This window comes from Rhyacophila brunnea, unplaced genomic scaffold (genome assembly GCF_057557595.1).
Source record: "Rhyacophila brunnea isolate RB1 unplaced genomic scaffold, BYU_Rbru_1.0 scaffold_13, whole genome shotgun sequence".
Taxonomy (NCBI): Eukaryota; Metazoa; Arthropoda; class Insecta; order Trichoptera; family Rhyacophilidae; genus Rhyacophila; species Rhyacophila brunnea.
The window spans coordinates 36,694,554-36,766,642 of NW_028232785.1; the positions used below are offsets into that span (position 1 = coordinate 36,694,554).

General features: G+C 34.1%; 3 protein-coding genes across 3 annotated transcripts; 2 read left to right on the plus strand and 1 right to left on the minus strand.

Annotated features, from left to right (window-relative positions):
• Positions 1-16,289: 16,289 nt before the first annotated feature.
• On the minus strand, positions 16,290-46,483 carry LOC147077426 (uncharacterized). The gene is made up of 4 exons (XM_085941081.1): positions 46,298-46,483; positions 45,239-45,373; positions 37,460-37,583; positions 16,290-16,348 (listed from the first exon to the last, which is right to left on the minus strand). Exons 1-4 carry the CDS (start codon positions 46,433-46,435, stop codon positions 16,290-16,292), a joined length of 456 nt encoding a protein of 151 aa, XP_085797207.1. The 5' UTR covers positions 46,436-46,483.
• A 2,823-nt stretch (positions 46,484-49,306) lies between these two features.
• Positions 49,307-58,712, plus strand: LOC147077427 (uncharacterized). Its single transcript, XM_085941082.1, has 5 exons — positions 49,307-49,493; positions 49,806-49,964; positions 54,150-54,302; positions 56,732-57,284; positions 58,513-58,712. The coding sequence occupies exons 1-5, from the start codon at positions 49,347-49,349 to the stop codon at positions 58,710-58,712; spliced, it is 1,212 nt and encodes a 403-aa protein (XP_085797208.1). The 5' UTR covers positions 49,307-49,346.
• A 304-nt stretch (positions 58,713-59,016) lies between these two features.
• Positions 59,017-59,571, plus strand: LOC147077428 (uncharacterized). Its single transcript, XM_085941083.1, has one exon. The coding sequence runs from the start codon at positions 59,017-59,019 to the stop codon at positions 59,569-59,571; it is 555 nt and encodes a 184-aa protein (XP_085797209.1).
• Positions 59,572-72,089: the final 12,518 nt, after the last annotated feature.

Consider the following 72,089-nt stretch of genomic DNA (forward strand, 5'->3'; position numbering starts at 1 on the left):
ACGTTATCTACGCACCCCCAAATTATTTATAACTTGCAACAGACTTCTCCAGCGGTCACATAGTCCCCTGGGGGTCTGAAGGAACCACTTTAAATAACTACTGAAAAGACCAACCGAATAATTTTAAGCCTTTAACATCGCTGGTACTAATGAGAAAAGGTGTTGGACACTCAGTACCTACCTATCCAACTCATTTATAAAATAAACAAAATGGCTCGTGGTGAAAATCCCATGTTAGGTACCATTGCCGCCAAATCTGTGGATTCAATAGTAATATGTTTCGATTTACGCTCCTTCCTCAAAGTTTCCTGAGGTATGTAACGGCTTTTTTTATAAAAGAAAGTTTAGCTGTTACAAAATTTGAAATACCTACTTAATTTGGTAACAAAAAAGGTCAATGCCAAAGAAATTGCACCGTCCAATATCTTTGGTAGGTAAATGCTAGTATATTAATCAAGCTTTTGCTAACAGAGGTGCCAACGAAATCAGTTGTGCAATTGCCGTACCTACCTACACGAAAATAGTAGTAGCAGAGACATCGTGTTCTATTCTAACAATAAATGGAACTCTTCAGAATAGGAATAAACCAATTACCAGCATAAAATATATCTATCTAGGTATATGCCATTGGGAACTTGGACATACCGACCGCTGGATTGTAGGTCTTACCAAAACGACGTTGATTCTATGCATTCACCAATAGATTGAGTAATAAAATTAATCATACTTCTAATTAAAGTAAATATTGTCAAAGTATTCAGCTTTCTGTGTTTGATAAGTTTAAGTTATCTATGAGTTAATGAGTCTTGATTGCTGGCGTTTAAATCATAACATCTTGATAGAACCCCAAAATAGTCATAAATAGAAAGCTTACAGTATTCTTATTTAACGTCTAGGCCTCAAATCCGCAAACTGGAACGTAGCGTACCTACATATACTTATTATCATGATGAATGTAGCATCTGATCTTTGCAATGTTGGCATTTAAAATAATAGGTACCTACTGGGTGTTTAGGTAAAATACTTCTCCATAAAAACGTCCACAATTTCATATTACAAACCTTACCTCAATAATAAACATACCCTGATAAAAGTTTGCAATCCCTGATAAATATGATAAAATAAATAACATTTTGCAAACGATCTCTGCGAAAGGCGATTTTTGAGTACCTGCCCTGCGCCCAATGCTATTTTCTTTCCCTAAACATCGGCCGAGCCAAGGTCGCTTCGATCCCAAGCAACGGTAAATTTTCAAAACCCAAAAAGAACTGAGAACATTCGGGAATCTAGCTATACTCTTCAGACTTCCTACGCATCTCCCTCCCGCCCTTCACAATATAATAATTAGAGATATTTTCCAAACAAAATGAAAAAAAACTGCGAAAAAGGTGGTACCACGCAAAGGTCCGCTGCCCACGCGGCGGATATACGAGTACCATGCCAACAGAAAGCCACGCTTGTTTCAACATTATAAATCAGTATATCCCTTGTGTGTTATTATAATTCATATAACCACCCTTTAAGCAGCCCGTGAACCTAATAAGGTCGGTCAGTGTTACTCCCGATAATGTACCTAATTTTTTTTTAAATAATATTCATATATATATTATTGGTTAATGTAATAAAACGCAGAATTTTTAGTGCTTCATCAACTTCCGCCTCAGAGAGACAATTCTAAAGTTGATAATGTCCCTCTGAAGCGGACCAAACCGGTCCAGATTAATTAAAAAGTAAAATAAGTATTTATAATTTGGCGATATATTAAATTAATAATACAATGCAGTTCAACCGTTTATTGACAGTAAACACATTAAAATAAATTCCAATATGTAATTGACATAATACATTATTTTTAAATTGTTTTCCCTTGTTAGCTAGACACGACACTGCGCCTTCAAGAATACATGTCGCTTTGAAGTCTCTTAGTATAATTATTCCAAATCATACCAACATTTCGTAAGTCTCCAGTGTGCACTCTATAGAGAGATGGTATTTAACTACTTTCCAGGAAGCCAGAATCTAGTTGGCTGGAAGCAGGTTGAAGTTATTTCTCGAAACTCTGTAAAGCAACCTCCAGCCTTCTCGGTCCCTAGTTTTTTTGCTGTCACGTGTATCCTCCAAACATTATGAATCCAGCGGGCTTAAGGGTGTACTTGGGGGCATTTAGTGCTCCGCTCTTAGGGTGCCATTGAAGGACGGAATTTGTCCAGCAATTGTCCACTCACTGATAGACATCTCTAGTCTATTACCATTTTATCTGCTGAAACGAAATAAGATTTAACAACATCTACCATGGCTAAAATAGATATTAATCGTTCGCTTAACACATCCGGAATAGCTCAATACAAAACAGCGGTAAAAACATGAGGATCTCATCCCCGTAGGCTTTTAATACCTACAAACAGTAGGTCGTGGCTTCCACGTGGTCTTTTGGTTATAAATCTTCCAGTGTTCTGCATTTAGGATTAAGAGAAATAATCAATTAATTACGAATTATTATAGGGCGCCATCTTGCCTGACTCCTCTCCTGGCATATTACTATATAAGGAACAAATCAGGTCAAGAAAAATAATAAACTCATTTGAGGATGGTCCAAAATGGACACTAAGCATATTTATTGGTACTAGTAAAACAACGCGTTTACAAAAAGTTACAAAATTAGGTCCGAAACCAATGCCAAAATCCCTAACCACACTACCAGAGTTACCGGGGGAAGGTTAATACAATTTTAAGAGACAGGAATCTAGTCCTTTAAACATAATTCGATACAATAAATACCGTAGAGTCTTGTCGCCATCTTGTTTGGCGGGCTCGCCGAGCAGCCCGTCCGAGAAAACGTCCTTCCTTGCTCGTGTCTCACTATCAACTAACTTCAGAGTAAAGCGTACGCCTTTCAATCACGCGTAGCCAAGCTGCCAACTTAAAAGTCTCCGCGCTGTATTGCCAATCTAACGACGTCTCAAAAATCCTCATCGAATGTTGCTAGTGTTTAAAACGTATATTATACACAAGCCTGTGAATAATAACGTTACACTGCTTAGCGAGCTCGATCACATCGCGTATTTTTGTGTTTCCTTATCCATTAGCTTTTCTTGCAATCTTTAACCGTTGTGTCCAAGAAGCACCTTTTCGTGTCTAGTTGCGCAAGCTATCCATTTTTTTTAATTAACGGCCCACGTGCTCGTCGTAGGTCAAAATTGAGTTTTTATCGTATTTTCAAACCATGATCCTGGACACTCCTTAAACGTTGTAGATAATCTATTTATATAATTTTGAAGCCTTATCATCCTTTATAGTCATTTTAAACATTTGATGACTGCATAAAGTATTTTTGTTACATAAAATAGTATTCTTTTAAACCTCTTGCTCTAATGTTTTAGAATATAGTCATATTTCGGTATATAACTGTGCAGTGGTGTTAAGATTTTTTACATTTATTAATTTTTAAACGCATTTATAAAACCATTAGTATAATTTATTACGAGATAATTTTTGTAAAATATTCACGATAAAAAATTATATTGATAATCTCTGTGATCCCAAATTTGACAAGAATTAGGCATTTTATTATTCAAATAATCGGCAAGAAGTTTGAACATGTACCGTTAAAAAATTCGGTTAGGTACATGTTCAAACATGCGCGTTAACATCGTTTTACTCCCTACTACAATTATAGTTTGTCAATTTATGGCTACGGCCGTATGTTGTAGCTTAACCACTGGGGAATGACAAAAGAAATAGCGTATTTCAAAAATTATTCTTAGGTCAATAATTATTATAAAGCAATCATTATTCATAAAATGTTTATCACACTTGAATGGTCGAAGACATAGCTTATAATAAATATCTTTAGAATCATCTTCAAATGTGTGAATCTTGCCCATTTTTTGAATAATAAAATGCCTAATTCTTGTCAAATTTGGGATCACAGAGATTATCAATATAATTTTTTATCGTGAATAGTTTACAAAAATTATCTCGTAATAAATTATACTAATGGTTTTATAAATGCGTTTAAAAATTAATAAATGTAAAAAATCTTAACACCACTGCACATGGATGTACCGAAATATGACTATATTCTAAAACATTAGAGCGAGAGGTTTAAAAGAATACTATTTTATGTAACAAAAATACTTTATGCAGTCATCAAATGTTTAAAATAACTATAAAGGATAATAAGGCTTCAAAATTATATAAATAGATTATCTACAACGTTTAAGGAGTGTCCAGGATCATGGTTTGAAAATACAATAAAAACTCAATTTTGACCTTCGACGAGCATGTCCCCCCTTAAGAGTTCATGTTTCAGATACTTACGTGAGCGTTGGTAGCACACATGGGTTGAACACTTTACGCAGACAAAATGTGAGGTAGGTCACTTGAAGATACTATTCAGGAATGCGAAAAGTATCACCTGGATAATATGAATAATATTGTTTTAAAAAGGTTATTCACCAACATGTCTCATTTCATGTTTTTTAAGATTACCAAGTTGCGAGCATCTACATGAACATACATTGCATTTATGAGGTTTTTCACCGGTATGTGTCGCTTTATGTCTTTTAAGATCACCAATATGCGAGCATCTATATAAACACACACTGCATTTATAAGGTTTTTCACCGGTATGTGTCATTTTATGTTTTTTAAGATCATCGAGTCTCGAGGACCCATATGAACATAAATTGCATTTATACAGTTTTTCACCACTATGTCTCGTTTTATGTTCTTTAAGACTACCAACTCGCAAGCATCTATATGAACATACATTACATTAGTAAGGTTTTTCACCAGCATGTGTCATTTTATGTTTTTTAAGATTACCAGATGTCGAGGATCTATATGAACAAACATTACATTTATAAGGTTTTTCACCAGTATGTGTCATTATATGTCTTTTAATATTACCACGTGTCGAGGATCTATATGCACAATCTTTGCATTTATAAGGTTTTTCACCATTATGGGTCGTTTTATGTTGTTTAAGATTACCAGATATCGAGGATATATATGAACATATATTGCATTTATAGGGTTTTTCACCAGTATGTGTCATTTTATGTTTTTTTAGTTTACTATTTGTGATGAAACTTTTAAAACACACATCGCATTGGTGTGGTTTTTCACCAGTGTGTATCATTTTATGTAATTTGAGATCACTATTTTGGATGAACTTTTTAGAACACACATCGCATTGATGTGGTTTTTCACCAGTATGTGTCATTTTATGTGTTTTTAAATGACTAACTTGCAGTATTTTTTTTAAACACACATCGCATTGTTGTGGTTTTTCACCCGTATGTGTCATTTTATGTCTTTTTAAATTACCAATTTGCAGAATTTTTTTAAAACACACATCGCATTGATAACGTTTTTCACCAGTTTGAAGATGGTGAGACTTCATGCATGAAACGTAGTGATTATTTAGATGTTTTACAGTTTCAAACACTCCACAACAATTATTACAAATAAAGTTACGTGGAAAATATGTAACTCTTCTCAACTTAATTCGAACCTCCTTTGGCAAGTATAATTTCTTAAATTCATCTTTGATGTTCTGTTCATCGATGGTTATTTCCGAATGCTGCATCATCATTTTTCTGTTTTTATTGATTGCATGTGCTATTTTGTTGTTACTCGGGTCATTATCAACAGGATCTTTTTTAACGATATCCAATGGTTTACTCTTACGTACTGCAAAACACATCTGGGTAGAAATCTACAAAAAGAATAGGAATATTAATATATCCAAAGCAATACTATCTATAAAATATCAATTAAATATACTTATGTTCCAATGTTCCCTAATATAGCACTGATACTACGTCGCTTGTTAAGTGTTTTTTTGTTAAAACGACACGTTACACTGCGCTCACTCGTTGACATTTATGATCAAAATCTTTTTTTTTTAATACGTTGAACATTACAAATTATCCATAAAAGACGTTTACAGGATGACATTTAGAAGAAAATAAATATTAATAAGAGTATTTTCTACAAATATATTTAATAAAAGAAAAAGATAAGCAATATACAGTAGAATTAGTGTAGACATTAAAAAAATTAAATAACAAGGAAGTCACTGAATAAGGTAAGCAGACCCTATTTTAAGAATTTATAAAACAATGCCCACATAAACTCATCCTGACGCAGGTGAAATATGTCAATATCTGAAGTGATTTGGTTCTACAAACTTATTGCCCTCCCAAGTGGCATTACCAATGGCATGTTAGTGTTGCACCTTGGGAAAACAAACAACGGATGCCTTTAACTCCTAAGATAATTATCAGAGACACACAAACCAATGCCAACAAGAAGTGCAGAGTTTTCATTTACGATGCGTATAAGTCGGAAAAATATGTAGCTAAATAAAAATACTTTCTAAACTTTAAGTAACAGTATGTGAGCATACCTAATGATTATTATAACTAGCCCGGAAAATCTTCATGAATAGAACCACGCTTGAACAACGCTAATAAAATATCCAAATTTACTTAGTAAAGCTGTTATCGATTTACGCAGCTTATAACTGCATTTTAGAGCAAAATAGCGTTTAGCAATGAGGCTCATTTTTGCCTAACGGGATTGTTAATAAGGAAAATTGCTCACACGGAAAAATACCATTTTAGAAGACTCCTTAGATCCACAAAATAACACCGTTTGGTGTGGTTTACACGCTGGTGGCATCGTCGTACATTTATTAAAAATGGGGCCAAAACTCACGTTAAGGTCAATGGATATCCCTATCGAACCATGATTTATATTTTGTTTTAATACGGATTCATCCGGCAGAACAGTCATTTCAATAGGATGTGCCAAAGAGTGACAGCAACCATCGCCTTATTTAAATCAAGATTTGGCGATAGTTTGATTTTAAGAAATGTACCTGTTAGTTGGAATACAGGGTTGTGCGACGTGATATCTCTGGATTACTTCGTGTGCGGCTTCGTGAAGTCACTGGTATTGGCTGATAAACCAGCAGCATTTAACGTATTAGAAACCTACATTTCCCATACTATACGATCGGCAGTGCTTTAATAAAAGTAGTCCAAATTGGGAGCCCAGAATTTGCTTAATTGATAATACTAAGGCCATATGCCCGAAATCATTTTCAAATGTTAATGCCATGAAGGTATCGATTTTTTTCGGAAAAAAAATATTTAAATTTAACTTATAAACTTTTTTACAATTTAAAGTTTCATCGGACTTAAAAAACAACTAAGCATACCTGGCCTAATGGCTTGTATTGTAGATTAGAGCAGCCAGGTTGAGTTAATTCATCATTAATTTGGTGCATTGCATTCTCGACAAATTCTTCTTTGACGATAACTCCCTCATCATTATTCTCATACTTAATATTCATCAGAACGTTTTCACGCTTCTGAAAATGACAACATTATAAATATTATGTAACAGTATCATCATTACGACTAGCCAGAAAGGGTCTCCCAGAGCTCTTTCTGCAATAATTGGTCGCCTATGTATGACTTAATTTGGCAGGTGAATGTATAATCACCGAACGACAATCCAATGTTATGGGCAATCCGACAAAATAGTGCACTCTTGCGGTCATACTTGTTTGTCTTAGTTCAATTAAGAGTACATATTACAGATGGCTGGATTAGTTTTTTAAATTGCGTTAAGCCTTGCCTATACCAAACCAAAATATCTAAAAAATATTCTTTCATCAATTAATTATCCAAAATTCTGTATGATTTAATAATTACATAATTATTATCGCTTGGTTTTTGTTAAATTTCAAAAACTTAAATCATCAGTAAATAATTTTTGGCTTAGTTCAATAAAAACAAATACGTAGATAAGAACGAAGAAGTATTGTGTGTACTATATTATTTATTAGTTGCGCTTTGCTTCTTGTTTGCGTAGCTTCGTTCAAAAATTGCCCTCGATTGAATAGGCACATCAATGAGGTTTGATTTTGTCACTACGTTCATGGAGACACTCTTAACCGATTCACTGTTAACCAACTATTTACTAATTAATTACCACATTTAAATATCATGATAATTATATCATATGACCAATTAATAAAACGTGCCGTCGCGTTCTTAGGACTAAATGAGAACAGAATCACTGCTGACCTTGACCTTTTAATTACCACATTTAAATAACACGTTAATTATATCGATTGGCCAAGTACTCCAAACGCGCCAGTCGGGGTGTTAGCACTAAATGAGTTAAGGCCGGTTCGGATCAGGCGAGAAGTATAGTCGAGTGGCGAGAAATTTTGTAACTAAACGTGTACGAACAGACAAATTGAGTAGCGACCCCCACCACCTCTCACTAAATACAGAAGTGATGATATCGAATCGAACTCTATGCATAGATAATTTGGGTGGAATCATGGGACAATACGACCAAAATCGGTTTATTGTTCGAATATGGTTACTAATTGAGCCGTTGCCCGGAATAACGTTGTATCCAACAATATTCTTGTTTTGAGAAAAATGGAAAAAACTAAATCAGTTATGTTTTTTTACATTTTATATTTGAAATACAATAAACAAACAATTATTAAGAGTTTTAAAATATAAAGTGTGAAGAAAGACAATTAAATTTGAATTTATTACAAAAAAATATAGTGAATTAATGGAATAATGTTGTATATGAAAATTTCACATACAACATTATTCCACAAAATGCTTTTTATTTATTCTACTTCACTCAATAGTGCCTTATAGAAAGCAGCGTGCTCATCTAGCATGAATTCACACATATCATTGAGGTCTTTGAGCTTAGCAGCCTTGATTGGCAGCGGATTGGAGTACATTGGAGTGAGTTCCAAGCTCCCTAACTGCATGAAATTTCTCCGTACGTTAGCCAATCTTCCCCGTCCTCCACGAAGAAGTGGTAGAAGACTGTATGATGTCCATGATTCCAGTTCATTGTGGGAGGTTCGAGCTCTGATTGTCGTGGGATCATCAGCAGAGAGCTGAAGCCAAATGGCACCAGTGATCTTCATTTTTGTTGGTCTCTGCATTGCATTTTCAACATCTGTGAAATTTTTAAAGTCAATGCGATCCATATTCTGTATATGAAATGGGTTGTTTGGACGGGTTTCTTTAATAACCTGATTCCACTGATCCGGCACCATTACCTTCGAAACCCGTTTCCTTTGCTCTATTAAAGCAAATTCACGGTCACAAAGCATAAGTCAATCGGTGAGTGATTATCATAATTAGCACTATCTTCGTCTGCTCTCTGAATACGGCGTCCGACATTCAATTTCTCGATACATGAGACGAGATAATGACTCTGTCCATTATGATTTAGCAACCTGAATGCTGATTGTATTTCTGTCTTAATGTTAAAATCGAGAACACATCCGCGATTCAAACATTTTTCGGCACAAACGCGACCCTGCGAAAAATAGAAAGAAACGATTAAAAAATTTGAAAAGGTATTATATTAAGTAACAATATAAAGAGTAATATAATGCAAGCATTATTATCAAATAACAATATGGATAAATCATTTGAATACAATCGATTAACGTTCGACGAGGAATAATATGTCGAACATAGTAATTTTATTCGTGACATCAATAGAACTGTCAAATCGTATACAACATTATTCCACAAACCTGTTTCGGTGGCTCAATTGCAGGTTTAATAATATTTTTTCTGGATAAATATTCTTTTCCTGCATCCTTCAACTTCTTGGCTTTATTATCTCTCCAGTTTAAAACATTGGATGTCCGTTTTCTTCCTTTATTTACATGAATTAAGCCACGCTCCGTGATATTGACGGACGGCGACGCCATTTTGACAACTGCATAGACAACGTTCTTCCATAAACCAATAACTTTAAAATGCTGCCACAAGCTTAAATATTGTTTCCCGACCATAATACTTACCTTAAAAGATGCATAATAACATACCCAACATTATTCCATCAATAACTCAACATTGACAGTTTTGTTGGATACAACATTATTCCGGGCAACGGCTCAATTAATAATAGGTATCGGTTACTACGCTATAATATACCTACCTGATTATACAGAACTCCTACTGTGTAAATGTCTAAAATATTAATATGAACATCTCACGATATAATATAAGTGCAGAAGAATCTAAATTTTTCGTAATCCTAAAAATATTATATTGTTCATAGGTAACGCAATATTATGTAGAGAAAATGACATAAGTACGGAATATAATAAATGACTATCATTTTTAGGTTAGGTCCTGTCTGGACAGTTATTACTTTGATAGATCGTGAGAAGTGGTTTGTCGTTTCAGACTAAACCACTTCTGACGGTCAGAAAATGGTTTGAAGTTTGCTGGTACAGTGAACTAAACGTTAAAACTAAAACTATTCCGGTTTGCTTATGTGCAGTGCGCCAGTTTTGACATGTGAAACTGTTTAGCTGGAACGCCTAAATTTATGTTGTCATGCAGCATGTAGTGATTTAAAAAAAATTGAGGCTTACACCATTAAATGTTTACAAAAAGTTTTGAAAATAGAATTATTGGTCTATTCTCACCCCATTTCCCGTAGATATTGCTTCTGTTAATGGTATTTTATGGCTGTAAGTAGTTTTTTTATAGACAATAGGCTTAGATTGTATTACCTACCTACCTAAAAAGGACTAACGGGCGATTAATTTTATTCACAATACAAATGATCACACTTTTAGATAATCGCATTCATTATTGCTTTATATTCGAATTTATTGTGATATATGAATCACCATATTTAAATATACCTTTTCAAAAGATTTATATACCTACTCAATACTGTCTCAAAATATCTGTTTTAGCAATTGCCAATAACTCGAATCTACTCCGCAATTAATAAACGAAACAAGTATGGCCGAATTATAATATAATAGTTCCTTATGAAGTTTCAAAGATGCATTACAAAATCAAACCTTCAATGTAAGACGGCATCAAGGAAAGAAAACGGCACATATACCTGCGTACAATTGAACGTACCTGATGTATTGGCCTGTAATCTGAATTTGAAAAACCCGGTTGAGGGTATTCATCATCATATAATGGGTGTGATATATCTTCAATGATCTCGCGCTTGACGACAGCTGGTTGATTATCAGATGTTTTATCAGAGAGTTCCGCTATAAGGTACTGAAAGCATTATTACATTTTGTAAACACAGTAAAACCAGTTTCAGTTCACGAAACGTCCATACAACGATGTACATTAATTATATTTAACATGAACTAGTAGATAACCTAACTTATATCACACATGTACCAATCATAGCTGTCAAATTGTATAAACATGTAATTTTTTGAAACAAAGTTTAATATCACCTTATGTTCCTACATAGTATGTAAAAAAGCCACAGTTTACGATATTAAACTAACCATTGTTATTCTGAATCTAAAGTGATTGAAAGGAATTTAGTTTCCAAAAACTAACCTCGAAATTGCAACTTGAAACGTCAGCAATCTCTTGCGTTACATGAAAGCGAGGGTCAGGGTTGTTTGGATGGCTAGTCAGCGTGTCAGACAAAGACTTGCCTTCTATATCGGAGTGTTCTCCATCACATTCTTGCTTTACATCCATGTTAAGGGTATAATATTCCAGAAGCCACGTGTTACGTGACGGACAGGATCCATTTGTTAATGTTAGAAAAGTGTTGCCACAATACTGAAAACTATTTTCCGTCGAAATTAATATTTATAATACGTCATTACCGACTCAAGTATAAAGCCGTTAATTCACAACGACTGCAGTAGCGCACCCAGGGGGGGGGGGCAGGAGGCCCTGGCACCCCCCAAAAATGAAAATTATCAGAATGATTTTTAAACATTAAATTGAAAGCCAATAAACTATAACCTTTGGGCTTAGACAAATAAAAACACGGCATAAAAATGATTTGTAATAATTCTCCAGCACCCTTTTTAGAAAAAATTCTTAGATTTTAATTTCTAGCACAAAAATTTCGAAACACTAATGTCAGGTTTTTTAGAAACCCAATCCCTAATGGAACTGTAAAAAAATTCTCGGTGTCCACCCGAATTCCGGACTGGTGTAGGTCATGGCTGGGGAGGGCTGACAGGGCTCTAGCCTTGGGGGCCCGGGCTGTGGGGGGGCCAGCGAATCGGGTTGACCAGATAAGTGAGATAACCATACATAATAAATTAGCTTTAATAGTAAAAAAAGTCGCCTGCGGCGCTATTATATTTCATGACCATGAACATTTTCAATTACTTAATATAATTGTGCAATATATTTTTTGATTATTATGTGTCGATACTCGACAGCTCCATTATTAAAGTAGATGTATTAAAAATCGCTAATAATTCACTTTATAAGTACCCTTAATTTTAACTAAAACACATTTTGAAAAACGTTAATGTAGTGTTTCACACTGCCTTTAATCTTAGCGGTAGGTAAGGGGCCAACCAAATATCTTAGCCTGAGGGCCCGTTTCAGGATGTGGGAACCATGGTATAGGTACACCGAGTGCGATAGACAAAAGACCGATAAACGAGAAATTAGGCTGTGAAGAAGAAAAAGAGCCAATGGGACTAATTTACATTCTTCTCATTGCCCCCCCCAATATTAAATCCTGGGTGCGCCACTGAACGACTGGTCCTCCTTTTTTCGCCCCCCCCGTTTTTTATCTATGGATAACCTGTCATTGTTCTATAGAGTGCTTATACTGACGCGTCTGTCGTGTTCACACAGGGAAAAGTTTGATTCGAATAGTTACGTGACAAATAATACACTAGCATTAAATACACCTACAAAATGTAATGCACAGATCGATGCTAGGTAGGTACATATTTTTTGGAAATCGATATTACCACCGGTTTTTTTGTGAAGGACTTGTCTGTTTTTGACATCTAATGAATAGTGTGAATGTATATTATTTATACCTAATTTATTAATATTTGTGATTTGAGATTTTTAAAGTTAATTCAATTTGAAACGTGAAAGGGAGAATCACTATGTCAAGCAATCTGGGATCTAATTTTGACAGCTGAACAGTGGACCACTCGTTGCTTGTGCAAAAAGATAATAATATGCTCATGTTTGATTAATCTAAAGATGGCGCTGAATAGGTACAATAACACTTGACACACTTCAATATGAATTAAGTATTTGTATGTTTTGTTATCAAAACAAAACAATGGAGCTAAAACGAAAACATTTCCTCAATCATAACGAGATCAGCGCATCTCAATATTCAAATGGCAAAACGTTGATAAATAGTACATACAATAATAATATTCAGCGTGGCAAATGAACATATCCGTCAGTGCAATTAATAAGTTCGTATCATTGAACCTGAACTGAACGAATCAAATGGCACCGTTGGATTTATTTGATTTGGAACCGTTTGGTAGAATGTCCACGGAAACGCTTTTCTGACAACTAATTAGTGTTGCCAGTACTTAAAATTAATTAATAATATATTAGTCTCTAAAACAGAAACATATTTGAAACGTCAACTTGTTATGAAATTCTAACCTCCTATCTTGGTCTACAATAATACAAATTTAACAAACTGTCGTATTCATTCATTTTAAATATACAAAATATAAAGAATGCTTCATAAATAGGTAGCCATTTAGTTAATTTATAAGATTTATAGGTATGACGAGTTTTTAAAAATTACTTTTGATTAGAGCTTTTCATAATTGACCACTTGTTCATGTCGACAGTATGATATTGTGACTTAGACGACAATCGAACATATTAAATTCGCTGGGTAATATAAAGATCATTCCGGGTTGATTTAACACAGTTTGTAGTTTAGAATCTCCGTTACAAAATATAAATAAAATGAAAATAAATTCTCTGTCTGACATAATAATTATAGTAATGATATTAAATCGAACTTGCATAGAAAATAGTGCTGGATTTTGAGATAATAACACCAAAAGCGGCGTCTTGTTCGCGTATGGTTACTTATGAATAATAGGTATTGATTATTAATCTATAATACATATAATTCAAGTGAACTCCTATGGTGTAAATATCTAACATATTAATATGAACACCTTACGATATATAAATGCCGAAATGCCAAAACACTTTGACAGATTGCCATTAGTCTATGGATCATCCGAATTGGTTTGACGTTTCATGTCAAACCATTTCTGATGGTCCGAGAACGGTTTGATTTTCAATGATACACTGAACCAAACGTCAAATCTCAAACCATTTCCGGTCAACTACAATTTGTATGTATATTGTCTATGGTTTAATTTGATTTGTTTCGTTCATGTTGAAAGAAACGAACCTATAACAAACCAAATGCCACCCGTATTTTTCACCATGCACGGATAGACAAGGCAAAGTCAAAAGACATGGCCCTTTGACAATGTCTTGTTTGTTATATTTACCAACATGATCCTTGACTGAATGGGTAGGCAATAAAGTGTCCCTACTTTATTGTATTAATTGATTTATTATATAGGTTAAAAATAACAGTGTAGGTATTGAGATATCCCGGGTCCTGTGGCTAGCTCGGGATGTTGGTAGGACCCGGGATTCACAAAAATTAAATGTCTTTTTTTGTTGAACACGTGGCTTTATATTTTCAACGGTTATTTTCACAAAGAAACTTATGTTAAACAGTATCCAAATGAATCTTATATTGTAACGTTCCTAATGTTAATTATATCGCTTAAATTCTAATTATTAATTATCTGAATTCGTTTTATTGTTAGTTTTTAACGCGGGAATTCGCTAACTCTATACCACGTCCTCCTGCGACTATGTACCTATTTTTTCTAGTGTACTCTTTTTACATTGGGCAGTGATGCCATCTTTTTTTTTACATAATCCTGAATATTAAATTTCTTTGGCTTTCGTTTATTTTATTCGGCACAATCACATTCTTTCCTGACGTAGGTACTATTATTATAATTAGAAAGGTAAACAATAATTCTTACGTGCTAAGTACATGTTGAACATTTTGACATAACTGATTAACAACAAGGAATTTTGGACGTACGTACGCCCATTGTTGACTAGGAGGTCAGGTGACATGGTTACACCTAATAATTACGTAGGTAATTAAGACTATCGGGAGAGTCCCAATATGGGTGTAACAGTATACCTACCTACGCTGTTAGTGTGTATTTGCCATTGGTGAATACGTGTCATCCTTGAAAATATGGAAATGCAAAACCCGAGTGGTAAAAAACTATCTACTCAAATAGAATAGTACAAAACTTAAATCCAATTAAACACAGTTAATTGTTTGATCGCTTCTACGGGATAGGCTTTTCAGTATTTCGGCAATACATAATAAATAATTACGTATTCTGGCAACACTTCTCTTAAATTAATGTACCTTGAATGGATCCTGCTTGTCACGTTCTTCCTGACATATTTACCATTAAAATAGACGTAAATCGAGAATGTGATGGAGAACAGTCAGATACAGAAGGCAAGCCTTTGTTTGATACGCAGACTAGCCTCCCAATCAGCCCGGAAGTTCGCACTCATATAAAGCAGGAGAATGCCGACGTTTCAAGTTGCAATTTCGAGGTTAGTTTTGGGAAACTGATTTCTTTTACAATTACGCTGTATTGTGACTAACAACGATTAATATATTATTATAATATGTTTCTTTTTTATAAACTGCGTAGAGACAATGATATTAAACGTTGATTTAAAAAATAACTCGATTATACATTTTGACAGCTACGATACATTTGTGATTTAGGTTAGGGCAGGTTATCTTCTAATTCATTTTGACTATAATTAGTCATTCAAGTGAAAGTGGTTTTACTGTGTTAACCATAATGTTTCTTTCAGTATCTTTTAGCGGACCTCTCTAATATAAAACCTGAGACGGATGATCAACTATCCGTCATCAAGCGCGAGATTATTGAAGATGTAATAGACCCATTATGTGATGTTGAAGATCCTCAACCGGGTTGTTCTTCTTCAAAATACAGGCCAACACATCAGGTTCGTTCAATTATATAATGTGTTATTTTACTTACCTTGGTGCAGTCTTATATCGAAAGTTGGAATTAACAATACATGTTTTAATCTTAGAGCCGTTTCACACGCGACACCATTGTCTCGAGCCGCTGCATGAATGGTCGCGTTTAGACGGAGTAACAAGTATGTCGCGTTTATATATATGTAGAGAAAACGATCATGCGGTGCCCAATCCGTTGACATCTTCTCAATTGATGAGGGTGACGTGTTTAGATTTTATTTAAAAAATTAAGAATACTCGCTCTTAGAGACCGCATAATATGTTCCAACATTTTTTTTAAAGAGCTGTATTGACTTTGTCAAGGGCCCAATTCCATATATATTTTACCCGACAATGGAGACGGGTATCTTTCCGGAAGCATGGAAGATGTCGAAGGATACTCCTATTCATAAGAGTGGTACGGAGTTATCATTGGAAAACATACGGCCTCTATCAGTAACAGACATTTAAAACATTTTCTGGTGTGCCTCAGGGCTCAAACTTGGGGCCATTGCTGTTCACGTTTTTTTATAAATGACATAGCATTGGTAATTAAAAATACTATGTTTATGTTTATATTGTTTGCTGTGACTTGAAACTCTTCATGAAAGTTGTCGCCTTGGACGATTGTCGTCAACTCTAACTTGACATGGATAATATATTATATTGGAGATGGTTTACTATTGCCTCGCGAGTATTGTTCCAGTTTTCGATGCATGGATGGATATTATCCGACTGACTTTCTCTTAGGAATGTTTACATACTGTAACTTAAAATTAAGAAGGGATCTTTATTTAGCTACATAGTTTTCCCGACTTATACGCAGCGTAAATGAAAACTCTGCCATTTTTGGTGGTGCTGGTTTGTGTGTCTCTGATCGGAGTCGAGGGCATCCGTTGTTTGTTCTCCCAAGGTTCAAAACTAAGCTGCCATTAGTAATGCCAATTGAGAGGGCAATAATTATGTTTTATGAAATCGCTTCGAATATTGATATATTTCACTTACGTGGGCGTGAATTTAGGTGGACGTTATTATATAAATTTTTAAGATAGTGTCTATCGATAGTTCACTCTGTGTGCTTCAATCTACTTTTATATTTTTGATAGTTTATTTCTTATTTTATTACTCATTATATTTTTAACTCACATTGTTATGTATTTTTATCTTATTTTATGTCAATCATGAACGTTTTAAATTTAAAATTTGTTATTTTCTTTATATGCAAAATAAATAAATTTGATTTATTATTAATTGTGCAGTGTTTAGACTATTCAGAGAGAAACACCAGTGTCCAGATACTAGTATCTCGTGTGAAACGGCTCTTACTTCTTAATGAAGTCATTTTAAAATACGTGCGAGAACTCGTTTCATTTATGGGCTGTGGAGTAGTAATACATGTTATTAGAATAAGTTCGTTCAATTTTTTATAAAGGTTGTTTTTTTAACTTTAAATAAATAAATTGTAAAAATATAACACTAGTTAATTTTGATAGTTTTTTTTAATTCGAAAGACACGTGCATGGCATTAACATTTTTAAATGATTTTGGGCATATTGCCACTGTATCTGTTCTCAACGAAGCATATACTGGTCACCTAATTTAGAACACTTTTTTCGTGCACTGCCGAAAATACATACGATGACAAAAAATAGTGTTCAAAAACCTTATAAATGCAATATATGATCATAAAGATGCTCGCAACCTAGAAACCTTAAAATCAATAAAATAAAACATAACGGAGCTTACCCTCATAAATGCGATTTGTGTTTATATAGATGCTCGCAAATTTACGTTTTAAGAGACATACAATGTCACATTCTAATGAAAAATTTTATAAATTCAATCTATGTTCATATAGATTCTCGCGACGTGGTAGTCTTTAAATACCTACATATTATGACACATTTTGTTTTCGACCATGTCCATAACTTATAAGATCATATGGGATCAGGAATTATAAGATCTTATAAGTAATGGACATGGTAGCCATGAGTATACAACCAAGAAGAGGAGAAGAACACTAATTTGCGAGCATCTATATGAACATTCATCGCATTTATAAGGTTTTTTTTATCAGTATTGCCATTCCATAATATTTTTTAAGCTTACTAGGTATTTTTAAATTACATATTTGATTATATTGGAAATCACATTCATCACACGCAAATGGGTTTTCTCCTGAATGTGTAAGTTCATATTATGAACTTACACATTAGAACTTTAAGTTCTTTCATTGAATAAGTTTATGTAATTTGATAATGTTTCTGATATTTCTTCGATATACCTTCTGTTGAAAATAATGTAATTACATTATTCTAGATTAATACTGTAGACATCTCTACAGTCTTTTGATGTTGGGAAATTGAAAAATCAAGAGTTACGTATTTTTATCAACATAATGAATAGCTAAAAATACAATGTTCTAAAAATCGGATGATCTTGATTTTTTTTTCTAGCAAACGTATATAAGTATAGACATCTTATCCGTGGTAAGCTCAAAATACCTAAACTATCGACTTACCAACTTTTGGCAGCAACGTATTGAATACGTTGTTTTAGAACTCATAAACTTACACATTCAGGAGAAAAACTAGTTGCGTGTGATGATTCTGATTTGAAATGTAATCAAATATGTCATTTAATAATTAATTTATAATGTTGTATATAATGTGTTTAATAAATGTTTTTCAAGGAAGTCACTATGTCGAGGTGGAAGACGATATCCGAAGTGGTTTTCTCGGGAGATTATTAGAGACATTAGAGTCAAACACTACTATCATACAGCCTGGAAGTCTAAGCATGGTCAGCATGACTATGAAATGTTTGGCCTTTATCGTATGAGAGTGAGGCAAGCTGTTCGGCTGGCCTATCGAATATATATGGAATCGGTAAAGGATTGCATTCGCGAAAATCCTAAATCGTTTTGGGATTATATAAAATCATTAAGAAAGGATGGTGGATTTGCCAATTCGATGACTTGGAAGGGCGAAGAGGTGACTAGACATAGAATGGCAGAAGCATTTGCTGGTCATTTCAGGTCCGTCTACGCAAGTAGTACTCCGAATCTGGATGTCGCCTCAATGTCAAGAAAACGATCGTGCGGTGCCCAATCCGTTGACATCTTCCCAATTGATGAAGGTGACGTGTTTAGATTTATTAAAAAACTTAAGAATACTCGCTCTTTGGGACCGGATAACGTCCCTACATTTTTTTTAAAGGGGTGTGTTGATTTTGTCAAAAGCCCACTTGCATATATATATAATCTTACAATGGAGACAGGTATCTTTCCGGAAATATGGAAGATGTCGAAGGTGACTCCAATTCATAAGAGTGGTACAGAGTCGTCAGTAGAAAACTACAGGCCGGTAGCTGTTCTCTCTGCACCAGCAAAAGTTCTGGAGATGATAATGCACAGCATGATTTCTCCAAAAATTGAGTCATTCATAATGAATGAACAGCATGGATTTAGAGCAGGCCGATCAACGGAAACCAACCTGATGGTATTCACTGATTATGTGTCGTCAGTACTAGATAGAGGCAGCCAGGTTGACTGTTCTTACAATGATTTCTCGAAGGCATTTGACAGAGTCGATCACGATATTCTAATGGAAAAACTCCAACTTATTGGATTGTCGGATCGATTTTTGAAGCTATTCGGGGGTTATTTTAGGAACCGTCAACAATACATTTCGTACGGCCTTTATCAGTCACAGACCTTTTACACATTATCTGGTGTCCCCCAGGGCTCAAACTTAGGGCCATTGCTGTTCACGATTTTCATAAATGACATAGCATTGGTAATTAAAAATGCTATGTTTTTGTTGTTTGCTGACGACTTGAAACTCTTCATGGAAGTTGTCACCTTGGACGATTGTCGTCAACTCCAACTTGATATAGATAATATCGTCACTGTTCTCGCAGAAAACACTAATTCGAAAAAATGACATATTGAGTTAGTACCAAAATGTTCCTTATTTCAAACTTTACCGTCTGGAAACCTTCTTAATAAATAAACAGTCTTTATTTTAAAGTCATCCTTTTTACGATTATTTAATAAACTCACATGATAGACCATTATTTCAAACATTTTAACAACTTCAAAGTCAAATTAATCAAAACTAGTATTCTCCAGTTAGTGTGTTCTGCCAGAACAGAGACGATATATTAGATTGGGGCAGGCGTAACAAACTGGACTTCAATATTGATAAATGCAATGTTTTATCGTTTACTAAAGCCTCACGAGTATTGTGTTTCCAGTACTCGATGCATGGCAGAGTTCTCTCGCGAATATCATCTGTAAGAGATCTTGGAATTACGTTTGACGGTAAACTGACGTTTAGTGGTCATATAGATACCATTCGTAAAAAGGCGCTAAAGATGTTGGGCTTTGTCTTGCGTACTTCCCGGGTCTTTTCGGATGTTACGGTACTAAAAATTCTTTATAACTCCTTAGTTAGAAGCAGACTTGAGAGTGGGTCTGTCGTTTGGGCCCCGCATCAGTTGAAGTACGGCCTTATGGTGGAGAGAGTCCAAAAAAATTTTTTAAGACTCCTTTACTTTCGGCTGTATGGATATTATCCGTGGCTCTATCCGACTGATTTTCTCTTAGGGATGCTTACATACTGTAGCTTAAAATTTAGAAGGGATCTTTATTTAGCTACATATTTTTTCAGACTTATACGCGGCGTAAATGTGAACTCTGCCATTCTTGGTGGTGTTGGCTTGTGTGTCTCTGATAATTACCTTAGGAATCGAGGGCATCCGTTGTTTGTTCTCCCACGGTGCAGAACTAACCTGCCATTAGTAATGCCAATTGGGAGGGCAATAACCATGTTTAATGAAATCGCTTCGGATATTGATATATTCCACTTACGTGAGGGTGAATTTAGGTGGACGTTGTTTTTTAAATTCTTAAAATAGGGTCTGCTTAACTCATCCGGTGTACTTCCTTGTACCTATATACTTAATATTTTTTGTATTTACACATTTATACTGTACATAAAACTGTTTTAATAATATTTCTTTGTTTCTAAATGTCATGTTGTGAACGTCTTAAACTTATAATTTGTAATGTCCACAATATGTTAAATAAATAAATAAATTGAAATTGAAATTACTTAATAAAATAATAAAAAAAATACAGATTGTATTGTATACAAAATAATAGGCAAATACTCTTCAAGAATTTGTTTAATGTAAATATATATTTGAACAAATCGCTCCTAATGCTTTATGCGTGACACATAATATTATCGCACTCACCTCATCAGGCGGCGGAGGAAGCTGCTCCGCGAACTTCTGATTTTGATCGATTTAAAAAGCTTGAGACCACTGTAGCGAGAGAATGCCTCATCTGATCGCAGCGAATTCTGGTGTCATTTTGTGTGTAAAGAACAAAGCTAAGTAATACAGTAACAAACTATTTCATTGGCACCAACAAAAATGTCTGTACCAAATAAGAAACAAAAACTTGGTGGAGCTAGTAGTAGTAATTCTGACAGACAGTGAAAATGGAAAACTGTTCAGTCATGGGAAATGTATGAATGAAGCGTGATCAAAATGCTCCCACGATCTTTTTGAAAACAAGCAAAAATAATATATTCCCAGAATAAAAGTAATGCATTCGTCTAAAAACACGGTGAAAGATAGAATCTATCATTGTAATATTTAAACTTTTTCTAATAGATTTCTTAAAAACTACTTTTTCATTTTTCACAATGAAAACTGCACGGTACTTCAGCCAGTCGAAAGATTAAATTTTGAAAATTTTGGCACGCGTGCCTACTTAAAAAGGTTGACTATCACCGTGTTTAGGTATAATATTTCTACCTAGATCACCTACTTATAATGAACTGTTATTTAAAAATCACATAATTATTGAAATTTAATAAATCTTTTATATGTTTTTTTAGATTATCGCTAGAAGCACTTTACCGGCCAATGCTGCAATGATATCGTCCTGGGACGTGTCTGAAGCACAATTGTTTAGCGAAGACCTACACATTGAGGAACACGACATTAAGATAGAATTCAAAGAATATATTGAAAGGTACAAAGATGTCGTCCGTCGCAATAGTAAACATATTTTTCAATCAAATATGGTAAACACGGTATTATTAGTGGCTGTTATACAATTGGAAAAAAAATCGTTTCATAAAGAAAATTTTGTGTGCGGTATCTGTTTTGATTTTTTTTCATCGTTCGACCTGATGTTGCTTCACAAAACGATACACAAAACCACAATTGCGAAAACGACCGTTTCCGTTGCAAGGTTGGTGAAATGTGACGATGGTCATTTTTCAAGCTTTCGTCCTGGACACGTCATGAAGTCACACAAAACGACTCATTCTGGTGAAAAGTTATTTAACTGTAATAAATGCAATTACTCATTCAAACAATGTAGTCACATGAAAACACACAAAATGACACATTCTTGTGAAAAGCCTTTTAAATGTGATATATGCAATTACGCATGCAGACATTCAAGTGACATGAAAAAACACAAAACGACTCATTCTGGCGAAAAGCCATTTAAATGTGATAAATGCAAATACTCATGCAGACAGTCCGGTAACATGAAAACATACAAAATGACTCATTCTGGTGAAAAGCCATTTAACTGTGATAAATGCAATTACTCATGCACTACGTCAGGTAACATGGTAACACATAAAATGACCCATTCGGGCGAAACGCCATTTAAATGTGATATATGCAATTACTCATGCAGACAGTCAGTTCACATGAAAACACACAAAATGACCCATTCTGGTGAAAAGCCATTTAAATGTGAAAAATGCAATTTTTCATGCACGACGTCTAGTAGTATGAAAATACACAGAATGACTCATTCTGGTGAAAAGCCATTTAAATGTGTCAAGTGCAAATACTCATGCACGAGCTCTCGTAACATAAAAAGACACAAACTGACTCATACTGGTGAAAAGTCTTAATGCACAAGGTCCAATATCATAATATCGCATAAATTGACTCATTCTGTTGAAAGGTCATTTTAATGAGATGAGTGTAGTTACGCATCCACAACGTTTGGTAGCATGAAATTGCATAAAAGGACTAATTCTAGTGAAAAGTCATATACATCATTATTATGCAATTACCCATGCATATATTTTAATAAGATGAAATCACATCAAAGGACCCATTCAGGTAAAAAGCCATTTCGTGTAAACTCTTATGCTGGGAGGGCAGGGTATGTCTAGGATGCCAGGCACTAACCTTTTATGCTATTTAGGTTGGCTCCATGGTTTTGTTGTCAATCTTGGTCGTATCATCAGTCTCGTTCGGTATTGTTCACTGAGTCATCCGGTGCGTGGCACTTGACGGCTTAGCTTAGGTAAGTGTTTATATGCGCACAGTTGATGAATGACTGACGGTTATTTATCGTGCCAGGCAAGGGTCAAATTGTCAGGTGGGTAGGAATTTATCTATTGTATTAGGGCCACCCTAATTGGCGTATTCAGACAAGGCCATTTGAATGTGAAATAATTGCTCATGCATAACTTCTGGTAGCATATTTCACGATTTATTTATTTTTAAAAAATTTTGCATTTTTGGGACATAATTTCAATATTATATTATATTATACCAATAAAGGCGTTAGCTACCCTTTCACCATTTAGCTAGGATTAAGTATCTGTAGTAAAGACTTTGAAATAATGATCAGTCGAGAAGGGACCGAACGTGCGTACGTCATTTTTATCATCAACCGATAACGAAAACAATTTATATTTTTGTAGCCCATTCTATAGCGACATAATATTAACAGACATAACCTGTGTTAAATACAGTTTTTGAATACTTCAAACCCACTTGCTCTAATAAATCTCGTTTGTTGTTTAGTGTATTTTGGATTGGTGTAAGTGCACGTTAGTTCTTAGTGACATAAATTGAAGTGTATCGAACTCCACTACCGTAAGCTAGTATTTTTTTTTTAAACCATATCCGATCCTAATAGGAACACATGGGCCTCTAACAAATTTTGTTTTTACGATAAACGGATGTCATTTACTTGATCAACCTATTAAGTCCATAGTCTGACCCTACACAAATTGAAAAACAATATGTGTATATGCCAGACCCAGGATTTGAACCTAAAACCCACGACGCTCAAGACGCACGGCCATTTTGGGGTAAGCTGGTTCATAGCTTTGTTTGGCGATTTGACAATATTGTGCACACTTTTTCGGTCCATTTATTTGTTTTCGTTGAATTAGAAATACATATCACACATGTTGTTTGTTAATTTTTTTTTAATTCACATGCCCTGCCCAAACCAAAATATAATCGATAAAAATATTATTCTATCTTTAAAATATCTTATTTTATGTATGATTAAATGTCATAATTTTAGATATTTTATAGATAGATAAGTATTTTTGACAAAGTATATTCTGTTATGGTTTGGTTTCGCAGGGTTTAAGGCGATATACATTTGTTTGATAATTTACAATATCAACTACTGTAATAATTAATAAATGTGTTGTAACGTTCTAAATACCACCCATGCTTTAGCAATATTAAAATTCATGTGTGTACCTACAATGTTATAACATCCGAAATAGCTCAAAATAAAACAAACCGCGGTATAGCATATGAATCCCCATCCCTGTAAGAAATAATACCTACTTATCTGAGGCTGTGAATACCATGACGTACGTTCAAAATAGTCCTCAAGGTTCAAGTACTTCGGGTTAAGAATGTTAAATTATTTATAGTGTAAAGTATAAAGGGGCGCCACTTGCCCAGATTCCTCCAACGCCGTATTCAATACACGGGACATATCAGGACAAGAATTAAATAATAAAATCGTTTAAATGCGTTCCGAGATCGGACACTATGAAATTTATTGAAACAAGTAGAAGCAACAAGTTACACGCGGATCAACCGCCAAAGTATAGTAATAAAGAGTTACAATTTGAATCGAACAAATGCCATGCCTAACACAACAAAGCTAGAGCTTCTGTGGGGAGTTATTGCAAAGTTAATAAAACAGGAATCTAATCCTCTAGACAAGTGATACAATAAATACCGGTTGAGTGCGTCCGCCATTTGGGGCGGCCAGGCGTCCGAAACCCGGCACCTCGTTCAAAACTGGACTGTCCTCGTTGCACTCCGGATGTTGACTGACGTACGATCCACGCGCACGCAATCGCGTCCCACGCGCAGGTGATACCAACTTAAAGATTGATTCCGCTGCAGTCTGCCATGTTAACAACGTTTAATTTCCGAGGCAAAGTGTTGCCATTAAAATGTTCAAACGTATTTATTCTAAGCTACTTGAATAAATTACGTTACAGTGTATCTGAAAACAAGATAAACTTACAAATTTAAAAAAATGTTATAACATGTGAATTTGTCAAAGGACCCCATCTTATTATTACTTAGGTACATATTTTTTATGGTCATGGTATTTAGGCATTATTAAAATTTTGTTTAATAAGTTTTCTATGATGTACTTAAGAGATTTTTACTAATCCATATTTTAATATTTTTTATATTCATTTCAAAAAACATCAATTTTTATAAAAATATAAATGTGTGCAAGCTTCGTATTTTTGCACTAGATGCCACTGCACATCTATTCTGTACACAAGATTGCTATCAAGTGCTCCTGAATTGAATCGTTATACGTGTGACGTCAATAAATAACAAAAATAATGTACAACTGTTCGTATTATCGTTTATGCTTGTAAATTGGTGTTATTTAATAATCTATGCATGCTTCTCTTAATTATTAAGCGTTTGCCTTGTTATGCTAATAATAGTTATGTCCAACGAGAATAGACTTGGTTCTGTCTAAATAAAATGTCAGCCGACGGAAGTTTTTGTTTTGAATGAATGAACCAAACATTGTTAGCCGTTTGACAAGTGGAAGGTACCAACCTGCTGAGTAGGTATGTCAATAGCTTGGTTAATAACTGTATTTAGTAACAATATGTATTATATTTTATAGATAAATAAAGAAAATCAGAAACTTATTTGGTATTAATCGTTTTTATTCACACTATCCCATTCATAATAAGTGGCACCAGTTCGCACAAGGAAACTAGGTACATTAATGAGGTTCATCATTGTAACCCATAATATGTAGTTATTGCTATTTCGCGTAAGTGCGAAGAAGACGCATTCCTTTTATTTGCTCGGTATGCTGGTTGCTGCAGGCCGATGTTAGAACTTGCGAGTCGTGTCGACAACCGTGTGGGATGACAAGTTAATATCGCCTAGACATGCGTCGTTCTCGAACGAACGAATCTTTTAAAACTAATCTTTAGCCAGCGAACAAATCGGTCCCGTGTCACCTGGCGCTTTTGTCGTTCGAGGCGAACGAGATTCGCGAGAGTGCGCGCGCAGTATAGGAAGAGACGTGGGTGCGAAGGATACGCTGCCCGGCGAACGGATTATATCGTTCGAGGCGAACGAGATTCGCGAGAGTGCGCGCGCAGTATAGGAAGAGACGTGGGTGCGAAGGATACGCTGCCCGGCGAACGGATTATGTCGTTCGAGGCGAACGAAATTCGCGAGAGTGCGCGCGCAGTATAGGAAGAAACGTGGGTGGGAAGAGCACTGCCATAGTTTAGTTCGACTATTTTTTTCATATCGTCGTTTCCATTGCAAAATTGAATATCTGCAAAATCTCAAGTTTTCAGGGGAGCATAAAAACAGTTTACAAAATGTATGGCACTTGAATCAATTCAAAAAAGGTTTTCATAATTTAATCGATAATGCAATTTTTGTAAATTGTGTTATTTTGCATGTGTGTAAAGGTGATTTTTGCGGTTTTAATTATACAAAAATGTCAAAAACGCATATTTTGCAGATATTCAATTTTGCAATGGAAACGACGATATGTAGTTTTATAAAAACGGGTCCAGCGAACTAGTTACAGTAGTTACCTACCTAGTTCGCGAACTACCGTATTTTTTAACATATAGTTTCATGGTTAGTTCAGGTTGAAGGTTTCATAAAATCTTTCCGTGCATACATTGCCAACGGTTTTTCGAATAAAAAATAAGTTTGTAGGATCTAATTTACAAGTATGAGTAGTATGACAGTTTGGATCTGCCTTTTTTTGATAGATTTTTATTAGCAATTTGGTGTAATTGAATAAAATTAGAATGTAGTGTGTACCTACTCGTAGATTATCTATAACTTGGACAATTACTTTTTATTAAGTTTTATAAAAATTAAAACTAATTCAATTTAATTATGTACAATATTAAATAGGTATAACAACAAGCACATTAATTATTTTATAACTAGCTACTACCATTAACGAATGTAACAATAACACAATGGTGTCGGTAACCCTTTTATAATAATGTAGTAGTAAAGTATGATTTGACCATTAATAAAATTATTAGAAGACCAACACACTTATCAAACAAATCTTGCTAAAGAAAATATTATCCACAATCTGTGTGGGTATAACGGATTTTTGTTTATACATGTTTCCACACATTTCAATATGTAGTTATAATCTGTAAGTTAATTTGCAATCTACAGAAATAATATATAAGTAGGTATTTAAGATCTACACAAAATTATGAACTTTTAATCTGTAACATACGTAGGTAGGTAATCAAAATAAATAATATTGAGGCTTGTAATATATTTTCTATCGTTAATTTAATTCTACGGTAGTCTATTGTTATATAATTATTCAATTAATTAATAATTAGCAGTTAACCAATGCGTAAGCCATAAGGCATTGGTCTTTGGGTAGGTATGGTTACAACGTTACAAGTATCATAATTTGGATCTGCCATTTTCTAAATAGATTTTATTGGAAATTGGGTACGTACCTACATAAATGCAGCAAATATACTTACTTACACGTTTGTTAATAATGCTAACTAATACGTAATGGTGGCGAGGGGTAGAGGTAGGCTATTAAGATTCAACATAAATAGTGTACACTTAACTTTGTCAGATATACCTACTTTATTTGTTTTCATTGAACTGATAATGCAATTATATGCAGATCGTACGTGTATTTTTTTTTAATTTAATTAAACCCTGCCAAATCAAACCATAATAGTTTAATATGCTATTAGCGATCAGACAATAGTGCAGACTTTTTTAGTCATATTTATTTGTTTTTGTTCAACTTGTACAAATTACAAAGTGTACCTACGGATGAATCCAAAAAAGCCAAACTTGAAGAAGACTATCAAGAGCATCAAAGGCGGAAAGAAGACTGTAATGCAGCGAAAGCAGCTCACAAAGAGAGAGCCAAATCAGATCCTTCATTCATAATGGCTACATTCGACCTTCAAAGTGTCCTACAAATTCCGAAGTCCGAAGTTTCGCAATTTTACTATTCAAGAAAAATATGCGTCTACAATTTGACTGTTTATGATGGAGCTACAGGTAAAGCTGGTTGCTATTGCTGGAATGAAATGCGTGGAAAAAAGGGCAGCTCTGAAATTGGCTCTGCTTTGATAAAATGGATGGAAAATCTTCCAGATGAGGTCAAAGAAATCTCACTGTTTTCTGATACATGTGGTGGTCTGAACCGCAACAAAAATATTGCTGCTCTATTTTTGTTCACAGCATGCATTCTGCGATAGAGCGGGAAAGTAAGAACAAGTCCGTCTATGGAATGAGTGATTGGTTGGAAATATTTAAAAATGCGAGAGGAAGAACCAGCGATCGACAGCCATATCTTGTTGAAGAGATGAAGTTCGACGACATGATGGATTTGCAATGGTTGTCAAATCAGATAACCAAAAATCGATTGAAGGATGAAAATGGTGAGACCATAAAATGGTTGAAGATTAACTGTATGAGATTCGATCGATAACTACCGGGTATTATCCAGTTTAGATATGGCCACCAGTATGAATATAAGAATTTACAAGTATCTGGACATGGCAACTTTGAAGTACCACCAGCCATAAAAAAGGCATATAATAAAATATTGACCATAAGTGTGAAAAAAAAATTAACTCTGGAAACTTTGCACTTCAAACAATATTCCAGAGGAATACCACGGCTGGTATGCATAACTACTAGTGTCCAGAAATGTTCTTTAGAATGATATCCTGATGAATGAAAACGAATCAGAAGAAGACTAATTGTTAATGTGAATGAGGTCTATGTCATCATCATCAGCCTGAATCTGTCCACTGCTGGATGAAGGCCTCTTCAAGCTGCTTCCACTTTTCTCGGTCCTGTGCATTACGTTGCCACGTACTTCCGCCGAACTTCATCATTATTTTTTCATCGATCTAGCGGCCTCTAGGTCTCCCTTGCGGACGTTTTTTCGTTTTTCGGACGAGGTCTATGTATAAGACTTATAATATGTAAATGGACAAGATTATTTTAGTTAAATACAGTATTATTATTCTTTTCTGATGTGTTTTATTAATATGATCATTCAAGATAAAAACTCACCATTTGAATAATGTCATACATTGGATGTGTATGGAAAAACTAACCAAGTACGAAAAACTGTTTTTCTAGATTTTTTTCTAAGGAAGGTTACATGTTTTAAATGTAATATACATAAACACAAAAATAATCAATCAAACAAAAAAAACCGTTTCCTTCTATGTATTTTCATTTTCTAATGAGAGCAATTTAAAATTTTTCAAAAAGTTTAAAAGTCGATTATCTCAGGATTTTACTTTTGTTGGTTGGTGAGTTCTTCCTTGAGGGCGACGATTTATAATAAAAGCCTAGTAAAAAGTATGGTCAATACACATGAAAAAAAGGCATGTATTATCTTACCTATTTATCACAAGTCGTCATGGAATCGATAAAGAGGAATAATTAATGTAGGTTGTAAATTAGAAACTTTACTAATGTTGCAAATATGCATTTATACGATGCTTACTAATGATAGGAAGACGTTATAGTTTATATTACGAAACACAGAATATTATAAATATTGAAAATCCTGTAGGAGCCAATAGTACCGACAAAAAATGTGTTGTCTGAACTGGGAGATTATTAAAGCTACATATTATTTACCCTTAATATTTCCATCCTTTATTTCATTATTCTCTTGAGCTAATTTTAATATTCTATATATACATATACTATACATAACTATAATCCATTAGAATTTAAATTCAAATTCCATCAAGTGCCTACCATCGGTCGATAGTATTAATATTAAAATTAGTCACTTGTTCACAATAACAAAAATAATACAACTTTACTGTCACAAAAACAATTAGCGATAATAAAAATTGGTGCGATTCATTACCTACAAAGGATAATGATCTTTCATTACAGTGTTTTTCTATGTTGATAAAGGCGAGATTTGAAGGTGAAAGTTGAATTAGTGTCATATTCCACGGTGAAATCATAGTTAAATGATACACTAAAATGATTTGTCTACGGAGCATGTATATTTTTTCCGAGTCATATCACACCAAGTCGGCATAGTGTCGTATTCAGTGTCACATAAAATTAATAACAATAACTTGTGATACCAACTAAAGGTGGGTTATTATTCCATGTTATTTAAGATATTACAAAAAATGTTATATATTTATAACTCTACTTACGACTATTATTTTAAACAGTATTTTGGCTGTTTTTCGAGAAAAAAATCCAAAAAAAAATGGCTAGTGTGGTATTTTTTTTCTTTGGAAAAATAGCTCAAAAAACATAAAGCACACTATTTTGAATTAGTGTGTTATTCCATGAGGTAGTCGACATGTTCGATCTATTTTAGGCAATTCAGAATCTTCAGTAGAATGATGACCATTTTATAGCATTCAATTGATCGAATCCGAAGACATTCTCGACCAATGGGCGACAGTATAAAATTAAACATAAATGTCATCATTCAACTAGACTATGATTCGCCAGAAATGTTGTCATTTTTCCGATAGCGTCCAGGATATTGAGTTATAATTTTTAATAAAGTAGTTGGGAAGTACAATCCGCAAAGGAAGGTTGTGTCGGTTCGTCTGCAGGGAAAAAGTTGAAAATATCCACTCGGGAGAAAAGCCGAGATTTAATTGCGTAAATAGTGGCGCATTCGATGCATTTATTAGTTTTCCGTGAGAAAGCCCTTGTCACGAATTGAGTTCGAGAGGCATTTTAAGTACTTATAAAGATATCGTAATTGTCAATTATCCGCGTTCGATGCAAATAATTGCATCTTAAGATAACATAATTAATCATCAGCCGCGAATGGCAACCGGTTTACAGTACCCTTACGAGGATTTAAGTACTAAAATCAATAACCCTCAACCTAGAGGACGTTAACTCTCACCTCATGAATTTGTGTGACGTGTGTAAATAAATAAATAAATATTAAAACACATACGAATAGTTATATACAATAGAATTAAGTAACTAAAATAGGTTATAAGTATAAATAAATATCGTTGATTTGTTAGTAAATAAAATATAGTGCTAAGATATTTGATAATATATAATTATAATAAATTTATTTACGAAGAAATATTTTATTAAATAATTAAAACAATACTCGTAAAGATTTTATTAATTAAATAAATCCGCGATCTTATTTTCGCAAGTACAATTCGGCATATGAACCGAATGACAAGCCATCAGCTGTTTCCTGACGTTTCGCGCACGCGGGTGTGGAACGATTAATATAACAATATTGTTGTGGTGTGTTCGAATGTGTCAATAAGAACTTTTAGCTGATTATCCCCTCCGACTTAAGAGGCTGAGCTAGCTTAAGTAATGGTTCTCAACCTGGTCTGAGGGCAGGGCCGGTTGAGGGTATGACGCCTCTGTGGTAATACCAGTACCGGGGTAACGTCACTTGCCATACATTTTGTACATACACATTGCCAAGTATTTTTAAATAAGTGGGTTAAAAACAGAACGGCTTTTTTCCTTTTTGATAATTTTATTATTTTTAATTTAAACAATCGTAAAACTAGCTTAGTACACTCTATTAATATCATCGTAATCAATAACCTGGGTCGATCTATTGCTGGAAAAAGACCTCCCCTAGCGCTACCTACATTCACCGAACATTCTCTACTCCATTAATGCAATAATTAGTTATAATCAAGATACCAAAAACCCTCAAACAAAATTGTATAAATATCTTTATACGTAAATCTAAATTTGTAAATAATGGAAAGAAGCCCGCTTGCTTATAACATAGCACGTTATGTCATAATACTAGTCTCAAATTTTATTTTAACTACCCAATACCAAATCTTCCACCACTCTTTCACACTTCCATACATTTTGATAATTAGTTGCAGATTATTAATTGGGTTGTAGCATTTTTTACATGTAAGATGGTCAGTTAAGTTTAGGACAAACGCTTAATTTTTTCAGTAATAATGAAAAACAAATAAAATGCTGAAGAACAATAATCATTACAATATTTAGTGACTAATAATATATCAAAAATGCTAATTAAAATATTGCCACATACAAGTCTAACGCTTCAGTATTGCAATGAGTTGCAGTAAGAACATAATAAAAATCTAATAATGTTCCAGAACTAGTAAGTATTTAAGATTATTACGATATTTATGATGAAAATCAATTTGCAATATTTTTTAAAACACATCGCAGTTTATGGTTTTTGAGATTAGCAATTTGAGAGAATTTTGTAGAGCACACATCGCACTGGTGTGGTTTTTCACCAGTATGTGTCATTATATGACCTTTAAGATGAGAGATTCGAGAGAATTTTTTAAAGCACACATCGCATTGATATAGTTTTTCACCAGTATGAGTCATTATATGATCATTAAGATGAGAAATTCGAGAGAATTGTTTAGAACATACATGACATTGATGTGGTTTTTCACCACTATGTGTCATTTTATGTACTTTGAAATCTCTAATTGAGACAAATTTTTCGAAACACACATCGCATTTATGTGGTTTTTTACTAGTATGAGTCATTATGTGACCTTTAAGACGATCAATTCGAGAGAATTGTTTAGAACATACATGACATTGATGTGGTTTTTCACCAGAATGAGTCATTATATGACCTTTAAGATGAGAAATTTGAGAGAATTGTCTAGAACATACATGACATTGATGTGGTTTTTCACCACTATGTGTCATTTTATGTATTTTGAGATCTCTAATTGAGACAAAATTTTTGAAACACACATCGCATTGATGTGGTTTTTTACCAGTATGAGTCATTATGTGACCTTTAAGACGATCAATTCGAGAGAATTGCTTAGAACATACATGACATTGATGTGGTTTTTCACCAGTGTGTGTCATTTTATGTATTTTGAGATCACTATTTGAGACACATTTTATAAAACACAAATCGCATTGATATGGTTTTTCACCAGTATGTGTCATTTTATGTATTTTTAATTCATTATTTGCGATGAACTTTTTAAAACACACATCGCATTGATGTGGTTTATTACCAGTATGGGTAAATTTATGATTTTTAAGGTGAGCAATTCGAGAGAATTTTTTAAAACATACATCACATTGATGTGGTTTTTCACCAGTATGTGTCATTTTATGTTTTTTGAGATCACCAATTTGCAGAAAATTCTTTAAACATACATCGCATTGATGTGGTTTTTCATCAGTGTGCATTATTTTATGTCTTTTCAGTTTACTATTTGCGTTGAACTTTTTAAAACACACATCGCATTGATATGGTTTTTCACTAGTGTGTGTCATTTTATGTTTTTTAAGGTTACCAATTTGCAGAAAAAAATTAAAACACACATCACACTGATGTGATTTTTTACCAATATGTGTTTTATATAACTTAGGATTATGAGACGTGCATGAAATGTTGTGACTATTTAGATGATTTACAGATTCATACACTCCATCGCAATTATTGCAAATAAAGTTACGTGGAAAATATATAAGTCTTCTCAACACAATTCGAACCTCCTTTGGCAAGTATAATTTAGAAACTTCCTGTTTTACGTTTAGTTCATCTGTAGTTATCTCTGAATATTGTATCATATTTTCCATTGTATTGGTTGAATCTGTTATGTTGTTATTGGTCAGGTTATTGTCAAGCGCATCTTTTCTATCTACGTCCAATGGATTATATGTGAAACATTGCTGGGAAGAAATCTACAAAAAGAATAGGGTTGTATATTTTAATTCAACAGTATTACAAGCAAATAAAAATAATTTTTGTTTTAACAGTTGTAAATGCTAGGGGCCGCATGCAGAATCTAAGAAATCGTTCCTAAGAATAAGTCGCCGAAAAGGATGACTTAACTATAGACAATCCTGAGTATAGAGTTAAGGAATCCTTAACCATAGACTACTTTTGTTATGAACACGCCCCCTTCCGTATTACGCATGAGTGCAGGACCGTAACAAAAATATCGATATTTTGAAGTATCAATACTTTATGAAAGATACATCGATATTTTGCTATTGATAATTTCTTTCGATAACGATGGATATATAATAAAATTATAAATAATCCTTCGCAAACAACCATAATTTAACAACGATTGTTACAAACATGTCCCCCCCAAGGTGGGGGGCTAACAGGGCTCTAGCCTGGGGGTCAATCAGATAAGTGAAATAAACACACATCACAAATTTGCTCTAATACTAAAAAAGTCGCCTGCGCACTATTTATTTCAACGATTTTAACAATAGTAGTACGATGCATTTTTTTATTATCGTATGTCGCGATACTTGACAACTCCGCAATTCAAATAGATATAAATTCTAATGGTTTTAAGTTTTGTACTATTCCATTTGAATCGTTTTTTGCGACATGGGTATCTTCTTTCGGCATCTTCGGGCACTGTGCACACTCACCAATAGTTAATACAATTGACACACCGACTTGGGTCGTATAAAAATGACCCATTCACTGCGTCCAACGCAACTGGTGCGTTGCCCATCAGATGGACATTAGATATAATTAGCATGTTATTTAAATGTGATAATTAAATATTAATGAAATGGTCCTCAGTGAATGGGGACTGCAGACCTTTTAATATAGACATATATTAAAAAATACACAAAATGACAAAAAAAAAAAGTGAATATCCTTCATTTTACCTCGAACACCGTTTGAATGCTGTATTTCGATAACGTTGCTCGACACATTTTAAAAAATAGTGACATAAGTTGCAAAAATCTTCATATTACCTAAATACACAAATGTTAGTAGTTTTTTTTAAAGACAACGGTTAACATTTGCTATAAAATAATATATTTTACATCTACCTACCTATTTATTTTTTATACCTATAGGATTGTTTTCAATATTTTGACTAAAACACAATAGTGACTTGTAACGTTTTCAAAATACAGCATTCATTTTGAAAACGCTAATATTGAGCGTCACATTGCTTTAAATCCTAAGTAAACTTAAAAATCCTGGCCTGGGGAGTGGGGGCCCGGTTCAGGTTGTGTGGGCCATCCTTTCCTTAAAGGACGATACTTTTTCTTTCGATACGATACCCATTCCATGTATCGACACTTTTTCAATGGATAGACAGGCCTATTCTTTTTTTTTTCTCCCCCTCTCAACTTATGTTCGCCGGATACCGCGCAAGAAACAAGAGTTACCATGTTAATAAAATATCTTGCTGTGCCTGTAGAATCACGTATAATGACTTACAACGGAAACATAAGAGTATTATAATTAAATATTAATATGTATTAATAGTTATTGCATTTATAAAGTGCAGTCGTCATATTTTTGTCATCGTTTAACAATTATAAAATAATAATTACCTATAGGAAAGAGAATTTTTCAACATGGTATTATTTTCAATAGAAAAAACGACCGAAGCTTTAAGACGAGGTGAACCATAGACAACATGATCTTAGCTAAGGACGATGTTTGTGCATAGTGTTTTGTCCTAAGGAAATCTGCGTTAAGACAAATGTTTCTGTATCAGACTCTAAGTGTTTTTTTTTTTTGCTAAGATAGTCTAATGGTCTAAAACTGTCGAAAATAGTCTATAACTGTCAAATCGTTGTGTGATGTGTGACACCCGTTGACTTCATGACATTACTGATTGGTTAAGTCTAGCAAAAAAACACGAATAGAGTCACGTTGACAAATTTACTAAATCTACCTATAAAATAATATGTTGTCGATTCGCGCAACTTATAATTGCATTTTCTCGCAAAATTGCGTTTAGTGATTTAGCTCATTGTAGCTTAACAGCTTTGTTAGTATGGAAATATGCCGCACATGGATTGAGATCGATCCATAAATGTCCCTTGATTGCATTACCGGACAATATTTCTTCAAAATGAGGCTGAAGATTGCGTTGTGGAGCATTGATTAATAATATTTTTGAGAATATAATGAAAATCATCCGGACGAAATGTGCCATACCACGACAGCACTCATCGGTATCAAATTTTGGGGATAAGTTAGTTCCATAGATGGACCTGTCAATTGATCTCTAAAGTCAGGCGATATTTTTTGTGGAGGTTTGCGAATTCACTGGCTGATGCTGATAGTTAAGCAAATTGGCGCATTGAAAGCCAACATTATTCGTGTTATACAACTGGCATTGCACGAAAAAATTTGACTAAATTGGGCGACCAGGATTTGCTTCGTTGAGAACAGCTGCAGTGGCAATATGTCATAAACCATTAAAAATGTAAATGCCATGCACGTCTGTCTTTTAAATTAAAAAAACAATCAAAATTTATCTTGTGTTATTTTTTACAGTTTAAAGTTCTATCGGGCTTAAAACACATTTATAATAATTGGAACGTACCTGTTCTAATGGATTCGAGCAGTCACGTTGAGTATTACCATTATCGATTGGGCGGATTGCATTGACAACAAATTCTTTTTTGATGACCACTCCTACATTTTCTGACTTTATATTTATCAGAACGTTTTCGCGATTCTGAAAACAACATTATTAATATTATGCAACAGTATCACAGTTCAGCCAAAGTAGGCCGCCTACAAGTCTTTCTTCTGCTATCAGTGACCGCTAATGTATAACTGTATTTGGCATGCGAATATAATATACTCACCGAGCGATATTTCAAACAATTAAAATATTGTTTTGATTTTTTTTTTTACAATATTCGCACCAGGGAACTGGCTTAACCTACCTGGTATGGTATGACAGGCTACAAATAGATGTTTAATATGGATAATTATGGGATAAACTAAGAAATGTGTTATTTTTCAATAGTTACGTCTGTATGTTAATAATATGCATTGTCTGTTACGCAACTATAACGTGCATCCAATATTGCAGGACGTCAGAACGCTTTGTAAATCTTGGGTTTTACGGCCTGCCCGCCATAAAATAACCTGCTTTAGAATATTTGTCCACATCGATGGCTTTGACATAACTATTTACCTGTTTTTTATTCATACATTCGTGTCTCCGGCTGAAAGCGCCTATTCATGTAGCGTCTCTAGGCAATGGTGTCGTGTGTGAAACGGCTCTAAGTTTAAAACATAATATATATTGCAAATTCCAACCTTCGATATAAGGCTGCACCATGGTAAGAAAAATAGCACATTATACAATAATTGAACCAACCTCACGTATTGGGATGACATCTGAATATGAACAACCCGGTTGAGGATCGTCACCATCACAATATAATGGGTCAATTATATGTTCGATAATCTCGCGCTTGATGACGGTTGGTTGATCATTTGTCTTAGAGTTTATATCAGACAGGTCCGCTTCAAGGGACTGAAAGAGGCATTATTACACATTGTATACACAGTAAAACCAGTTTCAGCTAACGTAACTTCATTAAGTGTTCAATAGTTATAATCACAATGGATTGGTAAGTAGGTACATAATAAATGTATTTCGGTTATAGTGCCGCAGATGACCGCATGACCATTTATTATTTTGTTTGGAAACAGTTTATCCCACGTAGACAATAACGTTAAATACCCTTTTCTGTCGGCGGAGATGCTTCCAGATCGAATAATTTTTGTAATTTTTTAGAGTTTGATATTTCCATACATTTCGATGCAGCATTATCACACACTCAGGAGCGGGTTAGGTTAGTGACACGAACAAAAACGCCGACCTTCAGTTAGTGTTTATGGCAGAGTATGGTTTAACGACATAACTATAAAAATCTAGCCTAATCGTCAATTATACTTCTCAATAGCCGTGCGACAACCTCACGACAAAGTACAAACAGGATATATAAGTCCCATGGTTCTAAACTATGGAAGGAGCAGGGGTGAAATGGTCGAAAAAGACCATGAACAGGTAACCAGTAGCGTAATCGTTTAGTAGTAGAAAGTAAAATGTATGTTGTTAACCTTTTCTTTTGTAAATGTAATAAAAATTTTACGTAAAAGTTTCGCTTCAGAAAATCGAGACTGATCGAGTGTAATTGTAACACTGTGATCACAGGCCTCGAAATGTCACGTCGTGAATTTCGACGTAATCTCCATTAAACTTAGAAAATAAGTTATGGGAGAGATGGTTTACGTAAAATTTGACAAGTACATGCTTGAATAATTTTTATATAAGTAATAGAAATGTATGGAAATTGAAAAAGAAAATTTAACATTTATAAATTTATGTACTGTGTAATTATGAGTAAAGAATTTTAACACTAATTTTATTAAAACAAGATAGAAGCAAACTATCGTTATAAAAATGTTACAAACGCGTACCTATGTTTATAGACGCGTAATTATTAATTATAGACTTTAGTCATACTATAACTCGCTAACTATAATAAATATTATAAAAGTAACTATTAGAAAAACTTGAGATTATGGTATAGATGGGTTTCTACCCATAAACAATAATAAATCTTAATCGCATCCTAGGTAAATAAAAGAATCAAATATCGCAACTAAAAACACAAATTAACGCGCGACCTTGAACTTTTAGGAAATTCTATTTCGGTCGAATGCGCCGCCCAGCTGATTCACGTCGCGAGACAAAAATAGATTAAAGATTGCATTTAAATTACTATGAAAAAGCTACTGTGAAAGATTAAATAAATTGGTAATTACTCATAATTAACATCTTGTTAAAATCGAACATTTATATACTTACGTGTAAGTGTTAAGTATGAAATTATAGTATTTTTTCGTAATAATATTTGCCCGAAAGGTAATTATCGAATAAAGAAGTCTCAGAGGGACCAAACAGTTTTATTAAAACTTAGTAAAATTCTATTGGCCTAAAATGGCCGAGAGTGGTGGAAAGGACCAGGACGTGGGTGTAACCCTTTCGTTCTGACGTTTTAAATTTAAAGACTGCCATCCCCTTATCTAGTACACGAATACCTATTCCGATACCTCGTTGGAAAGCTAAAAACTTTCCCCTTCGTTTGAACACGAAAAATTATATAAAATCAACTGTTTTGGTTACTGTCACCACCTACCTGTAGGTAGGTGTCTTCGCCTAATAAATTAATTAGTAATAAGCCGACATGTAAACCTGATCTCTAACTATACGGCTTAGTAAAACGCCTAAAACGCTTCCGTGTCTAATCATATATAATTGTTTATCTGTTCACAGGTTTTTACGCTACCCGTTCGGTATGTAAACATATCGAACGGGGCATCGATTGCTACGAACAAGGTAATACAGTATAAAAGAATGATGGATGTGAAATTGCCTTGTTCTGCACAATAAAACCTGTGATTATGTAATATAAAATGTTAGATATAAGTTTATTATGTAATTGTATATTAGTATAAATGGGCCAGAATGATTGTCAAAATAAAGAGACGAATGCAGTAGCGAGAGGTTATAATAAGACGTATAAAATGTTATGTGGAACACACTAATCGAATGATATTTCCATCTATAAACTCGTTAATAATAAACTAATAATTATAGAATCAATGTATAACATGGCAACACCAGCCAACGCGCGGGTATGTGTGCGCGTCGGTGTAAGTATGTGAGAATGCTGCGAACGGCAATACTTAAATTTATAACGTGGCAACACCGACAAACCGCATAGCAACAGAGATGGAAACCTGTCGATACATGTCCGTATCGCAGATAAACGGGCATAAGGCCCCCATAGACGGACAGTTCTCGTAGCAGTTTGAACATGGCACAGACAATAACTGTTCAATAACTGTACGTTAGTGGACACACCACAGATCAGTTTAACTACCCCATTTAAATCTGTCGAACTGTCAACAGACGTGCCCATATACGTACAGTTATTGTCTGTGGCAGATCAAGTGTCAAAAACTATGGAGGTTATGTTCGCCGAGATCATACACAGGGGTACCATGTGTTAAATTAGTTTTAAGTAGGGTATACTTGAACGAACGATTGATCTACGAATATTTTTACTTTGTTAGATTTATTATGATTACAATTTATTGTTTGTGTAAATATATGTCCAGATTCTTTTATTTTGAATAAATTATTCATAGTATACTTATTGTTGTTTTAATAAAATTTAATTAAGATAAAATACATACGTATTGTTTTATTTAAATCAGGGTTATATACATTAAATTTGTGTAATATGTTTTATTCAATCACCAAAACAATTTACTTATTGGTTTTGAATAATATCTATTAATTTGGTACATATTATAACATTAACTTAATACTAAATTTACGTAAGTACATATTTCTTTTGTCTAGATTTATTTTCCATGATACCTAGACATATTTTTGTATTTAAGTAGTGGAAAATATTGTTTGCGGTACCTAGTTGACACCACAATATTCGTAATTATATAATATGAGTATCTCGCAAAAGAACTAACACGCAACAAAAATAATATACTTCTTACGAACGAACTATGACAGAACTGTCAAAATTTGCCGCCAAATCGCGCCAGCTACTCCTACTTTACGTTACCAGCATCTAACGTCAAACGAGAACTTTCGGCTAGTTGAAATTCCAACAGTTTTACAAAAACACGGGAGTGGGGGGTCGCTGGCAGTTTGAACATGGCACATATCTGAAAGGTCGAAAAGTGTCCGTCTATGGGCGCCGCAGATTATCTACCAAAGATAACTGTATAGTTATTAACTGGCATGTTCAACCTGTTACGAGAACTGTCCGTCTGTGGCCGGCAATAGCGACGCACCAACGGCCGGCCGATGCATTGGTATATGTGTGCATCGGTGTACGTACGCAAAAATGTTTCCGCTAGAAAAGAATTAAGCGCGCGAAAACAAATCATAGCATCATAGAGTTCCTTAAATTCAACTTTTAGGAAATATTATTCGATTTTTGTGTTCATAATAATTATATCTGATTATATGAATATAGGATTAATATGTATTTGTAAAGGGTAAAGGCAACAGACAAGTTTACATCGTAAAATCACAAATGTTTATGTGAAGGTCGATGGATAATAATTACAGGGCCTATTATTATGTCAATAGGTACCTAGTAAGTAGTTGTAAATGCATGTAATTTAAACGCTAATCAAATCGTGTGTTTACTCCTGGCATAAGACTAAAACCGCGAGTTTATGCCGGAGATAGCTATTTAAATGCTCTAAATAAATTCATATAAATTCCATAGAATTAGATAGACGATATTTTATAACGTCAATATATCCATCCACGTGCACAGAATATATTATTTCTTGATACTTGGTCCTTCTGACAAACCATTAAATTCTTATTAAATAAACAAGAGGTAACATGTAGTACGAATTAACGGACATAGTAGAATCTTTGGTCACCCCTTCTCAAACTCTTTGGACCAATTAGAATAAGGGAGGCTGCTATAAAAGAGGGCGCATCCGAGAGATTTTTATTAGTCTACCGGATCTTCTCTCAGGAACAACATCTTCTCTACTAGCAGCCTCTCTTCAAACACTCTGGACCAGTCTCACCAGTTTTGCCGCGCATCTCTTCGCTTCTTGAACGCCAAAGTACTCCCCGGTGAGATTTTTGCATCCCGTTTACCTACGGGTGTGAAATATCTCTCGCGTTCGCTGTAATCGGGCGTCACGTTTACTTGTCTGCCGCCTTCACCTACATTGGCCTGTAAAAATATTATCTACTGGACGCTACATACCGAAAATAAACCGAGTCATTACCGAATTTTTCAAAAGGAAACAGCGTTATTATTAATAACCCCTCACCGACTGAGCTAGGAAAATTCATCAACGAAGTGCGCAGTGGCGTATCGTTGAGGGGGTGTTGTTATTACGTCATCGTAACTGCGCATTTAAGAAACATGTTCTAGAAGGTGTTAAAAACACCCCTATTGAAACCTAATTTTGCAAAAATAAAGTAGAGTAAATTCAACCTGACTAAAGTGGAAGTTATCTCTATTAGAAAGTTGTCAGGAACGGGAGATATACGTAAATTTATCTCATGAGAGAAAGGGATAGATCTTCCATCCTTTACGGACTGTTTCCTATTAAACCTCTATCCTGAGGGTATAAAAGGTGACACTTTTTTCCGTATATTCGTTAGTTTTCTACACTATTCACCAGCGATCTTCAGCAGAGCAGCAGTCCTCTCTGCAAGTTTGCGAGACATGGTTCTCAGTAGCATTCGCGATATATACGTAAAGTAAGTCCCCTTCGGCGGGCGAAACGTAACGCGAATACCACGTATCTGTCGGTAGTGACGTGTGTCGCGGAGTAATTTTCTTTTTCATTACGCATCGTACGAGGTGACGTAATCGGAATAAATTACGCGATCGAATTTGTTTGATAAAAACAAATTAATAAATTCAGTTTATAATAATAAATTAATAAATTCAGTTTGTAATAATAAATTTTAGAAATTATTTCGGGATTATAAAATAAATTTTTGAAACTTTATTAAGTAAACAATAATTATAAAATCAAATTTTAGTAAATAAATTTGTCAATATAAATAAACAACTGTGAACAAGTTTGTAAACATAAACAAACCTTTTGTAAACAAGTTTGTAAACACAAATAAATATTTGTAAACATGCTGTAAATATAAATAAAATTTGTAAACAACAATAAAATAAATTCTATTTTTTTTATAAATCCAATACTATGTGTCTAAAGAATAAATTATAATTTTTCTTACGAGAAAATATTTCGTGAAATAAAAATATTCAAAGAATATCTGCGTATACATTCCCTGAGTTAGGTGTGACTTTTTGGAAACTTGTGAAAGATTTCACAGAGATCCTATAGCGAACAAATAAATAGTTTACTGACACTTTAATGGGATTTAATTGCGAGAACAATGACAGATAACTTTATTGTGAAGCCGTGAACTAGAACCTGAATAAATTCGGTACCATACCAACTGAGAGTTTTATTTGGGGAATCAAAAGTTGTATTATTACAAGGGAGAACCACACCTCCCCAGTTCATCCTCTGCATCCTTAGTGACAGCCCGGCCACATTTAAGAGCTAGCCGCGAGCCGGGTCATGTCACGATCCTAATAGGATCATTGGGGCCTCCACAGACCAGAGGTTGTATTAACAGGTTTTGTTTTTTACGAGAAATGGATGTCAGCCACTTCCTCAACCTATTAGGTCCATACCCTGACTCACACACAAATTGAAAAACAATATTTGTACTTGCCAGACCCAGGATTCGAACCTGGGACCCACGGCGTGATATTCCAACGTTTAAGCCACCGTTTAAGTTAATAAATTCATTTGCAATGGCTACATATATTAGAAGAATTAGAGGAAGAAATTCTACGACAACTAATGAACCTAGCTAAAGATAACGTGTTCAGACTTGTCTCGAGGCTTGTTTGGTATTTAGTGAGAGGTGGTGGGGGTCGCTACTTGACCGAAAAATTAGAACAAAATTGCTTGACTCGACTAAATGATTTTACTAAATAATTACTCGACTAAATTTCTGTTCATACATGTTTAGTTGCTAAATTACTTGCCACCCGACTAAATTGCTCGACTAATACGAACCGGCCTTTAGTTTGAGCGATAAAATTATTAGTCATTGTCGTGTTACTATACTTGCAGATTCAATTACAATATAATAAGAATGTTTCGTTCCATTGACACTGAATCAAACAAATCAAACCGGACAGTTGGATTTCGGACCATTTGGCAGAATTTCCACGGGAACGCGATTTCTGACTACCTACTAATTAGTGTTGCCGATACTCAAAAATAATTCAATAACTTGTTTGTCTCTAAAACAGCAACACATTTATTAAAATGTCAACTTGTTATGAAATTTGAACCTATAGCTCGGCGTCTACAAAAACACAAAGTTAATTGTCGTATTCATTAATTTTAAATGTACAAAATATAAATAATGCTTCATGAATATTGTGACTCTGACAACAATCGAACACAAATTGATAAACTTCGTTAGGTAATATAAAACCTGATCATTCCGGGTTGATTTAACACAGTTTGTAGTTTAGAATCTCCGTTACAAAATATAAATAAAATGAAGATAAATTCTGACATGATAACATGGGTGGTTACCTAATGATATTAAATCGAACTCCTTGCATAGAAAATATGGCTGGAATTTTGGGATAATAAGATCAAATGCGATCTCTTGTTCGCGTACCTATGGTAACTTATGAATAATAGGTAGGTATTGATTATTAAGATATACCTAATATAAATACCTATTTCAAGTGAACTATGGTGTAAATGTCTAAAATATTAATATGAGCAGCTCACGATATAAAAATGCCGAATAAGGCTTTTCATCACTTTAATTTTAACAGATCGTCATTAGTCTATGGATCGTCATAATTGGTTTGACGTTTCATTCCAAACCATTTTTGACAGTTTGGAATGGTATGATTTTCATTGGAACACTAAGGCAAACGTCAAATCTCAAACCGTATCCGGTTTACTTTTTACACACATAAAACAAGTTAATGCGCTCACACAAACGAAATAAGCTTAGGTATTTAACAAATAAAAATAACATACAAACTATGGAGTTTGAAGGGTTTGGAGTTTTAGGTTTCAAATGTGATAATGAAAAAATCTTAATACTAAAGTCGTCTGCTTCTTTAGCACACACAGGTACAACGTTCAAATACTAAACTAATTCAAGTACTTATATGAAGGTAAGTACCTAACTAGAGTACCTACCTACACCAGCGCTTGAAATGGAAAAGTTTACGAACCGGAGCGCTTGACAATTTTCTGAAAATTAATGTGTTAATTTTTTTGTTATATGGCCTATCTAGGTCAGACGGTCAAATTGTTTTTTCCACGAGACGAAACGATAACTTTACCGATTGCACGAACCGCAACGGCGCTCCGGTGCGTTCCGGTCCATTTCGAGCACTGAGTCCTGACTTCAATGTAGAAGTGACATAGAGTTATAGTTGTAGCTGATCCAGAATTGAGATAGAATGCAATTCGGTTGCCGACCTTCGACAGAAGACGTCACCGAGGAGATGAAATCTTTACATCTAAAATCGGACATACCTGTTGTACTGGTCTGCAATCTGAATACGAGCATCCTGGTTGAGGATCTTCATCATAAAATGGGTTTACTGTATCTTCGATAAGCTCGCGCTTGACGTCAACAAACCCACAGTATTTCTCAGATTTTGCGGGGTACTGAAAGGAACATAATACTATAAGATCACAATATAATAAAAATAGTATAGAATAGCCCATGTATCGTTATATATATATATGTTATTTGTAGGAGAATTGGAGTACCTATATTATGTTATTACTTATTAAAGAGAAGTTAGCGCACGTTTCGTTAACAGAGTTAAAAAATAATCACCTACCCATGCAATGCTTATTATTTTAATACAAAAATTTGAGTAGGTATAATATGCTATGCTATAAGTAAGTTAAATACAATCACGAAATGTGTTTGACAGTCAGCTATATTCGTTTTAAAACTCAGTATCTTTTAGTAAGATACACATATCTAGCAGTATAGGTAGATTAATAATGCCTGTACACGTGCATCGATTTATTTGAAGCAATCGTGAGTATTTTAAACTATCGTGACAATAGTTGTTTAAACGTAAAAGTGCTGTCTCTCTCCAATTTCATTCATGAAGAGTGAGCGAGACGCGATCTTATCATTTCACGGTAAAGAAATCGGTTCACCTCAAAATGAGCGGTGAAGTTTGTTTTTTTGTCGCCCGGTTCGCCACTATCGTTCTACTGCGCTGGCGCAGATTTGTCGCATAAAAATTCAGAAGCTTTTTTGATTGATGCATGCAATATTGCAACTTGCATGACAATACGTGCATTTTCTTGTTACGGCCGCGATAATACGTACTGTCAGCAGTAAATCCATACACGTTTAAACGAGTTATACGCCTAGCATGTACTTATATAATGATGAACAATTATTACTAAAATAAAATAATAATTGCTGCTGAATTTAATGTTCGAGTGTCATTAATTAATCAATATTTGAAAACATTTTTAAATAGTTTCTTAAATATAAAAACATACTACCTATACTCCATACTGGTGTTTTGGAGTAGTATTTGACAGATTCTTAAAAAAACTAACCTCAAACTTGTAACCTGAATCACCAGCATTCTCTTGCTTTATGGTGGAGGCGTCCGGGACGTTTGGGTTCGTAATTATTGGTACTTCAAACCAAGGCTGCTCTTCCTCATCAGGGTCGCGCTTGATAATAGTATCCATGCTTCAATATTTGGGCTTTGGTCTGCGTATATTAATCTACGGCTCTGCTCAGTGATAGAAAGGAAAATGAAGCGTCCTCGTTCGTGTTGCCGTAATCAAGAAAATAATATTTTGTGAAACGAAGTATACCTACATGAGATAACTACATAAAATCAGATAATATTATTTTAATAAAGTTAGGTACAATCATTGATATATTATATCAAAAAAATCAAAGTTAGTAGCTGTTGTTAAAATCAATTGAATAACAATTCATCTTATTAAATAATTAAAGAATAAGTACCAACTGAGATATCCCGGGTTCTATTGGCTTCTTCTCAAGATGTTGGCTGAACCCAGGAATCACAAAATTAAATAATAAATGAAAAGTCTTTCTTTGTTGAACACGTAACTTTATATTTTCAACAGTTATTTATATAAAATAATATTAAGTATGCTAAATAGTAAACAAATTTATTCTTTTTGTTTATTAATTTATTGTTTGATTCCTAAGGTTAATTATTATATCCTATATGTAGACTATAATAATAATAGTTGCCGCCACCAGTGACGTCCCTGGACAAAATGCCGCCCCCTGGACGGCAATTCCTGAATAAAGTACTATGAAGCACAAGTGACCAGTTGCGCTAATATTACGTAAACCTCCTTCAACTGTAGCATACCTACTCAAAGTCAACCGCCGGGGTCACTAGACAATATGCTTTGGCAGTAGGGGCGCTCGCAGCTCTCCGTTTGACATAATAAATGTCCGATTTTTAATTTACCACTTATCACCACATATTACTGCTTAAAGTATTATTTTGATCAAGGTATATTCTCATTTAAGGAGGTATTTATTGTGCTTTGGCGGTAGGGGCACTCGCAACTTTCCGTTTGACATAATAAACGTAATAAATAAAATAAAAACTAAAATCAAAATCGCAACTGAAATCGTCTGTGTTCTCCTGCTTTATATAGGTGCGCGTGACAGTGCTGTTTTGATGACTAGTTGTTACATCAAACTTGTCTTCAGTACCAGATTGGTCTCCATCACATTCTCGCTTGGCTCCCATGTTTGCGTATCAACAATTGTATGCAATGTGCTAGAGATTGTATATAAGTGTTGCCGAAATACAGTTAATAATATTCCTTGTAGCTATTATCTGATAAACAATAATGTACCTATTGAATTTTGTAGGTATTATGGTATTATTTTGAAGGTATTATTATATGTCAAGAACACCGTAGATTTTTTATCGTAACTAAAACGTATGTCCTGTCGCTGGAGACTAGTAGAGCAGTGTTGCCATATTTTGAAAGTGGAAGTATAGTACAGTGCCTTCAAAATTATAGTATTTCGCCAAAAAATATAGTACGCGTGAGTGACCAATAATTTTCTGCATTTTCAAAAAATTAAACGTGGGGTGTTTAACGTCTTTTTAGACAAAATATCCGTGAAGAGTAATAAACGTCTCGTTTTTTTAGACAAAATTCAAATGTTAATTCAGTGGTTTCCAAACGTTATGTTACTACGCCTCGCTTTTAAAATATCTAATCTAGGCGCCTCCCCCCCTTGTTTTATTAGATAATACAGACACCTTTTAAAATAGTCAACAATGTACCTACTAAAAATAAAATAAACAAGGTTTTACTACGTAATGTGCTTGTTTATTAGCACAATCAATTTCAATTATAGTCAATCCAAATTCATCTTCGTTCATTAACAAATGGATTCTATCATGGCCCCACATCCTGAAGTGGACGCCCCGGGTCAGGATTTTTCAACCACATATTTAAAATATTTAATAGCTTCGAAACAAAGCAGGCGACTTTTTTTGCTTTTAATAAAATAATGTGAAAAGTGCATTAGCAAACTAACCAAGAACTCAGTAAATAGATTTTTGTTTGCTTCAATATATCTGGCGTAGAAATCATTTTAAAGTGGAGACATGGCGAACTTTTTTTTTGTCATTTTGATTTCCTAACACTTTATCGTTTTAAATCAGTGAATGAATTATTGGTCCTTGGATTGATTTATTCAATCATTTTTTTTTAAATTTGAACCAAATAGACAAGTTTAACAACAAAATTATCGTTCCTATACAAATTTGCCTCAAATTTCAACATTATGATTAATTTGACCCTTTTATTTCATTTTTTACGAGGAAGCCATTGCCCTTCACAATAGTATAGAAGTGAGAGATTATAAAATTAGTCTCCATATTTGCAGAATGGTTTGCAAAGCAACCTTTTATATGACTGTTTATTGTGTAGTTTATAACTAGCGGCCGTTTTACAAACTACATAATATGCATTTGCAAACTGTAAACCTGTGGCTACATTAATTGTGATAAAATTTTCGCGCCTCCCTTTGCAACACTCCACGCTCAGTTTGGAAATCGCTGTGTTAAGTAATTAACGTCACCTTTTTTTAGACATGGGGACTATTTTTTTTGCTTCTCACGGATTATTTTGGCGTTGTTTTTCTTTAATTGGACACTTTTTTTCCGATTTCTCAAAATTATAGTATTTTGGGCGTACTATACCTGTTTTATATTGTACATAGTACGCAGACGAAAAATATAGTACAAACACTATAATTATAGTATGGTTGGAAACACTGAGTAGAGAGTGGGATATCGTCAGTGTTGACATTATAGGAGAAAAAACCCAATTTGATTTATTTGTTATTATATACCGAGATGCGCTGTTCTCGTTATGATTGAGGAAATGCTGACAATTATTTACGTGCCATTGTTTTGTTTAGACAAAAAAAACATACATATTATCAATTTGTGTCAAGTGTGTATTTTTATTATATGTTGTTTTACCGGAAATACTTTTCAGTATTGCGGCAACACTCTTCTAACGTTACCTTGGAAGGATCCTGTCTGTAACGTAACACGTTGCTTCTGGAATATATACGCTTAACATGGATGTGAAGCAAGAATGTGATGGAGAACACTCCGATATAGAAGGCAAGCCTTTGTTTGACACGCTGACTAGCCATCCAAATAACCCGGACCCTCGCATTCATGTAACGCAAGAGAATGCGGACGTTTCAAGTTGCAATTTCGAGGTTAGTTTTTGGAAACTAAATTATTATTTTAAAATAACATTAGATTGAGAATAACAACGAAGAGTTTAATATTATAAACTGTGGCTTTTTTACAAACTATGTAGGAACATAAGGTGACATTAAACTTTGTTTTAAAAAATTACATGTTTATACAAATTGACGGCTACGATACATCTGTGATACCTATTATAGGTTAAGTTTGTTTATCTACTAATTCTTGTTAAATATAAATATTATACTATGTTATATGATGATTACGAGACCCGCAACTGTTTTCACCGTATTTACAAAATGTAATAATGCTTCTTTCAGTGCCTTAATATGGCGGACCTCTCTAATATAAAATCTGAGACAGATGATCAACCAGCTGTCGTCAAGCGTGATATAATTGAAGATATAACATACCCATTATATGATGATGAATACCCTCAACCGGGTTGTTCTAATTCAGATTACAGGCCAATACAACAGGTACGTTCAATTGTACGTAGGTATATGTGCCGATTTCTTCCATTGATGCCGTCTTATATTGAAGGTTCGAATTTTTAATGCATCTTTGAAACTTCATAAGGAACTATTATATTATAATTCGGTCAAACTTGTTTCATTTATTGATTTCGTAGTAGATTCGAGTTATTGGCGATTGCTAAAACAGATATTTTGAGATAGTATTGAGAAGGTATATAAATCTTTTGTTAAATCACGTAAGTATATTTAAATATGATGATTTATACATCACAATCATTCGAATGTAAAGCAATAATTAATGCGATTATCTAAAAATGTGATCAATTGTATGGTGAATAAAATTAATCGCCCATGAGTCCTTTTTAGGTAGGTACCTAATACAAGGTAAGCCTATTGTCTATAAAAAAACTACTTGCAGCCGTAGAATACGTGAAATGGGGTGAGAATAGACCAATTCTATTTTCAAAAATTTTAGTAACCAATCAATGTTGTAAGCCCCAAATTTTACTAAATTATCTACCATGCAGCATGACAACATAAATTTAGGCGTTTGTAAACAGTTTGATAGGTCAAAACTGGCGCACTGCGCATGCGTTATAAGTAAACCGGAATAGTTTTAGATTTAACGTTTAGTTCACTGTATCAGCAAACTTCAAACCATTTTCTGACCATCAGAAGTGGTTTGAAACGGAAAACCACTTGTCAAGATCTGTCAGAAAATATTTTTTCAGACAGGACCTAACCTAAAAATGATAGTCATTTATTACATTCCGTACCTATGTTATTTTCTCGGCATTTAAGATTAAGAAAAATTGATATTTTAGACATTTACACAGTAGGAGTTCAGTAGAAATAGGTAGGCATATTATAGCGTAATAACCGATACCTATTATTCCTTAGTAACCATATGCGAACAATAAACCGATTTTGGTCGTATTGTCCCATAATTCTACCCAAATTTTCTATACATAGAGTTCGATTCGATATCATCACTTGTTTGGTATTTAGTGACTGTCGCTAGTCGTAGTGCGGGTCGCTACTCGACCGAAAAATTACAACAGTTACAACAGCGAAACAATCAAATCTCATTGACGTGCCTCTTTAATCGAGGGCAATTTTTGAACGAAGCAGTACGCAAACAAGAAGCAAAACGCAATAGTGTCTTCAAAGAAGGTATAGTGCTTCCAACGGTGTCCAATAATGCAACAAAAATACTAAATGGACATTTATGGTCGAGTAAACTGCGACATGGTTTGTACGATAGCATCTGATATCTTTGAGAGACAGTCTGCACAGTCGTTTGGTGAAATTGATGTGCAAGAAATGGACATAAAAAAGGGAATAGCGCTTGTCTTTGCGATAGAAGTCCGTCTGAGGTTAAACAGAGCTTCATTTTTCGATAGAAATTTTGTTTGCAACGTGTGTTGTGAATTTTTTCATCTGCGCACATTTTGAAGTACCATCAACGTATGCTTGATGCGTCGCTGACTTTCGATGAAGTGGCTTTTCCATGCGACCAAGGCAGTCACACGTATGAAAAGTTTGATGCGTCCACGTTTGCAAGTGATTCACACGTAACTCATATTATACTACACATGCTTATTTGATTATTGTTGTTAGGTATATAATGCATTATATATTGTCATCTGTATACTATACGTATATTTTTTTTTATTTATACTACAAAATGGCTATCATCCAGCTGCAAAGGGTTTACATAGGTTGCTAATATCCAACATAATAGTACACACAAAACTTCTTCATTCGTATCTACGTATTTGTTTCCATTGAACTAAGACTAAAATAATTTACTGATGATGTTAGTCATTAAAATTTAAGAAAACCCCTGCGAAATCGATCCATAATGTTATTAAATTATATGATGGAAGAATATTTTTTATTTATTTTGGTTTGGTATAGGCGAGGCTTAATGCATTTTAAAAAACTAACCCAGCCATCTGTAATATGTATTCTTAATTGTACTTAAACGAACAAGTATGACCGCAAGAGTGCACTAATTTGTCGGATTGCCCATAACAATGGAATGTCGTTCGGTAATTATACATTCACCTGCCAAATTAAGTCATTCATAGTGACGTTACCCCGGTCCTGGTAAAACCACAAGGGCGTTGTATTCTCAACCGGTCCTGCCCTTAGACCAGATTGAGAACCCCTGCTTTAGGCTAGCTCAGTTCTAAGTCGGAGGGGGTAGTCAAATAAAAGTTCTTATCGACACTTTCGAACACACCGCAACAATATTGTTATATTAATGGTTTGAAATCGCCACCTAATAATAGAATGACGTCAGGATCCTTTAGATACTTTATTTTAATCTGAATTCGTTCCGCACCCACGTGCGCGAAACGTCAAAAAGAACAGCTGACAATTCAAGTTCAATATTACCGCGATTACGTACCGAATTGTGGCAGTCGTAATATAGATCGTGGACCTATTCAAATTAAAAGTCTTTGTAGTTATGATTTTTATTATTTATTGAATTATTCCTTCATAAAATAAATTTATTATAATTAATTTTTATCATATATCGTAACACTACATTTTATTTACTGACAAATCAACAATATTTATTTTTATAAACTTATTTTATTTACTTAATTTTATTGTATATAACTATTCATATTCATTTTTATATTTATTTATTTAATTACACACGTCACACAAATTCATGAGGTGAGAGTCAACGTCCTCTAGATTGAGGGTTATTGATTTTAGTACTTAAGTCCTCGTAAGGGTACTGTAAACCGGTTGCCATGCGCGGCTCATGATGAATGATGTCATCGTAAAGTGATGCAATTGTTTACATCAAACGCGGAGTAATCAAAATAATTACAATTTCGTGACACTCTAAATACTTCTCGAACTCAATTCGTGGCAAGGGATTTCTCACGGAAAACTAATGAATGCATTGAATGCGCCACTATTTACGCAGTTAAATCTCGGCTTTTCTCCCGAGTGGATATTTTCAACTTTTTTTCCGCAGAGGAACCGATACGACGTTCCCCTGCGGCTTATACTTTCCCACTGCTTTATTAAAAATTTTAACTCGACAGCAGTGTTGCCATATTTTGAAAGTGGAATTATAGTACAGAGCCTCCAAAATTATAGTATGTGGGGATAAAATATAGTACGCGTTGTCATCTATTGAAAATGTATAGGTTTTTTGTTTATCAGAAAAAAAATTACGGAGAATTTAGTAGAATGTGTACATTTTCCACCGCGGGCCGCAAGTTCCCAATTTTTCATAGTCGGCTCGTTTTTTTTAGGAAGATTATTTCACCGCGGGCTGCATGTTCCCAATTTTTCATGATCGGCTCGTTTTTTTTTTGAAAAATATTTCGCCGCGGGCCGTAGGTTCCCAAATATTCAAGGTCGGCTTGTTTTTTTTTTAGGAAAAATAGTATTTTGGGCATACTATACCTATTTTATATCGTACATAGTACGCGGCCCAAAATTACAGTACAAATACTATCATTATAGTACGGTTGGAAACACTGCTCGACAGCCTGGACGTTGTCAAAAAAAATGACAACATTTCTGGCGAATCACACTCCAGCTATATGATGACATTTACGTTTAATTTTATACTGCTCGCCAATTGATCGAAAATTCAGCCAACCAATGCTATAAAAATGTTATCATTCTACTAAAGATTTTACATTGCCCGAAATAGATTGATTACGTTATTGATTTTATTTTTTCGCGCGAATTCAAAATATTGCGTACCTACGCAAAATGATTTTATATAGTTCAAAGAAGATTATAGTTATAAATTAGCTTTAGTTTACAGCATTTAGCTAATGATATCGCCTAAGGTGTTCACATAGAATTGTTTATTTTTAACCTCAATTTCTAGACTTTTTATTTACTTGCATTATTCTTATAAGACCATTTGGTCTACCTGAAAGAAATCATCCATAGCACACTCTGAGTGGCTGTAAGTCAGCTCTCGAAGTAGGCCGCGTATTCCAACGTGAAATCGACATTCTCGATCGGACCAAAATAGTTATGACGTCATAAAATCGTCGCAAAAAATCTCGCTGAAGGCGCGCATTTTTGTGGTTGTGTCAATAGGCGACCAATTATTTAAGAAAGAGTTCTAAGAGACCCTTTCTGACTTATTGTAATGATTATACTGTTACATAATATAAACAATGTTGTTATTTTTAGAAGGGTGAAAACGATATGATGAATATTAAGTATGAGTATAATAATGAGGGAGTTATCATCAAAGAAGAATTTGTTGAGAATTCAATCCACCATATTGATGATGAATTAACCCAACCTTGCTGCTCTAATCTACAATACAAGCCATTAGACCAGGTATGTTTAATTACAAATGTTTTTTTTAAAGCCCGATGAAACTTTAAATTGTAAAAAAGATTACAAGTTAAAATTAAATATTTTTTTTTCGAAAATTCGACACCTACATAACATTAACATTTGAAAATGATTTCGGGTATGTGGCCTTAGTATTCTCAATTAAGCAATTTCTGGGCGCCCAATTTGGACTACTTTTATTAAAGCACTGCCGGTCGTATAGTACGTGAAATGTTGGCTTCTAATACGTTAAATGCTGCTGGTTTATCAGCATATACCAGTGACTTCACGAAGCTTCACAGTAAGTAATCCAGAGATATCACATTGACACGCTTGTGCAATTATTTGACAGGTCCATTTCTCAAAATCAAGTGACCGCCAATACTTAATTTAAATAAAACGATGGTTGCGATAGCTGTATGGCACATCCTGTTCAAATTAAATCACTGTTCTTTCGAATAAATCCATATTTAAATCAAAATAATCATGGTATGACAAGGATTTCCATTGACGTTGACGTGGGTTTTCGCCCAATTTTTAAAGAATTGTGCGTCGATGCCACCAGCGTGTAAACCGCATGAAACGGTGCATTTTTGTGGATGTAATGAATACGAGGGAGTATTCTAGATTGGTCTTATTCAGTGTGGACGATTTTCCTTATTAACAAACCCGTTAAGAAAAAATAAACCTCATCGCTAAACGCAATTTTGCTCTTAAATGCAGTTATCTATAAGTTATGTAAATCGACAACAGCTTTTCTGAGTAAATTTGAATAATTTATTAGAGTTGTTCAAGCGTGGTTCTATTCATGAAGATTTGCCAGACTGTATATACTGATCATTAGGTATGCTTACATACTGTAGCTTAAAGTTTAAAAGAGATCTTCATTTAGCTACATATTTTTTCCGACTTACACGCGGCGTAAATGAAAACTGACATTCTTCGTGGGATTCATTTGTGTGTCTGATAATTATCTTAAGAATCGTGGGCATCCATTTTTTGTTCTCCAAAGGTGCACAACTAACCTGCCATTGGTAATGGAAATTAGGATGGCAATAAGTTTGTACAACGAAATTTCATCAGATATTGACATATTTCACATGCGTCAGGATGAGTATATGTAGGCATTGTTTTATAAATTCTTAAAATAGGGTATGCTTAGTTCATTCGGTGACTTCCTTAATATTTAAATTTTTCATGTCTATACTAATTCTACTGTTTTAATGGCCATCTTTTTTTTTTTTTTAAATAAATATGTACTTAATACTCTTTTATTATTATTAATTTTCTTCTAAATTACATGTTGTAAACGTCTTATATTAATAATTTGTAATTTTCACCATATTAAAAAAAAAGAAAAGATTTTGATTATAAATGTCAACGAGTGAGCGCAGTGTAACGTATTGTTTTAACAGAAAAACACTTTACAAACGACATAGTATCAGTGCTATATTAGGGGACATTGGAACATAAGTATATTTTATTGATATTTTTTACATAGTATTGCTTTGAATATATTAATATTCCTATTCTTTTTGTAGATTTCTACCCAGAAATATTTTGCAGTACGTAAGAGTAAACCATTGGATATCGTTAAAAAAGATACGGTTGATAATGACCCAAGTAACAACAAAATTGCACATGCAATCAATAAAAACATAAAAATGATGTTGCAGCATTCGGAAATAACCATCGATGAACAGAACATCAAACTCGAATTTAAGAAATTAAACTTGCCAAAGGAGGTTCGAATTATGTTGAGAAGAGTTACATATTTCCCACGTAACTTTATTTGTAATAATTGTTGTGGAGTGTTTGAAACTGTAAAACATCTAAATCATCACTACGTTTCATGCATGTCTCAGCATCTTAAGTCATACATGAAACATACTGGTGAAAAAAAACATCAATGCGATGTGTGTTTTAAAAAATTTCTGCAAATTAGTAATTTAAAGACACATCAAAAGATACATACGGGTGAAAAACCACATCAATGCGATGTGTGTTTTAAGAAGTTTATCATAAATAGTGATCTCAAATTACATAAAATGACACATACTGGTGAAAAACCACATCAATGCGATGTTTGTTTAAAGAATTTCCGGCGCATTTATGATCTTAAAAAACATAAAATGATACATACTGGTGAAAAACCACATCAGTGTGATGTGTGTTTAAAGAAATTCATCACAAATAGTGAACTCAAATTACATAAAATGACACACACTGGTGAAAAGCCACATCAATGCGAGGTGTGTTTTAAAAAATTTCGTCATATTAGTACTTTAAAAACACATCGATTAACACATACAGGTGAAAAACCACATCAATGCGATGTGTGTTTTAAAAATTTTTTGCAAATTAGTAATTTAAAAACACATCAATTGACACATACTTGTGAAAAACCACGTCAGTGTGATGTGTGTTTAAAGATATTCATCACAAATAGTGAACTCAAGTTACATAAAATGACACATACTGGTGAAAAACAATATCAATGCGATGTGTGTTTTAAATTTTTTTTGCTAATTGGTAATTTAAAAACGCATCAATTGGCACATACTGGTGAAAAACCACATCAGTGCGATGTGTGTTTTAAAAAGTTCATCACAAGTAAAGAACTAAAGAGACATAAAAGGACACACACGGGTGAAAAACCACATCAGTGCGATGTTTGTTTTAAAAAGTTCATCGTAAGTAGTGATCTCAAAAAACATAAAATGATACATACAGGTGAAAAACCACATCAATGCGATGTGTGTTTTAAAAATTTTCTGCTAATTGGTAATTTAAAAAAACATCGATTGACACATACTGGTGAAAAACCATATCAATGCGATGTGTGTTTTAAAAAATTCAACGGAAGTGGTAATCTCAAAAGACATAAAATGACACACATGGGTGAAAAACCACATCAGTGCGATGTGTGTTTTAAAAAGTTCATCGCAAATAGTTCACTCAAAAGACATAAAATGACACATACTGGTGAAAAACCACATCAATGCAATGTGTGTTTTAAAAAATTCAGACAAATTAAAACTCTAAAACATCATAAAATGACTCATACTGGTGATAAATGACTCTAATGCAATGTATGTTTAATAAAAATTACGCATTTAAATACTCTAAAATCACATCAAACGGCACATACTGGAGAAAAACCACATCATTGCGATTTGTGCTTTAAAAAAATTCTGAATATTGGTAATGTCAAAAGACATAAAATGATACATACTAGTGAAAAACGATATCAATGCGATGTGTTTTAATTTTTTTATTGCTAATTGGTAATTTAAAAATGCATCAATTGACACATACTGGTGAAAAACCACATTAGTGCGATGTGTGTTTTAAAAAGTTCATAACACGTAGTGAACTCAAAAGACATAAAATGACACACACAGGTGAAAAACCACATCAGTGCGATGTGTGTTTTGAAAAGTTCATCGGAAGTAGTGATCTCAAAAGACATAAAATGACACATACATGTGAAAAACCACATCAATGTGATGTGTGTTTTAAAATTTTTCTGCAAATTAGTAATTTAAAAAAACTTCAATTGACACATACTGGTTAAAAACCACACAAATGCAATTTGTGTTTTAAAAAATTCATTACTCATAGTGAACTCAAAACACATAAAATGACACATACATGTGAAAAACCACATCAATGCGATGTGTGTTTTAAAATTTTTCTGCAAATTAGTAATTTAAAAAAACTTCAATTGACACATACTGGCTAAAAACCACACAAATGCAATTTGTGTTTTAAAAAATTCATTACTCATAGTGAACTCAAAACACATAAAATGACACATACTGGTGAAAAACCACATCAATGCGATGTGTGTTTTAAAATTTTTCAGCAAATTAGTAATTTAAAAAAACTTCAATTGACACATACTGGTTAAAAACCACACAAATGCAATTTGTGTTTTAAAAAATTCATTACTCATAGTGAACTCAAAACACATAAAATGACACATACTGGTGAAAAACCTTATAAATGCAATGTATGTTCATTTAGATGCTCGCAACTTGGTAATCATATAAAACATGAAATGAGACATTTTGCTGAATAACCTTGTTAAAACAATATTATTCATATTATGCAGGTGATATTTTTCGCATTCCTAAATAGTATCTTCAAGAGATATGTCCAAATACCCCCATGGAACAAGAACAAAAATCTCGGCCCTTATTCTCCGGAGGCCAACCTAACACTGATCACGGCAGCAATCAGCAAGGGAAGGCAGAGGGTACTAAGAATCCCCGGAAAGACGGTAACGGCTGCCTACCGATGACCATTGCCACCTATAACGCGAGAACATTATGCAGCAACGCCAAACTTCTAGAGCTCGAAGAAGAACTCGAAAAAATCCATTGGATGTTGTCGGGCTCAGCGAGGTAAGACGACAAGGAGACGATATCGTCAATCTCCACAGCGGACATGTACTCTGTTATAATGGGACTAAGCCGGACGCTCAAGCGGTGTCAGATTTTTAATCCACAGACTCTGGAAAGATCGCATAGTTGAATTTGATTTCTCCTCAGATAGAGTAGCAAGTTTAACACTTCAGCTCAGCAAAAGATACCAGATTCTGCTTTTGCAAGTTTATGCGCCCACTCAAAACTCACCTGATGAAAAAGTGGAGGAGCTATATGAAGAAATCAGTACGTTGAAAAATAAACGGAAATGTCATTTCACTATCATCATGGGGGACTTTAATGCACGAATCGGATATCAACACCAGGATGATGTAGCGGTCGGGCACTTCGGACATGGCACCAGGGATGGCCGAGGAGACATGTTAGTGGAGTTTGCGGAAAACCACAATCTCTACATCATGAAGTCATTCTTCAAAAAGAAGCCTTCCCTAAAATGGACATGGCGAAGCCCAGCAAAACGAACCAGCGAAATCGACTACATCCTCACCGACAAGAAGGATATTTTTCTAGACTGCACAGTCATTAACAGATTTAATACTGGCAGCGACCACCGAATGGTAAGGTGTAAAGTACGATTTAACATCAAACGTGAGAGATCCAAACTGATGCAGAAGCCCAGAGTCCGCAGAGGTTTGAGAAGCAGAGTCGAATTCCAACAAGAGTTGGAGAACAGGCTAGCGGCTTTCAAGGCTGAAAATGACCCCATCTCCCTACAAAACACCGAAGCAATAACAAAAATCATTATAGAATCTTCGGAAGAGACAGTTGCTGCTGTAGTTGAACGAGTAAGCAACTTTCAAAGGAAACGTTGGATCTTATGAAGCTGCGAAGGAGTACGAAAAGCGAGCAACAAGTTGCAAATGATCTCGAGTACTCCACGCTGTGCAAAACTCCACGTAAAAACTTACAAGAAGATCGTCGTAAGTTCAATATGAACCTTGTAGAATCAATTGTTGCGTCAGGAAGAAGCTTACATAAGAACAAGCAGCATCTGTCAATAGGGAAACGGCAGATCACGACACTAAAAGCGCAAGATGGAAGTATCGTGCGTAACTGGGATCATCTACTGGACACTGTTGTAGAGTTTTACAGCGCTCTATACAAAGATGACACTGACATCAATTCAGATCTTCCGGTGAACGGAGAATATGGAGATCCTCTTCCCGAGGTTACCACCACAGAGGTGGAATATGCTATAATGTGCATGAAGAGTGGGAAAGCCCCGGGAGAAGATGGGCTGACTATCGATGTTCTCAAACTGGCCGGGAGGACGGTGAGCGAGCAAAGGAGACACTGAAGATCTGAAAAACTATCGACCTATTAGTCTACTGCCAATTCTGTATAAGGTTTTCACGAAACTACTCTCAAACCGTCTCGAAACAATTCTAGACGAGAACCAACCAAGAGAGCAAGCCGGATTCAGAAGAGGCTACAGTACTATGAATCATATACAGGTTGTCAGGGAAATCATAGAGCGCTACCAGGAATACAAACTGCCATTATATCTTGGTTTTATAGACTATGAAAAGGCGTTTGATTCCATCAAAAAATTCTCAATTATAGACGCCCTTAGCAACCAAGGAATTTCCAGACGCTACATAAATATATTGAACAGTATATACAGTGATGCCACAGCATGCGTGAAACTCCACAAACGGTCGTGTAAATTCCCCATTAACAAAGGTGTCCGGCAAGGTGATACCATTTCACCTAAACTATTCACCGCTACTCTTGAGGACTTATTTAGGAAACTTGATTGGGAGGAAAAAGGTGTTCCAATTAACGGAAAGCACCTCAGTCACCTGCGCTTTGCAGATGATATTGTTATACTCTCACAAGACCCGAAAGACCTCCAAGGTAGAATGGAAGAACTCGCGGATGTCAGTCAAACGGTCGGTCTAAAGATAAATGTCTCAAAGACAAAAGTGATGAGGAACTGTTTTTCGGACCCTGCGATTATCTGTATTTCTGGCACCCAACTCGAGCAAGTCAGCAGCTACATCTATCTCGGACAGCAGGTGTCCATAGACGAAAGCATGCACGATGAAGGGGATTGACAAAGCTGGGATGGAGTGCTTTCGGATGTCTGAATAGTATCTTCAAGAGTGACCTACCATTATGTCTTAAGCGTAGGGTGTTCAACCAATGTGTGCTACCCGTGCTCACGTATGGCTGCGAGACGTGGACCCTCAACACGAGAGATGTCCAAAAGTTAAGAGTCACACAGCGAGGCATGGTGAGGTGCATATTGGGCATCACGCGAAAGGACCGTAAGAGAAACGAATGGGTTAGGAAGCAGACTAGAGTACGCGATGTAATAGACGTTGCCAAACAGCTGAAATGGAGATGGGCGGGGCACATTGCTCGCTGAAAGGACGGCCGCTGGACAAATGCCGTCATCCAATGGTACCCAAGGGGTACGAAACGGCCACAGGGTTGCCCTCAAAGCCGCTGGATTGACGAACTGGTAAAGTTCGGCGGAAATACGTGGCAGCGAACGACACAGGACCGAGAGAGTTGGAGAAAGCTTGGGGAGGCCTTCATCCAGCAGTGGATTGACCCCGGCTGATGATGATGAAATAGTATCTTCAAGAGACCTACTGACACGACCACGAAATGCGTGCCTTCAGCCAGCACTTCTTGCAACGATTTTGTGAAGTCACAACTATTTCAGTCCGATCGTGAATGTCGATTTCGTGTTGAATTGTGCGGCCTACCTCGAGACGAAGTTAAAAGAAACATGTGATAAGTCCCGAAGTTCAGCCTGAGCGACTTACAGCCACTCAGAGTGAACTATGGATGATTTCTTTCAGGCAGACCAAATCGTCGGGTTGGTGCCAAAAGTTGGTAAGTCGATAGTTTAGGTATTTTGAGTTTATAACGGATTATGTGTCTATATATAAATATGTATGCTAGAAAAAATAATCAAGGTCATCCGATATATAGAACATAGTTTTTTAGCTATTCATTATTTTAATAAAAATACGTAATTCCCGATTTTTCGATTATCCAACATCAAAAAAATTGTAAAGATGCTTACAGTATTAATCTAGATACAAATCTAGCCAAATGTCAATGAAACGCGGCAGTCAAATCTTTGTAATGGCACTAACGGTTTTATTTTAGTTCAATAGTTGAGCTAAATCTTAAAACCTCTTCCGAAATAAGTTTGTAAAAACACTAACAGTATTCTCGTCAGCCGCAGTTCAGTCAAATTCAATGTTCTAGTACTGCCAAATATTTGTAGCAGTAATAACCAATTTCTTTTAGTTTCACAGACTAAACAGTTCTGCCAAAGATTTGTAACTTCAGTTACAAATTGCTTTAAAGTCTATGAATCGCATATTTGTCTATGTTTTCGGCCAACTTGCGGTAACTGAGTAACTGACACGCCAGAATTGTCATTCATACTCCTACAACTGTCAGAATAGGTCGGTGCGTGCTCATAATTATTTGTTAAACTTTATTAAGACTTAATAGAAAATGGATAGCAAACTATTCCCAAAGTGCTTATCATCCAGAGCTGTGAGGATTTTACAATCCGTTTATAAAAATACAACGGATGACTGTCAAACTGATCAGGTATGTACTATTTTGTTGATTCTTTAAATTTGTCATTTCTCATTACTTTCGTCGTTTCGTGATTAATAATTGTTATATTTCTCAATGCTTTGATCAGAACGTATATTGATTACTATAATATAACATTAAATCATAAGTCCACGTGTTTATAAACGGATAATTACTTATAAAACAATGGCGATATGACGTGTCACAATGCACGGCGTATCAATTCGAATATCAATATTATGTACCTACTTATATTGTTTCCGAAAGTTTTGTTCATAAGTTGTATTAACTATAATAATATTACATTAAAAGCCAAGTCGACTCACCTAATTCTAAACTAATATTAATATAGAATCATAATAGCAAGGTTATGGCGTTGTGACGTGTTGCATTTCAAGAGTAATCATTTAGCCTAGCTATAATGTTAGTGGCTCGGATATATTCGTTTTTATAAAAACAATGGTGAATAATATTTAATAACACAATAATGATGAAATGATTATTGTTCCAGGACTCTATATTGTTACCAGCTCCTATGGAAGAAATCAAGGACCTGCATACAGTTGTCAATGATGTCAATAATGAGGTAACGTAGAAATGTCATTACACTCATTACTTAATATCAGTTATAGAATTGATTAGTCCATGCCTAGTTCCATGAAATGTTTTATTTTGAATGCTGTTTTTCAGTTTTAAATATATAATTATTAGCTTCTTACCTTACAAAAGTAACGAAGGTTTAGTTAGTTTAGTACCTATAATATAATATAAATTGATGTAAGAATGTATGACTACGTTGGACTGATTGTTAATTTCATAAATATATTGTTTTAGGACTCTATGCTGTTACCAGCTTCCACGGAAGAAATCAAGGACCTTCATACAGTTGTCATTGATGTCAATGATGAGGTAACGTATAAATGTCATTACTTAATATCAGTTATAGAATTGATTAGTCCATGCCTAGTTCCACGAATGGTTTTATTTTGAATGCTGTTTTATAAAATTAATGTAAAATACAATTATTAGCTTCTTACCTTACAAAAGTAACAAAAGGTTTAGTATATATTAATATAAATTGATGTAATAATGTATGACTACGTTGATTTGATTGTTAATTTCATAAATAATATATTGTTTCAGGAATGCAAACTGTCATGGACTCCTGATGAAAATATTCAGGAACTTGATTCAGCTGTTGGTGATCAGGTAAATTATAACCTACTTTAATAATTAATATTGTGGAATTTATTATTTTAACCTACCTAATTTAAATCCATTCTTTACAAATTGTCTGAACTACATTAATATAGTTTTAAAGCAAATGTAACATAAGTATAGTAATACTACATTATTTAGCAACGTACCCTTGATAACAATTTTAATTATGGTAAAACTATTATTGATTGCTAGTACAATAATGAATACAATAGCATTTACTTGTTGGTAATCAAGTGATAATTGACTGTTTCAGGGCCAAGAACTGTTGCCAATGCCGCCTATGGGAAACAACCAGGAAGATCATTCAACACTGAATTTTATATCTACTGATCAGAAACCATCAGTCATACAATCTATTGATGTTGCTGCTTTGTCTGCGGATGATGTATTGGGCCAATTTACAGAACGGCAGCCTACCGAGACCACGACAAGCTTCGTTTTATCAGATACAATGATAATCGATGGTTTAAGCTCATCTGATGTGTTCCACAAGGATATCATCTTTTTAGATGACGATAATACGGCATTAGAGAAAGAAGTCCCTTTGGTGTCTGCACCCTTTAGTCCACCTCAGTTACATGGATGGATGTCTCCTGTGTTGTGTTCTCCGCAGTTATTGCACTCATCAACACCATTTCATGATGCCGGGACGTCTCATGATTTTACTTTAGACTCTTACGGGTGAAAATGATTACTATAAGGATGATAACTGCAAACCACTAAAGAAACGTGTGAGATGGACTAGATCTGATCCCGCAAGCTGGAAAAAAAATGTCGCGAAAAAATTACGCCAAGACTCGCAACCATATACAACGGTGAAGGGCATTCAATCTGCAAAACTTCCAAAACCAGTGGATTGTGTTTCTTGTCGGTATAAATGTTCTTTATCTTTTACAGAGGAAGATAGGTCCTCGTTATGTGGCACTTTTTGGAAATTGTGTTATGAGAGACAAAAAGATTTTATATTAAATAACGTCGTGCAGAGCGAAACTGCCACAATGAAAATGAAAACAAATTCTGGAAGAAACCGCCAAAGCTCACGATCATATTTTTTTATAAAGCATGACGAGCGAGTACGGGTGTGCCAGAAATTTTTTACAAAAACATTATCTATAACAGATGGCCCTATTATACATGCATTCCATCATGTTGATTCGGGAATTTTTATGAAGCCCGATCAAAGGGGGAAGAGAGCTCCCTCGAACAAAACTCCGGAGATAGATATTATTAATGTAAAAGAGCATATCGAACGGTTTCCTGTTATGGAATCCCATTATTGCAGGAAGACAACCAGGAGGATGTACCTTGATGCGGCATTAACCATATCAAAAATGTACGAGCTATACAAGGCAGAGGTGGTGCCTCCTTGCAAACCTGTCTCTGCGATAACATACAGACGGATATTTTGTACTAATTATAATTATTCTTTCTATCGACCAAAGAAGGATCAGTGTCTGATATGTTCCAAATATGAAACTGCGAGTGGCGGTGAAAAGGAGGGCCTCCAAAATAGTTACTCATCACATAGAGAAAGGGTCAAAGCAGCAAATGATGCAAAGACTGCTGATAAAGAGAGGAGTCAGACTGAGGGCTCTTTTATGTCGGCAACATTTGACTTGCAGAGTGTGTTGCAAATCCCATGCAACGAGTCATCGCAAATGTACTATTTGCGAAAACTTTGCGTTTATAATTTATGTATATAAGAGTCACGTTTACCAAATAATGCTTTCTGCATGGCGTGGACTGAGTTAAATGGTAAACGTGGCAGTTCAGAGATAGGAACGGCACTGCTCTCATGGTTGAACCAATTGCCCGAATCCGTCAAAGAAATATCTTTGTTTTCTGACACCTGTGGGGGTCAGAACCGTAATCAGCACGTTGCATCGCTCTTCCTCCATATTGTGCAGACGACACATATTGACGTAATAGAACACAAGTTCTTAGAATCGGGGCACTCATATATGGAGGTAGACTCGATGCACAGTGCCATTGAACGGCAGAAAAAAAATACAGAGGTGTACTCAATGATCGACTGGTTAAACATTTTTAGAAACGCACGCTCTTCCAGGAAGAGAACGTCTGCCACTCCTTTCCAAGTGAAAGAGCTTAAGTACTCCGATATATTTGATTTATCAGAGTTATCGTCTAGGATAATAAAAAATAGAAATAAGGACGAACACGGAAAGACTGTGTCATGGCTTCTTATCAAGTGCCTTAAATATGTAAAATCAATGCCCAATGTCATTCAATATCGCTATGATCATACTGGACCGTATACTAAAATATTTATTAACCATGTGAGAGGGCGGCCTGTTGCCACTGTGTGTGGAGAGTTAAAGAATGCATATACCAAGATGTTGCCGATTACGAAAGAAAAGAAAAAAGACTTGGAGAAAATGTGTCGTGCCGGAATAATTCCACAGGAATTACATGCATGGTATAAAGGACTACCTACGAGTGTATCGTGCAGAAATATTATTCCTGGACCTTCGTTAAGTGACAATGGAATTGAAGAAGACGATGTGGTGTAGTGTGTATTAAATTGTATTATAGAAGATAGGGAGTTGTATTATAATCATGTTGAAACCAATTATTTGTAAAAGTTTCTCTTTATGCATGTCTTTTCATTAAATTGGTTTGTGTAGTTTTATTTTGTCCTCATTTTTCCATTGTAAACTGTTGTAAATAATATAAGTTTCTATGCCTTTTTTCTAACAAATATCAATATTTTTATGTTAAGTATGTCTTGTATTATGAATGTTTTTAAATTCAAGTGTTGATTGTCCATTAATAAATTTATTCATAATAATTGTATTAAGTACAGTAGTTTGTATGCTATTTTGGTGTACCCATGTTAATTAATACCATTTATTTTAAGTTTTTTCTCTTTATCAGTTCATGTGTTTCTTTCATTAAATAAGTTTATGTAATTTTATTATTAATGTTCCTGATTTTCCACTGTATACTGTTTAAAATTATATAATTTCTATGTCATTTTACAATAATAAATATCGAAACTTTGTATGGTAAGAACAACTTGTATTATGCATATTTTTTAATATTAACTGTTGTTTGTCCATTAAAACATTTATAAATGCATTGAAATTGATCATTAATAATATAAAAATGCTTTCAAATTTATTTCTTTTACCAACACACAATCCCTTCCCACAGTCCTGACAATCCTATGCACAGATAACTGTCAAAAGAGCTGATTCATTTCTGCCAAAGGTTTGTAAGTCCCACCTCACGTTACAAAATGCAATTATTTTGTATGATTAATTACATTTTTACATTTTTTAACATGTGGGGATAATAGTTAATACTTCAATTCATCTAAATAAATAATGCACAAAGAAATTATTATTAAGCCTGATTTTAGAGGGCATGTCAAACTTTCAAATTGCGATTACTCCATAACATGATTTCGAGACTTACCAACTTTTGGCAGTATACCAACGAAATGGTCTTATAAGAAAAATTTGAGTAATTAAATGATCTAGAATTAAGGTTTAATATACACAATAACATGTAAACGACTTGTGTGATATCATTAGCTAAATGCTGTTTAAAACGTCGCTATAGGATTTGTTTCCCGAATATCCATTTTTGTCGAAATCGACATTTTAATGCAGTTCAATTTCTTTTATCGAACTCTACCGAAATCATTTATAAAAACAATATATTATTATGTAGGAACAGAGAATTTTTTTTAAAAAACCCGAATACGCCATGTTAAGTTACAATTAATCCGTGGTTTTCTCCCGAATATCCAACTATTCGTACCTGAATATCCAAGTTAATTTCTGTCGAAATAGATCTCTGGGAGAGTTTTTATTTCCCGAATATGACTTTAGCCAATCAAACCGCGCTAATGCCATGCATCTCGCTCCCACATTCACGCTGTCTAGCTCTAAAACAATCACGCCCATTTTCATATTTTTCGGCCGTCCGGAGTGCTCTTTCAAATTTCGTCTTATTGATATTGTTTTTAAAGTTACTATTGTTTTAATAGTGAATTCATCAAATTTGAAGAGATCATTCATAGCTGATACAACACCAGTTCGTCCTGAACTTACAGTAGAGTTATGGAAGTGAGTATTTTAACCTAAATAACTGCATTTTGTTTTGATAAATGACACAAAATCCCAACGATTATATGAATTCTACAGTGTGACCCGGCGACTACTATGACGTAAAAAATAATTATTATTTCAAATTATTATTAATCAAAAATTGTTTGTCTTTATTTTACTTTTAATCTAGGTATTTCTATAAAAATAAAGGCAATGCTATTATTAATTTTTGAATGCGCTGATAGTTAATTTAATATGTATGTTAGTAACTATTTATTTGGTGAATATTATATACTTAGGATATTGGTACCTACCTAATATTAGCAGCCAATGGCAATTAATTTATACATGCTATTATTTTGTGTTGTTATTCCTTAAAATAGTAAATATATAATATTTATTTGGTGGTTTGTAATAAGTTAAATTGTTAATTATAGAAATATATAGATATAATAATATACAGATATATAAACATAGATTTTTTTTTTTTGGAAAAAGTATTAATATTAAATTGTTAGCAAGTACGAGTAAGTACCATCATAAAATATTGAAGAAATCCGTGACGTCGGTTAGTAATTGAAGTAGTAGATACCTACTTTTATTTAATAAACAAAAACCGATCTCCGATAGTCGCTTGATTTTGAAGAATGCTGATGAGCAGGTATTCCTGCCGGGTGTCTTACTTTTTTCAAAATGATATTTTCTATTGGTTATAATATATTTTCTCAGAAGTGATTTTAAAAATTATGTATGTTCAATTATTAGAATGGTACATTCTTAAATCTTGTGAATTATTCGTTCAATAAAAAAATAGTTAATTACTTAAGAACTATTTTATTACTTAATCCGAAAAAAACCGATTGCCGCATGTTATTATTACATACGAACTTGGGTAATTACGATCATTAAGTATTTAAATAGTAAAAGTAATTATTAACAATTATCGTGTAAATAAATATAACATTTGAGGCGCGTACTTTTTGACCACTTAGAGCGGAATGCAGAAACATTTGTCATAACTAAAATTTCCTTAGCAGAAAACACTATGCAGATACATTGTCCTTAGTAAAGATCATTTCTATTGAAAATAATACCATATTTAAAAATTCTCGTTAGGTAAATTAGGTTAATTATTTTATAATTGTTAAACGATGACAAAAATATGACAACTGCATTTTATAAATGTAATAACTATAAATACATATTAATATTTAATTATAATACTCTTATGTTTCTGTTATAAGTCATTATACGTGATTCCACAGGCACCGCAAGATATTTTTTTAACATGGTAACACTAGCTTCAAGTGTCATTCTTCACCTGGTATTTTGTATTTCTGTGGGTTGGCGTATAAAAATAAAATAATATTCTGCAAGTACATGCCAAACGAATTAACACTATCAATATCCTTATTGAGATACATTGTTAAATGAATTTGAGTGTATGGACTGTGTTATAGACATGCGAATTTATTTTGACAGCAGCTGTCAGTGGTAAATGGTAATACAGAAGAGGGCGTGTTCATAACAAAAGTAGTCTATGGTTAAGGATTCCTTAACTCTATACTCAGGATTGTCTATAGTTAAGTCATGCTTTTCGGCGACATCCTTAGGAACGAAATCTTAGATTGTGCATTCCGCTCTTAGTAATCCGTCGGCCGTGTAGCAATACGCTACGGTCTTAAATCCCGAACGTCCTTGCTTTGTCCCGAATATCCATTATTCTGAGAGAGCGCTAAAAATTTCCCGAATATCCACAGTGAGTACTTGTAAATAAAACGCATTTTCTGTGCATTTAATGATTTATACCAGTATATTATTCTTGGAATCTATTCATAGATGATGTTGCAATCATTCAGTGTAGAAAGAATGATTAATACATCTACTGATATTTAAATTGATATTTGACAATGAAATTTGTTTTTCGTCTCCTATAAAATTGACATTTGGTCTATTCGGGAAACAAATCTATAGCGACAAAAAGTTTATTTTTAGTATTTTATATTTAGTATTAACTAATTCATTTTTGTATTATATAAAATCAAATTTTGCTTACGTGAATGAATTTGAAATTTCGCTGGCGATGTATTTAACGCAGAGCGCCGTAAAATATATTGAATAATTAAAATATGATATCGAATAACGTCGTAATAAAAATCGAATGATTAGATATTGTAAGTAACGGCTGCGCACACCAGATGTAAATGATAAATTAATATAATTAATTGTAATAAAGTACACGTGGGCATTTTCGCCAAAGTTTGTACATGTTTGAAATTTGGGTAATATTATTTTTTCACTCAAATTAACCATTTTTATATAGCTAGCAGATTCCTTGTTCTATTGCTGAATTGGTGATAGCAATTTTTCAGCAAAATATTGATTAATACAATATTTATATCATTTTTATTATGAAATTGGGCATAATAAGTTTCCGTTCCGTGACTACGAAACTTAGCTTTTAAAACATGAATGAAACACTTTTTATCACTTAAAAGAGCTCTATTAGATTAAAAAAACCATACACTTCAAAATAAAACTACAAATAGTCAAAAAATATTATTGAATTTTAATTCTTGGGCACATTTCGTTCCCCTCCGTTACCCTATGTCTATAATGGCAGAGCATTTTTCCTTTAGTATTTGAAAAAACCAATCAATGTTCGTTCTGCTATTTTTTTAAAGACAATAATCACTTTTACTAAATTTTATTGGAAAAATAAATAAGTTTCGTTATTTAATAATCAAATGAAAAATAGTTAACGTTCAACTTTTTTGGGGACATTTTCGGAATGGAACGAAATGGTAACGGAGTGTAATTTGTAAAGCTTAAGTTACATGTTACCATAAAAACAAATTTTTGTTTTATGAAATTTATTTGAATTTTTTGATAGACAGATAAATATTCAACGTGCGTCAAAATAACAAAACAAATCAAACTTAATCACTAAAATAGACATATTTTATAATAAATTTCACAATACTTGTAAAATAAGGTAGGTAATAATTTTGACACACTATACATTACCATAACTTTATTTGGCATTTATATTATTTGTAACTCAGATAAAAAATATTTTTAAGCAAATTAACAATATATGAAAAAAAAAATCAGCAAGGGATTCAGACGCGAGTTCCTAGCGCGGCACGGAGTATATAACTTTTACGAAAATAATTATAGTCAAACTCGGTTATTACGATCTCTGACATAGCGAGATCTCGGATGTAATAACGAAACATTTGTTGACAATTGGTTTATGATTTTCGCCATACATTTAATTTTTTCACTGTTATAACGAGCAACTTATCGGATATACCGAGCTAAAATACTGTTAATGTGTCGACCGTTTTAAAACATTTCGACCCTAAGCAATAAAATCCGATTGGACAGGATGCCGCCGGGGTCGGATTACGTTTATGACACTAGTAAAGTGTCTAAGTACCTACCTTATTGGTGTTTCACCGACAATAATAAAAAAGTATCCACGCATATGGTTGAAAAATCCAAGGTTTGTGAAGTCCGTAGGTACCTACCAGCGTTAATTACAATAAACAACTTCTTTTGTAGTTTATGAATGCCATGCTCGTTTCGGGGATTTTTACGATGGTTTCCAAATTTTTTATTTTCGGCTTTTTGTGTAATGTGACATGCTCATTTAAAAATACCTATTCTCTGATATAACGAGTAACGCTTATAACAAGCAAATTCAGTCGGTCCCATCTTCCTCGTAATAACCAAGTTCGACTTTATGTTGTCTTGAAATTTAATTGTATTCATCAACATAAAATGTAGCTATACAGGTTGATTGTAATCAAGACGTACTTTTCTGACATTTCGTGAATACCTACAGTTCTAGGTATTAAATCTAATCGAGTACACATTTCTGTTAAACGTGACAAAAAAATACTTTTTCATACATTTTTATAAATTTCTATGCCTAAAATGTATGGAGAAGTTTTAAAATTTTGGTGGCGTATAACAGAAAGAGTATGACAGAGCCAGTGCCTGTCTCGCAATTATTTCAGTCTGGTGTTTTTTCTTTTCCTTCTGTTGTTTTTTTTTATCTCCATACTTTTATGTGCGCTATTTTTGCGTATTCAGACATATCACATACTTTTTTAATCTTTATTATATTATTATATTATAGTCAGGTTATTTTCTATACGCCATACGCGCTTACATAATTTCTTAATCGGAATTATTAACGGTTCTTTAGATAATTCATGTAAACCTAAATTTAGAGTGGGGGTTTTTCGCATCTCTGACGTCAGTTTTTCGGGAAGTTACCGTCTAATGGGTATAAAAACCAGTGTTTTTCTATACAAAGTCAGTCGTCTGCTCCTGTTTTTCTCGCGGGACACGTATGGTCCGTCATAACGGCTACGTCATCGCAATCTGCGACTTTGATATATAAACACTTAGTAACAAGTACCCGCGAATATGTATATAAAAGGAACATGGTTTCCCAAACT

What these genes read in the sequence shown, in the direction of transcription:
- LOC147077426 (XM_085941081.1), bottom strand. Translation starts at nt 46,435, where the DNA reads ATGGATACTATTATCAAGCGCGACCCTGATGAGGAAGAGCAGCCTTGG. An exon ending in ATTCAGGTTACAAGTTTGAG is followed by an intron (nt 45,374 to 46,297) that starts GTTAGTTTTTTT and finishes TGTTCCTTTCAG; the next exon opens with TACCCCGCAAAATCTGAGAA. An exon ending in TGGTGACGATCCTCAACCGG is followed by an intron (nt 16,349 to 37,459) that starts GTTGTTCATATT and finishes TCTTATGAATAG; the next exon opens with GAGTATCCTTCGACATCTTC.
- LOC147077427 (XM_085941082.1), top strand. Translation starts at nt 49,347, where the DNA reads ATGGATGTGAAGCAAGAATGTGATGGAGAACACTCCGATATAGAAGGC. An exon ending in TTTCAAGTTGCAATTTCGAG is followed by an intron (nt 49,494 to 49,805) that starts GTTAGTTTTTGG and finishes TGCTTCTTTCAG; the next exon opens with TGCCTTAATATGGCGGACCT. An exon ending in ATTACAGGCCAATACAACAG is followed by an intron (nt 49,965 to 54,149) that starts GTACGTTCAATT and finishes TGTTATTTTTAG; the next exon opens with AAGGGTGAAAACGATATGAT.
- LOC147077428 (XM_085941083.1), top strand. Translation starts at nt 59,017, where the DNA reads ATGGGGGACTTTAATGCACGAATCGGATATCAACACCAGGATGATGTA.